The 72,089-nt window shown below is 36.9% G+C and overlaps 1 pseudogene; it reads right to left on the bottom strand.

Annotated features, from left to right (window-relative positions):
- Nucleotides 1-4,087: 4,087 nt before the first annotated feature.
- On the bottom strand, nucleotides 4,088-18,238 carry LOC125174453 (40S ribosomal protein S6-like; annotated as a pseudogene).
- Nucleotides 18,239-72,089: the final 53,851 nt, after the last annotated feature.

A 72,089-nucleotide genomic window follows, 5' to 3' on the forward strand; every position in this document is an offset into this window, starting at 1 on the left:
AAATGCAAAATCATTAATTGAACACACTTACTAATCTGCAGTCCTAAATGAGCATTGTTAGGCAACCGTATGAAACAGAACAGGTTATATTATGGAGATATGTTGATATGTGTCCTTAGCATGAGCTGGCAGTGTAAAACTCAGTATTATTTTGTTTTCCCTACAAAGATGCATTGCATGAGAGCCTTAAGCCCTCAACAGGGTTGTAGCAAGTCTGTATTAAGGTGACTGCATTCTGCTTCACATAACTTGACAGAATGATATGGCAGTATTGAAAGGGGTTGGGACAAGTGCAGTGAAGGGACGGGTAGACCATTTATGAGGAAAGTAAAGCAATAACTATCTGACATCTTCTTGTAAGCCCACTAATGAGGTATTCTATTCTTTGGAATCCATGCAGAAAATGTACTACTCTGACACTGTTTCAACATAGCAGCTTTAAAAGTACTTTTACTGGGGCGCCTGGATGGCTCAGTTGGTTAGGTGTCTGACTCTCGGTTTCGGCTCAGGTCATGATATCATGGTTTGTGAGATCGAACCCCGTATTGGGCTCTGTGCTGTCAGCATAGAGCCTGCTTGGGATTCTCTCTCTCTCTCTCTCTCTCTCTCTCTCTCTCTCTCTCTCTCTCTCTGTCTCTCTCTCTCTCTCCCCTTCTCTCCCTCTCTGCTCCCCCCCACTGTCTCTGTCTCTCTCAAAATAAATTAAAAAACTTAAAAAAATTAAAAGTGCTTTTACTAATACACCCTTGCAGGTATGCTTTGCATGGCTAGTGTTAGTAAACATAAGATGCAATTTAAAAAAGACTGCCTGAGAATTTCCTGATGTTGTGAATATGACAACCTTACAGGAGAATGACCTAGCGCAACTGAAGCTTGTATGATTCTATAGGGTGTAATTAATGATGTACTAGAAAATATTGTAGGTAGGTAACAATGATTGTAATAGCTAACTCATAAATCATGCTTTCTACATACTAGATGTTGTCCTAAATGCTTCATGCATGTTGCCTCATTTAATACAATAGTCCTATAAGGTAAGTGCCATTAATAGCCCCCTATTACAGATGGTGCACCTGCAGTAAAGAGAGGGTAGGGAGCTTAGCTGAGATCATACACGTAGCAAATGATGGTGCCAGGGTGTGGACTCAGGCGGTCCAGCTCTCCATTTTGTCCTTTCAACCACTGTGTGATGCTGTTTCTTTAAAGTGTATAACTTTCTTGTTTATGAAAAATGTAGTTGATACCACATTTCTAAAAGGGATTTATACTTTTTAGTGTTTAGACCTGATCAGTATGCTGAGAAAAAAGTCTTCCTACAAAAAGTATGAACTTAATGATTCTTTCCATTTAAAATTGTGTTCATTATACACATATGTATTGAATGACTGTGACCTGTGTAAGAAATATATGGCTGTACTTTCGCAAAGTCTGTATTCCCGTTATGGAGACAGGAAAACAAATCATTATAATGAATGATGTTGAATGTTTCGTCAGAAATACCTTAAAAGGGGCACAGGAATGAGGTCATGGTAGAGAGTTAGACTTGGAAAGTTGTGGCAAATAAGACTGTAGATTAATGCCATGCTACTCATTATTGCCAAGCTAAATAGTTTGGATTGAAGCTCCTCAGATGTGTAATGCCACTGAAGATTTTAAGATGGGCATTTTATATGTAAAGTGTGTTTTAAAGATACAGCTACATGGAAGCATCTCAATCCAGATTTCAAGATATACTGCAGATCCATAGTAATAAAAACGGTCTGAGACTGGCACAAAAATAGACACATGGATTAATGGAACAGGACAGAGAGCCCAGAGATAAACCCATATGGTTAGTTAATCTTTGACAAAGGAGACAAGAATATACAATGGGGGAAAAGAAATGGGAACACTGGACATTACGTGCAGAAGAATGAAACTGGACCACTTTCTTATACCACACACAAAAATGAAATGGATTAAAGATCTAAATCTGAGACCTGAAACCTTAAAACTCCTAAGAGTAATCTCTTGGATAGCACCCTTAGCAACATATTTATGGATATGTCTCCTGAGGCAAGGGGGGGAAAAAAAGCAAAAGTAGACTACTGTGACTACCTCAAAATGAAAAGCTTTTGTATAGTAAAGGAAACAATCAACAGAACTAAAGACAACCTACTGAATGGGAAAATATATTTGCAAATCATATATCCAAGAAAGGGTTAATATCCAAAATTTATAAAGAACTTACACAACTCAGCACCAAGCCAAACAATCTGATTAAAAGTGGTCAGAGGACCTGAATAGACACTTTTTCAAAGAAGACATACAAATGACCAACAGACACATGAAAAGGTGCTCAACATCACCCATTATCAGGGAAATGTGAATCAAAGCCATAATGAGATAACCACCTCACACTAGTCAGAATGGCTATTATGAAAACAAATAAACAACAACAACAAACCAAGAGGGGCACCTGGGTGGCTCAGTCGGTTGAGTGTCTGACTCTTGGTTTTGGCTTAAGTCATGATCTCACAGTTTGTGAGTTCAAGCCCATATCAGGCTCTGCGCTGATGGTGCAGACCCTGCTTAGGATTCTCTCTCCTCCTCTCTCTGCCCCTCCCCTGCTCATTGTATTCCTCTCTGTCTCTCTGTCTCTGTCTCTGTCTCTCTCTCAAAAAAAACAAAAAACAAAAAACAAACTGCCTCTTTTTGGTTTTTTTGACCACAAGTTTAAGTCCTATTTTCTCTTAAGGAACTTGATGAACATAGTTTGAAAAAAGAAATCCTGGATAAAAAAAAGTTAACATGCTCTACTGCAGAATATGGTTCACTTTTTTTTTTAAGAATAGTGTAGATGAGTTTTTGCTTGACATTTGAATTTGAAGATATGGTAGACCTTAGGGAATGTATCACTTGGTTTGGGTAGTGCAACTTCAGTTCTTAGTTTTTGTTTTGTTTATCCTTTTTTTCTCTTTCTTTCTTTCTTTTTTTTTTTTTTTTTTTTTTTTTTTTTTAAATTTTTTTTTTTCAACGTTTATTTATTTTTGGGACAGAGAGAGACAGAGCATGAACGGGGGAGGGGCAGAGAGAGAGAGGGAGACACAGAATCGGAAACAGGCTCCAGGCTCTGAGCCATCAGCCCAGAGCCCGACGCGGGGCTCGAACTCACGGACCGCGAGATCGTGACCTGGCTGAAGTCGGACGCCCAACCGACTGCGCCACCCAGGCGCCCCTCTTTTTTTTTTTTTTTTTAAATAAGCTCCATGCTCAGTGTGGAGCCCAGCACAGGGCTTGAACTCACAACTCTGAGACTGAGATCTGAGCTGAGATCAAGAGTTGGACGCTTAACTGACTGAGCCACCAGGCACCCCACTCTTAGTTATTTTTGAAACCATAAATTATTTAATCTATAATAAAAGTCTATTAGTAATGGCTATAGGTGGAATGGAGCATTTCACTCTTTTCTGCTAGAGTTTAGTCCGGTCAATGTTAGAAACTACTTGTATGATAATCAATTATTAAAATTCCTTTAAGTGATTAGGGTGTCTTATGTTGTGTAAAGAAAAATGAAGCTTCTCTCCAAGATTCTTGCTCTCAGGGCAGTTGAGTGAGTCTGGATTTGGCCAGTGTGGATAGGAGACGGGAGGAAGCATGTGGAGGGTGTGCTACCTCAGTGCTGTTCTCCAGACAAAACAGTCCTGGGTACTCAGTAAAATGATCACAGGCTTCTTTGACGGTGATTTAAGGGTACATTTCCTGAAAGAGGCAAAATATAAGACCAGAGAAAGACAATGCAAAATAAAAATCAAATTCTAGGTTACACAAATGGAGGAGAGTATTGATCGTCAAGAGAATTGAGAGTGTGTGATATTGAAGGTAGAGATTTAGCTACACAGATTCGGACCTTGTTCTCAACAGGAGCATCTGTGCAAGGCATCCTCTTCCTTACTGGTCAAGCATAGTGAAAAGTTGGATGTATAGAACATGATGCCTTAATATTATATTTTTTAAACATGAATAGTGTACTTTACTGTGTGTCTCAAACAAATGTTGTTTCGGTATTTGCTGTCTGATCTTGTTTATCTGTTACTCTTGGAAAATCTCATTTTTGACTGGACTTGGACTTAGAGGTAGAAGCTTTCAGAAGACAGCATCCATCTCTTGGCAATATGTTGCTGGTGTGTTTCTTTGGCTTCCTTCATGCTCTTGGCTAAAAGTTTAGCATATTCTGCAGCCTCTTCCTTATGTTTCTTAGTATGTTGTTTCTTCAGAGCAATACACTGATGTGTGTGTTGAAGGATGCATGGAGTAACAAGACACTGAATCTTGGGTGCTTTGGTTCTAGATTTCTTACCTTTGTTTAAGGGCTTTATCACAACATACTGGCAGATGTCATCTTCTGTGGAGAGATTGAAAAGTTCGCGGATTCTGCCAGTTCTTTTGGGCCCCAGGAGATGTGAGGCACAGTGGTATCAGTGAGTGCAGAAATGGGAACACTGAGATTGGCATCCACAATGCAACCCCAAACAGATTCGCACAGTCTTCCTTCGGTGCTCGTTGGTCTGTAGCAGGAATGCCCCTTACTTGGCAGCAGGTGGACACCCTGATTCATGGGGAAGCCTTGTTTGTCATCACTACCACTGATTCAGACCATGTAACCCTTCCATTCTGCACCCAGAACATCAGCAGCAACTTCTGTGGCCATAGGCTTCTCATAAAAGGTATCAAGTTTGCATTCAGCATGCACTTCAATGAGTTTCTGGCAGCCAGTAGCTGGGAAAGATGTTCAGCTCCATCTTAAAAGCAGACTGTTGCCTCCGAGGTACCATAAAAAAGAGCTATATTTCTCAAAATTTATTCTCTGGATCACTGTTTCTATTGGATTTTTGAAAGTTTATTTATTTATTTTGAGAGAGAGAGAGTGCATGAGCAGAGGCAGGGCAGAGAGAGAGGGAGAGAAAGAATCCCAAGCAGGCTCCATGCTTGTCAGCACAGAGCCTGACTCAGGGCTTGATCCCATGAACTTTGAGATCATGGCCTGAGCCAAAATCAAGTGTCGGCTGCTTAACCAACTGAGCCACACAGGCACTGCCCCCCCCCCGCCCCCCCCCCCCAAGTTGAATTTTAAGAAGTGTTAGAGGAAAGGACGTTTCTGTCTTTGGAACAGTTTGGGAAATTCTATGTCAAACAGCCTAATATTGGGTTCATTCTTGTAGGGGTGTCCAGAACCTTCAATGTGGTAATGTATATTGTGATTCTCTCAAAAGACTGTCTAGATGCCAGTGTATTCCAGAGCCATGTGATTATATCGACCTTTTTATGGAACTATCTTGAAGTATTTTTATTTGTTTTATTAATATTCTTGAAGCATTATTATTTTGTAGCACTCAATTGCTCCGGGGAATATATATATATATATATATATACATATATATATATGTATATATATATATATCAAAATTAGATATCAAAAAGCTAAAGCTATTTTTCCAATCTGCTCAACTAATAATAACATACTTATATAGTAGTTTAAAAAAACCACATTTAACAAGGTGCTTTTCCCATATGTTATCTCATTTAAGCCTCACACCCACTCTGTGAGGGAGTTCATATTATTCTCAAATTAGAATCGAGGTGACAGAGACTCAGGAAGCTTAATTGATGTGTCCAAATCACGGTTTGTTGGTAGCTGAGCCAAGATTTCAACCCAGATCGTTACTCTAGTGTTTTATGCTATTGTCGCCCAGCTACCTGGGGGATCAGCAGGGCTTGCCACAGGCCCATAGGGCCCCTTTTTAATTCTTTCTCATCTTTTTCCATTTAGGCCTCCATGCAGTTTTCATAATTCAAAATTTTCTCTTTTCTCCCTTTCATCCATCAGAATTTAGTTCCATTACTTCCCCCAGTAAACAGCCTCAAACTAAAGTATTCATGGAGACTTCTGGTTTAACATATTTGTATTTTAACAGTGAAAACACAGTGCTTCACCTAAATGGTGACATAGAGCTGGCAGTCAGCAGATGCGGCGATCTTGTAGAGGGAGTTTTGAGGAATCCCTCCAAATGTTCTGTGTAGACTACTTACTGTTCATGCTCTTTCCACTCAGAGGTGCAGAACCAGCTGTGTCTGCCACCTGCCAGGCAAGTGGTAGTAGTTGGTGACAGTTCACTCCTTCATTATTGCCAATGAGGGAAAGAACTCCTGCTATGTTTGTTCAAGCTCATAATGCCAAAGTCTGTGTTTCCAACTGGGCTTCATACTGCATTTTATGCCCCCTGCCCTCCCTTCTCTCACCTCCAGGCATAAAGCATAAAATTAGCTTTCTTAATCTCTAGTTTATTAAATAAATCTCCCCTGGCCTTCGGAATGCCTAAGGGCATAGTTACAACCATAATGAGTATGTTTACCATTGAGATAAATGCCCCAAATCAAAGGCTAATGAAAAGGTGAAGATCTGCAGGAAAGAATTTAACATTAGGCAAAAAGAGTTCTGCACTTTGACCTCAGTTTCTGGGAAGTAATCTCTCAGCCCTTGTAATGTCATATCTGACAGGGGCTTTGGGTCATTGGATAGTCTAACAAATGACTTAGGGTGAGGGCTGGACACATTTGGCTAGTCTTAGTTTGAGGTTCTTGCTACACCAGAGAGACCAACAACATCGGTAGGGGTTTTAGGTTGCTCCCAAAGGGGCTGGAAACTGGAACTTAAGATCAACTAAGTGAGCAATCAGTGAATCAATCATGTCTATGTAATGAAGTCTCAATAAAAACTCTTTACATGGGACTCAGCTGAGCTTCCCTGACTGGCAGCAGTCCAATAGTCCGTACATGTTGTCACATGCCGATGCCAGAGAAGTCACATGCTCTGATTTTACAGAGGACATTGGAAGCTCCACTGTGGTACTTCCCAACTCTGCCCTATTCACTTCTTTCCTTGGCCAATTTTATTTATTTATTTATTTATTTATTTATTTATTTATTTATTTATTTATCTATCTATCTATCTATCCATCCATCTATCTATTCATTCATTCATTTATTAATTCATTCATTAATTCATTTATTTTTGAGAGATAGAGCAGGGAGCCAAAGAGAGAGAGACAGACAGACAGACAGACAGAGAATCCCAAACAGGCTCTACACTGTCAGTGCAGAGCCTGACACTGGGGTCATTCTCATGAACCGTGAGTTCATGACCTGAGCCGAAATTAAGAATCAGACACTCAACTGACTGAGCCACTCAGATGCCCCTGGCCAATTTTAATATAATAGTTTTGAGTGACTATTGTGAGTCCTTCTAACAAGTCATTGCACATAAGGATGGTTTTGGGAACCCCCTGAACTTGCAGTTGGTGTCAGAAGTGAAGATAATCTCTTGTGGGGACTGTTCCCTTTAACTTCTCAGCTGGCTAAACTCTGTCAGAGTTAAAGTCTCTTCTCACTTTTTTTCTCCTTCAAAAATAAAGTGCTTTGAGTCTTTGTTCTGCTTCCTAGTGAGTGTGGGGCACGTGGAGAATTAAGTAACATTCTGTGGTTGTTCAGTTGTGCAGGATGGTACTGGATGAGGGCTTTCCTCATCATTGCTGAAAAACAATAGTGTCTGGATTGCCTAAGTGGGTTGAAAGTAATGGCTTAACTCACCCATTTATTGAATCAGATGGCAAACCACAGAAGGCAAGTGCAAAAATAACATTTTTATAATCTGTTAGTTCTAAACAATGCTGGAGACTGGGGGATGTGGGAAGTAGTAGACTAAAGTGCAAGAGACCTGAAGATTTAACAGACTGCCTGCATTTTGAATGGATATTAGTTGAAGTTGTTGTAATGGTTTTAAAGACTACATGCTAAAGAATATTTAACAACTGGAGGTTTAGTTGTGTAACTCAAATAAAGGCTATTTTTTTTTCCATTTTGACAGAAGAGATGATATGTTTTGTTCTGTTGTGAGTTCTAGTGACCCCTGCTTAGCTTTCATTTATCACAAATAATCTTCTCCAGGGTACTACAATTGCTGGCAATGTTGAGATGCTTATATTACATCTAACCTTGGAAAAGGGTCAAAATAAATCTGTGAATTAAGCAAGAATATATTACAGCTGGCTGAAGAACGTGTCAGGAATACCTGAAGAGAAAACTAAAACTGTTTTCCCCTACAGTCTACATATATGGTTGTTGTGGCTTCTTTGCCATTCACTTGGAGTTTCATAGAGAAATATTGTTCTCATTTTAGTCCTAATGTGAGTAAATGTCCACTGTGGACCGAGACTCCCTCATAGAATAGAGAAAGCATGTGGTTGCTGGCGTTGGGATGCTCTCATATACAAAGAAGGAAATACCGAAATAACACATCAACTGTGATAATCTCCACTTACCTAGAAACAAAAGAAGTACAATGAAAGGCTCAGTGAAAGGCTCAAATGAAATGAAAGGCTCAATGAAAGGCTCAAATGCCTTGACTATATAAATGTATGGTTAGCAGAGGGGCACCTGGGTGGCTCAGTCGGTTGAGCGTCTGACTTCAGCTCAGGCATGATCTCGCAGTCCGTGAGTTTGAGCCCCACGTTGGGCTCTGTGCTGACAGCTCAGAGCCTGGAGCCTGCTTCGGATTCTGTGTCTCCCTCTCTGCCCCTCCCCACTCATGCTCTGTCTCTCTCTGTCTCAAAAATAAATAAAAACATTAAAAAAATTTATAAAAAATGTATGGTTAGCAGTGGGGTAGAGAAGGTCTAAATATTGGATAATCTTAATGGTAAGTTCATTGCTAACTTAGAGAATTATGTATAAATGCTGATGGCACCTGTAGAGGAAGCCATAATGCAAAAGGATACAAGAAAAGGAGAGAGCATAATGGATATTAAAATTGAAAGGAAGCAAATTATACTTCTACTGGAGGAAATGGAAATTAAGACTAATGTGCTATTGTAAGAAACAGAGAAGTTAATATATTGACTGTGTCTTGAAAAATGCAATTCAAAGTCTTTTTTCCTTTATCAAGTGTTTTTCTTATTTAGATAGTCCCACTTTATGACTACGGCACAATTAAAGAAGGAAACATGGTATTTACAAGTGTCACTTGAAAAAAATGTTTATTACAAGCAGGATTAAAATTTTATAAATGCATTAGGGCAAATATTATACTTTACGGTGAAGAAGTCTCCTTCATAGTCAGCTAACAAATAAGAAAAGCTAGGTAACAAAGAAATTAAAGCTGAACACATCTAATAGTTTAATAAGTAGGAAATGAAAGGTGAGATTTTGCATGAACTGAAAAAAAATGAAGTTTAATGAAGTCACTGACATGATGATACTTAAAGTTGGAGATATTACATATTCATTCATTCACTCATTGATACATGCATGCATTCATTGATTCATTAACTCAACAAGTCATTGTACCAGGCATTTGGACAGCAGATCTTTTGGCCAGAAAAGTGAAATGCTCCAAATAGTAAATTTTCTTGGTGGTGAAGAGAAATGGTTAAGTGCCTTCTGAAGCTTTAAACAATATGTTGTTTGGCATGAGCTAGTAATAAATGTTTTATTGCCTTCTTAAATATTTTGAAATCCTTCTAAAATGTATGTGACCTTAAGGTAATTAAATTGTTTTGGAGAATGAGACTGCTTTTGACCATTCTGGATCAATTGTATTTTATTATAATGGAATAGTAAAGATTACATTCGAGAAAAATAGTGGCAATAGCAGCAAGCATACAGCATTTCAAAAATCAGGAAAGGTGGTCCCGATCCTACCTGAAGGTCCACTATACCAAAACATTCCTTCTTTGTTCAAAATGGTATTTTCTGACTTCCTTACCCTGTTGTATAGAGTACAGTATATACTATCCTGGCCCTGTTGAGTCCTGGAAGAAGTGAGGTCAGACAGAAAGTAGACTTCCAAGAGATTTCTTTGTGGCTTTAAAGTACATCAGGCTCCTTCTGGCTTCAACTTATCTCTGTTATAAAATGTTACCTGTGGGAACCATCTGGGAATCAGTAGGTGAGACTTAATATTGTGATTCTAAACAGGCCTTCACATAAAGACAGTCTTTTGATATCTGATCATTAACAAAGAGAATGTATGTGTGCCATTTGCCAAGTCACACAGTTTTGCTAAGCAAAAAGAAAATGCATGAAATCGAATCCAGAGGCTTTATTAAGATGATTATTTCTTCTGTTGTTTGTTTATTTAGGAACATGACATTGAGTCCAACTCTAACTTTTTTTAATATTGTTTTTTTTTTCTTAAACAAAAAAAGGAATAACTGTCTAAATAGGGAGGTGTCAAGTTTCCTCTTGCTGAAGATACAGAACTAGATTATGATTGAGCACATGGTATGATTGCCAAGTTAACACTGACTAGTAGGGGAAGAAAACAACCTTTAAGATCACTTCAAAGTCTGAGGTTCTGTGATCTATAGATGGCAGTTCTGAGGCCAGGTCCAACCTTAGCATCTTTGAATCTGGCTCCCACCAAGGGGCCTGAAACAAACTGAGCTTTAAATGTGTGTGCTGAATGAATGAATTAATGGAGTGATCAGAAATTTATTTACCTTGCTGTGTAGCTTTAAGTGTGAGTCTGCAAAATTAGGCTTAAAAGACGGTTTCTTTTTCTTTGAGCCATTACATCAGCAGTTTGGGTCCTTGTCCCAGGCTGAACAGCACAGCAAGGCTGTGGCTGTCTCAGCAGCCTCAGCTGAGCTTTTCCTGGGATGGGTAGCTTCATTCCACTTGATTCACATGACCCAATCGATAATGTTCTCTTTTGAGAAATATACTTTTTATTCAAATGAAACATTCATATCGACTAATCACCACCATTAGCATATGTTTTTTTAAAAAAAATTTTTTTTAACGTTTATTTATTTTTGAGACAGAGAGAGACAGAGCATGAACGGGGGAGGGGCAGAGAGAGAGGGAGACACAGAATCTGAAGCAGGCTCCAGGCTCTGAGCCATCAGCCCAGAGCCCGACAAGGGGCTCGAACTCACGGACCGCGAGATCGTGACCTGAGCTGAAGTCGGACGCTTAACCGACTGAGCCATCCAGGCGCCCCTAGCATATGTTTTTAAAGATGTAAAAACTCTAGAGCAAAATCTAAAGAAATATAAATACCTAGCTTCAAATTAAATGGCCTCACTAAATTTCAGAAGCAGCTAATCACTACCTAATACCACTCCTGTATCCTCGCAGGAATTAAGTACCAATTCATCCGGCACTTTTTTTTTTTTTTTTTTTTTTTTTGGAGTTAACAATCTTCCTGGCTGCACTCCCGGGCTTCACAGTGCTGTGGGGGCTACAGAGCAACTTGGGCATCAAAGCTTTTATTTCCGTCTTTGATCCTTCTCTTCAGGTTAGACCTTTTTCTGCCTGCTTGCAATTTCTCAAAGAGAAGGTATTAATAATTTGCCATCGGAAGACTTCCAATTTCATTCTCTTGTGTCTTTGTCTACTCTGCAACTTTTTTTCTTTTCTTTTCTTTTTTTTTTTTTTTTGTTTTTTTGTTTCTCAGGGAGAGACAGCCTTGTTTGACACGATGGGCTTGGCTTCAGTAATTTGGAGGATTGCAGAAGTATTCCTGTGGCTCTCTCTAGTACGACTCGCCGACTCCCCTGAGTTAGCAGTCTTACTCCCCTTGACCTGTTTCTCTTGCTTAATTCCTAACACCCAACAGTTGTAAAGTTACTATGCACTGAATTAAGATTCAATTTTCATGACTCTTGCAGGTTTACAGCAGTTGTAATGGACAGTTTCAAGTCAGAATCTTAAAAATAAAAAAAAAATAAATCCGATCTTCCTGTTGCCTGTAAACATTTAAGCAGAGCGTAACTAAGTTTTTAAATGTAGATCTAGTGGATTATGAAACGATAATTCTGGATGATTCCTTTCCCACTGTAGGAACTGAATGTATATTTATTTAGTGACTATATGAGAGTGAGAATCTTGGATGCTTGCCTTATTTTTCTTCACTGATTTCAGAGTGAAACTGTTGGGTTAAAAGAGAAAAATGTGCCTTTATGGCTTATGCTTCTTTGTATTTCTCTAGAGGTGATCTTGGTACTTAGCTGAAATTGTAATGGACATTTGAAAATGAAATCTTTTTCCACGTTGGCTTATTTCAGACTGAAACTAGTTGGATGCAAATCTGCCTATCTAATCTTCTTAGTATAAATTTGCCTTTGATGTTGTGGTTTCATAGTCTAGATCTGCCTCTTTCTCATTATGTCTTCTGGCACACTGGTATTTGGGGAGGCATTTTCATTTCCTGTGCTAGCTTCACTGGGGGTTGGGGGGGATTGATCTACCAGATGCCCCTGCTTGATAGTTGCTCATGAATGCCTGTATGTATCGAATGTGCATGTCCATATCCGTGGGCATAAACTTTTGGAAAGCGTCTCTTCCCGGGCTGCCCTCGTGGCACCTTTTATCTTCAGTTCTGCCCATTTAGGAGGCTTTTCCTCAAAGAAGTATAAGGAGAAAACACTTGCTCGTACCGCCAGCAATTTAAATTCATACCAAATTTCTGGAGAGTATTTTTTTTTCAATTCCTATGGCATAATGACATTATTATTGCATTTGCTGACATTTTCCAGGTGAAGATGTGAATGTTGAAGACTGAGATTATAATTATTCAGATTCTCTAAAGTACTAAGATACCAGTTTAAATGGCAGAAATCTTCTGGCTTTGTGTATATACTTTATCATAAAACATGACTGATCCAGTACTGCAAGTATGTTTTCTATTTGAGAACAAGAAGGAAACAGACATATTTTGAAGGTAAAACATTTGAAAAGGATGCACTGAAAGAGATTTATTTGAAAAAGTCAAAGATAAGAGGGGGAAAAAGTCTGCCAGTTTTTTGTAGTTCTTCAAAAGTATTTCTCCAGGCTGGTCGCAGTTGCAAGAGGATTGATTAATCATGCTGAGTGGCTTTTTATTTTCTGTATTGAAATGGACAGGTACTGGGCATAAGCACAAGATAGGATATAATAGAACCGGTCCACTGCTATAGTTCACCTTAGATAAACCTCTACGTGACCTCCAATTTCATATATAGAAATTAAAATGTGTTTGGCATTTACTATTTGCCATACAATAGTGTGAGTATTTTAGAAGAGAATATAGTAGATTGCATTTTTCTCCTAGTCAAAATGGAAGAGACCGAATAAGATATTAGCACATTTACTCCTCAAGCGGTTCTATGAAAGAAGCATTTTATTATCATCCCTATTTTAGAGATGAGAAGATGGAGGCAAGGAGCAGTTCAAGAAATTGTTCAAAATCAGCGTACACGTAGGTGATGGGACTCAAACAGAGAGCCCCCGATCTCATCCTAACATTCTTAGGTTGCTTAGCTGTGGTGCTTCTGTGAATTCGTGTTTGTGGTTGACATCATTGCGTTTTTCATCCCACAGAAAACTTGTCACCCATCTTGTTAGAGATCCCCGTCTCACTGGGCAATGCAAATTCACCTTTTCTCTTGCCCCTGGCTTTTAAAATGGCCCCTAGCCAACAGGAATATCTTCTACAGATCTGAAGAGCTGTTTCAGGTTTTTATCACATTACAAACATTGTTAGTGCCATTTATCAGAAATAGTTTTATTACTTGAAAGTATACTTGCCATGGATTCAAATGCTCATGAAGTCTGTTCAAAATTGAGAATCTTCTGTCACTTTTCAGTCTTTCTAAAAAGGAAACAGCAAAATGGTGATTGAAAAATCATTAGCTGGCCAAGTTCTAGTGGTAATAGTCCATCTTGAGGAAGCACTCACAAGTTTCTGAAATTCGGCAGCTGTTCATTCAAAGATGCAGGGAGATAGACTGCACAAAACAGCAAACAAAGGCACTGCAGCCTGCAGGAGAATTGGGATTTCATTGTGTGTGTCAAAAGTAAATGAATTCAAGAATAACCACTTGAAAAGGAATTCTCCCTTAATGTCTTTGGTGCAAAAATGTGCTCAGATTGTACTGGCTCTGAAGAGTGAGACTCAAAGAAGTAAATTACTTTCTAGCTACTAGCTTTCAATTGCTACTGGCTCAAAGTGCTAGCTAACCTTGTGAAAGGGGAGCAGAGAAGAGAGTAGTTTGCATTTTTCTCCTCATCAAAATGGAAGAGACAGACTGAGTGAGATACCATAGTGGCACCAAGATTTCTGATGGCAGAAGTTTATAAATAGGCATAAACATCCCATTGCAAGCCTCAACAAGAACCACTTAAATGTCCTGTATACATTTTTCAAGCAATTTCTATTTGGAATAAAGGGTCTAGGAAACGGTTTTGAGGTGTGAAAACTGATGTTTACAGAAAGTAAACTGTTTTCTTTGAAGGCTTTTCAAGTATGTATTCTGCAACCGTGTAATTATGTAAATTTGTCTGGGACAGTTAGAGCAGTTAGAAACCAGTACTAATGAAACGGTGGGTCACAGGTTCAACCATGGTTTGGGTCAGTGCGTTTTTCAGCTAAAGAAAAGCCCTTAGCATGGCCTGGAAGCATCTCTGAGACTGCCCTGCAATTTGTAGGGCTTCTGTGGTCACAAAAAGACTGAGGACATGAAAATCAAACCCCTTTTCTGGGAAATCTACCTGAAATGCATGGCAGTCGCATCCTTTGTATCTCAACAGGTAGGCCTGAATAAAATTTATATTTTGGAAGGGAGAGAGCTGCTATGTTTTAATCTGAGAATCTGAACATGGTAGAATGTGTATGAAATAAACAATGCAGGCCATACTTATAATGTGATTTCATTTGAATGAGTCTAAGAAATCCGTGACTTACGCACAAAAGCACTCCAAGGGATTTCGCACTTCTTGAATTGCTTCTACCTTGTTCCCGTCTGTAAAATGGAGGCAGTACTGTGTAGTTTCGGGGTTGTCGAGATGATTAAATAAGAAAATGGTTGGGGAGTACCCACTTTAGCATCGGGCAGATGGTGCGTACCTAATAAATGGTGCCTGCTACTTTTATTTTTAGGAATCTCCAACAAATCCTGGCATTATCTAGATGCAACAAACGCTACTTTGAAGCACTTGTATGAATTCATGAAAACACTACCCATCATTTATATACAGAACACCGATACCTCAATTTTTTGGACCTCAGAAATTCGGCATGCCCTAGTGCACTGTAGCAGATAGCATGAGCTTTAGTAAAGAATCCTTTGGTCATTAGTATAATCTGCTTCATACCAGGTGTTGAGGAGCCAAGAAGTAGACACATATAATGTACGATGCTTGGATAAAATTGTGTTAGGGATTTAAGACTCATTCAGAGAGGTACTCTGGTAAATATACAAATACATTTCAAGAACCTTCTAGAAGCTGTTGAGCAGAGTGAGTGAAAGAGCAGGAAAAAGAAATACAGACTCAATAGACCAGCAAAGTGGCATATCTTGTAGATAATTTTTGGGGGGTGGGTATGGAGTCAACAGGTGGATTAAAGCAATACATTCAAAAGGTTATGGGTTTAGATGTTCTCAGTTTTAGCTGTTTCCATTACAAAACTTTTCTGTTTTCCTTGGGACAGTGATTTGATTTCCTGGGTATCATCATCCTCCTTCATACAAGGAAGAAATTAAGCATGAATTCTAAGGTCTCTTCCTGCTCTCACATTCTATGGATTCTGTGGATCTGGGGGAAACAGACATTAGCACAGGTGGTTCTCTGTATCAGAATCTGCAACATTCATGCTCTTCTCATCGTGTCGAAAACCCATCCTAAGTACACCTAAGTAGTTGATGTGCTGGTGATCACAATGATACATGTTTGGGTTCTCAAATTGCAAAACCAGGGGCGAGGGATGGGTGGCTAAAGATATTGAGAGTATCTGAAGTCTCAAGACTGAATGGGACATGGTATTTAATTGTTTCAGTAAACAAACAAAAAATAACTTGTTGATTTTCTGGAGAAAATGAAAAGAATGAGAGAAGCTGAGAAAAGGGGAAGAGAAGGGGGAGATGGGTCTGTAGATAGTGGCTCCAAAAGAACAACAGGAGTAGGGAGCAGGAGTGGGAAGCAAACAGAGTTGGTCAAAAAGGGTAGAGGTACATGCTCCTCTCTTCCTGCTTTCTCTCCCTATGGCAGATGTTAATATCGATTATAGAATTCTTTCCCCTTGAGTCCACGTTTGGCTTCAGAATCCTTCAGAACACAGAATTCCTCAAAGTCACCATCAACAGGAGTCATCACATTGAAAGGAAATTGTTTTTATTAATTTTTTTACATTTATTTTTTGAGAGACATAGAGATACAGAGCACAAGTTGGGGAGGGGCAGAGAGAGGAGACACAGAATCTGAAGCAGGCTCCAGGCTCCAAGCTGTCAGCACAGAGCCTGACGCAGGGCCCGAACCCACAAACTGTGAGATCGTGACCTGAGCCAAAGTCGGATGCTTAACCGACTGAGCCACCCAGGCGCCTCCACATTGAAAGGAAATTTTATTTTAGGATTAGAGAATGCATCCATGTTTAGAGGTTGTGAGCTTTTCAGGCCTTGGTCCGATTTTTCTATAAAATCCACTTTGATTTCACCAGCTCACTTTTACTTTTCTCTCCAGTCCTACAGCATTTGAATGTCTGTCAGTTGTTTGGCCCTTTCGCCTTCTGTGGTCAGTAGTCTATTTGTGGTCTGAGTCTTGTCTTTTCAACTGGAAACAAACTCTTTAAGCCTGATATGTCTTGCATGTCTTTGCTTTCCTCACAGTATTGACCTGATACTGAACATTTCATGGTTAATTTGTGACTATACTTCCTGTATTTTGTATAACATCTCAACAATTATATAAGAAATTTTGGTAAAGTTTTTTAAATAGTTGAAGTCCAAGTTTTAGCACCAAAATAAAATGATCTAAAATATGTATTTCATTAACTATTGTGAACAATGGGCATGTTAATACAAAATGCTGAAAATGGACTAATGAACAGAGGCACATGCTAATTTGCTGAACATTGTAAGTCATTTACTAGTTTCTACAAAGGCACATGTGCCCCAAGATGGCAGGACAAACTCACAGAAGATCTCAGCATCTTCTGGCACATCTGAGTGACAGCTATGATTCTGGTTAGTGACAGAACTGAGATTTGATCTCAGGTTGCTTAACTCCAAGTGTAATCTTCCTTGAATCCTTGTAATGACGTGCTCTGATTTTCTTCTATTGTGATGGATTTTCCAATTGCTGAATTTGATGGAGAAACTATCCCCACAGTAGTATTGTGTGGATTTTTTTAAATGAGAGTGTTTTCCCCACCATTAGTGTAGATAAGAAACTAATAACTTGTTTCTTGAGCTCTTAATATTCGCCACACACTATATTAAAGCACTTTGCATATAAACAACCTATTTAATCCTTGCAATGTCTCTATGAAGTAAATACCCAGTATCACTTCTTAAAGCTGAAGCACAGAGTAGTTATGTAACTTGCCCAAGGTCACATAGCTAGTAGGTAGAAAGGCCCGGATTCAAAGGCAGCCTGGCTCCAGAGTCCAAACTTTGCACCACTACACTGTAGGTCTCTCCAGGTGAGTACAAGCCCCAGAGGGATTTTCTTTGATTGGGTTCATTAGCTAATCAACATTAGCTAATGTCCTTTGCTGGTCTGAATGATGGTAAACAGAAGGCAACTGTGAATAAGATAATTACTTTCTGGGAGGTGAGCATCCCCATATAAAGACTGCTTTATTCTTTAATTTGAGGCACTAGAGTGTAGTGGTTAAAACAGTATCCTGAAATTAGACTGTATGAGGTTTTTTAAATGTTTTCATTTATTTTTGAGAGAGAGAGAGAGAGAGAGAGTGAGGGGAGGAAGAGAGAGAGAAGGAGACACAGAATCTGAAGCAGGCTCTAGGCTCTGAGCTGTCGGCACAGAGCCTGACGTGGGACTCGAACTCACTAACCGTGAGATCATGACCTGAGCTGAAGTCAGACACTTCACCGACTGAGCCACCCAGGCGCCCTGTATGAGTTTTTAGTTCTTCAGATTTTCAGTTGGTGAGTTGAGAAGTTATTTACTCTCTCTGTGTCTTAGTTTCTTCACCTGTAAAATGGAAAAAGAGAAACAATTCTTACCTGATAAAATTATTAAGTGATTAAATGAGAAAATTTATATAAATTACTTGATACTCTTTTTGACGTGTATCAAGCACCCAGTAAATGCTACCATCATCGTTATTGTCATCATCACCATTTTCATTGCCATCACCACTGACTTGCAGAAAGGCAGCAGTGCTACAATGAATTTCTGGCAGCCAGGTACATTTCATTTGCCATTATGTGAAAGGGACAAGTCAATCATAGAGTCTCCTGATTGAGTGGACTTTTTTAGGCCCGGTTATCTTCATAGGACAGACTATATGTGAATCTGTATGTACAAGCACATATTGGACACAATGAGTAATTAATGACCCAATGATGGTCCTGAGTCATAAAGATATTGCCCAGTGTTCACTCAGTGTCCTAAATATAAGAGATCAGATTCATGGTATATTTTAGAAGTGTTTTTTATTAAACCATTATATTTAGGGTATGAAAGTTTAGAGCTTAGCTATTTAAAAATCTTTTTTTTTAAACTTAGATTGCTTCATCCTCAAAGGATTCTAAATAACAGGCACTTTAGTTTTAATCTTAATGTAGTGACATTTTAACATCCAAATGTGGTGTAGATTATCAGATTACCAAAAAATACCCAGGAAGGCAAGAGGGAATGATATGTCCCACAGCTACCGTGTGACTGAATTAGAAGGAGTACTGTGATAATCCTTTGCTGGGGGGAGGGGTTGTAGATGAAGCCACCAGCCCCAGATATACCTTATTGGGGAGAGGGAACCAGAGTTTGACAGAGCTCCTGCCTTTATGTTATTAGCTGTGTAAACTTAGGAAGATGATTTAACCTTTCTCAGCCTGTTTTATTGCATATAAACTAAGGACCGTAAGTCTCACCTCGAATGGTTGAAATGATTACGCTGTACGCTCTATGATACAGGAGAAGTTACATAGTCAGATATTTATAGAGCACCACCTATATATCATGTGTTGCCATTCAGAAATGGTGGCTGTTCTTGTGATTTAGAGTGAACGTGCCTTGCACCATACTTTTAAAACACAATTCTCCCATATTGCCAAAAAGAGGCATTTAAGAGTATGGGTATTTTGAAGTGTATGCAATGGGGGAGAGTGTGCCTCTTTAAAATGCCTTCACTTGTATGTATCTATGTTCTGGTAAATAGATATAGAAATAGCCAATGTTATGGAGACACAGTGGACTTTAAAGCCTAAGCTTTGAGAAACTATTAGTACTGTTAGTATGGAGGGAGAAGTCTCAGCAATTGATGATACAAATCACCCTGACATAAATGAGCCAAGATGAATACAGGACTTGTTCCAATATGGGATTCAGAAGACCACCAGCAGATGACATCTGATTAAAATGTCAATAGAGGAATAGGGATCAGAGCGGATCTCGGGCAAAAGCATTTCCCCCAATGGGCTAGTCCTGCTTAGTGAGGGAAGGTTGTCAGTCCATACTGAACATTGTTACTTCCTCTGTGAGGCTTGCCCTGGCCTTCCTATCTAAAATGTCACCTCTCCTGCCACTGCTCACATTTCCTGCCTCCACTCAACCTCATTTTTCTTCTTAACGTTTAACACTGTCTACTGTATATCTCGTTTATTGACTGTTTATCTCAGCAGAATGGAAACCTCTTTAAGGATAGAATTTTTGCCTCTTTTGTTTGCTCGGGTATCTAGGCTGATAGCCTAGTGCCTAGAACAGTACTTCTCATGTAGGAAGCACTCAGTGAGCATTAGTTGAATGGATGAGTCCCATCACAGTTTATATTTGCATAATTCTTAATTATTGCAGGTGTATAGTCTGTTTAAGTAAACTGCTGATATCCATTGCCTAGTGCTGATTTTGCCATTTTCAGTTAGTCTGCTCTTGACTTTATAGAGCTCTTGGGAATTGCTAAAAAGAAATATGTTAACTGGTGGATCAAAACCTGATACTTGTGGTTAAGGGTTCTGTGTTCAGAGTAGGCAGACCAGACGAAGGCCCCTCCCACCGAATGGTGTCTAAAGAAATCATCATTCCAGTTGACCTTGATGATGTGTACATAGTAACAAACTATATACATTTAATGGGACAAAGAAGTATGAAAATTAGCTTATAAACTCATAGGGTACTCTCAAGTAGGTAAGAGAATGTTTGTTGGATGTAAAGTTCATCATCAAGCATTCTGAATTTGGCGATATTTTGTTCACGCACTCAAGCCACTCAAGCCCCTGTTCATGCCACTCACGGCACCTATGATGGCAGAAGAATGTGATGCAGACAGTCCTGTGAGACTCCAGATCAAACTGAGGTCTATTGCAGTTTCTGAGATTTTCTTCTATGACATTAAATTACCTTCAGTTATGCTGCTAGTACCTTACATATCATTGTCAGTGTTTCCAAAGAAAGATACTTTTTTCTTTCTTTCCTAATAAAGGAAAAACGATATTTAATTATTAAAAGTAAATATTCTCTTTAAAAAGATTTTTAACATGTTTTTTATTTATTTTGAGAGAGAGAGAGTGTGTGTGTATGCACGTGAGTGGTAGAGGGGCAAAGAGAGGGAGAGTGAGAATCCCAAGCAGGCTCCAAGCTGTCAGCGAAGAGCCCAAGGTGGGGCTTGAACTCATGAACTGTGAGATCATGACCTGAGCCAAAATCAAGTTTGACACTTAACCAACTGAGCCACCGAGGCAGCCCTAAAAGTGAATATTCTTATATCCCGGGTCATGTTTCTTTGATTTCGATAATTTGTTTGATGTGAAAATTCAGTAAACAGTCACTGTGGTAGACAAGATAATGGCTCCAGAGAAATGTATACGTCCTAGTCCCCAGGACCTGTAGATATGTTATCTTACATGGCAGAAGGGCCTATGTGGCTGTGATGATAAAGACTTTGAGATGGGGAGATAATCTTGGATTATCAAGGTGGGTGTGATCTAACCACAGCAATCTTTAAAAGTAGAGAGCTTCTCTCAGCTGTGGTCAGGGAGAATATGAAGAGTTTATGCTGCTGTCTTTGAAGATGGGGGAAGAGGGCTACTGGCCAAGGAATGCAGGCAGCCTCTAGAAGCTGGAAAAAGCAAGTGAAAACATTCTCCTCTAGAACCTCCAGAAGGAACTCTGCCCTGCTGACAACTTGAGTTTAGCCCACTGAGACTGTATGGCATTTTTTACCTACAGAATTAGAAGACAGGAAATCTGTTTTTTCAAGCCACGAAGTTTGTTGTGCTATTGTTATAATATTGTGATATTGTTATAATAGCAATAGCAAATTAATGCATTTACTGATTGTTGAGTGAACCATACTAATAACGAGGTTGTAGCAATTTTTATTTGTCTTTTCATTTATTTTTAAAACTTTTAGTCTATAAACATAAAAATTGTTGTTGCACTTGTGCAAATAAACATGTTACTTAGTACAGAAAAATTTTCTTTCTTGCTAATAATGTCAGATACTAATTAAATGACTTACATTAAAGTGCATTTTGGGCTAAGTACTCATCAGATGCCATCATAATTTAGAAATTGATGGTTTTGAACTATTTAAACTGTGACATATTTTATATTAATTTTGTTCTGTATTCTTTTCTCATAGCTTGTATTAATATAAATTAAGAGACAGTTTAGTGCCAACAGGGTGATAAATATCTGATTTGTGCCCTATAATTAACTGCTATATATATGTATTTTTTTTTAGTTGAAGTATAGTTGACACACAGTGTTACATTAATTTCAGGTTATGACATAGTGTTTCAACAAGTCTTTACATTATGCTGTGCTCACAAGTATAGCTACCATCTGTCACCACAGAACACTATTACAATACTGTTGCCTGTATTCTCTGTGCTGTGATTTTATTCCCAAGACTTATTCATTCCATAACTGGAAGTCTTTATTGCCCACTTCCCTCCACCCATTTTGCCCATCCTTCCACCCCTCTCCCCTCTGGCAACCTTTGGTTTGTTCTCTGTATTTATGAATTTGTTTCTGCTTTTTGTTTATTCCTTTGTTGTTTTTCTTTTTTTAAATTCCACATGTAAATGAAATCGTATAGTATTTGTCTCTCTTTCTCTGACTTATTTCACATAGCATAATGCCCTCTTGGTCCATTCATGCTGTCACAAATGGCAAGGTCTCACCCTTTTTTGTGGCTGAGTAATATTCTGGTGTGTGTGTGTGTGTGTGTGTGTGTGTGTGTGTGTGTGTATCACATCTTCTTTATTCATTAATCTATCAATGGACACATATGTTGCTTCCATAGCATGGCTATGCTGCAATAAACATATAGGTGTATATATCTTTTTGAATTGTGTTTTTTTTTTCTTTAAGTACATACCCTGTACTGGAATTACTGGATCATATGGTTTTTTTATTTTTATTTTTTTGAGGAAACTTCATACTGTTTTCCATAGTGGCTCTACCAATTTACATTCCCACCAAGTGTGAAACAAGAGTTCCTTTTTCTCCACATCGTCACCAATACTTGTTATTTCTTGTCTTTTTTGATTCGAGTCATTCTGGCAGGTATAATGTGATATCTCATTGTGGTTTTGATTTGCATTTCCTTGATGATTAGTGATGTTGAGCACCTTCTTATGTGTCTGTTGGCCATCTGTATGCCTTCTTTGGAAAAATGTCAATTCAGATCCTCTGCCCATTTTTTAATTGGATTGTTTGTTTTTTTGGCACTGAATTATTTAAGTTCTTTCTATATTTTGGATATATTAACCCCTTCTTAGATACATTATTTGTGGATATCTTCTACCATTCAGTAGGTTGCCTTTTTTTTGTTGATGATTTCCTTTGCTGGGCAAAAGCTTTTTATTTTGATGTAGTTTCAATAGTTTAATCTTGCTTTTGTTTCCTTTGCTTGAAGAACTATATCTAGAAAAGATCTATATGTTTTTTTTTTTTTTTGTGAGAGCACCAGACTGTTTGGAATACCAAAGCTTTGCATTGTGTTTTGAAATCTGGGATTGTGTTACCTCCAGCTTTATTCTTCTTTCTCAACCTTGCTTTGTGAGATTGGGGTCTTCTGTGGTTCCATACAGATTTTAGCATTATTTATTCTAGTTCTATGAAAAATGCTATAAGTATTTTATTAGGGATTGCATTGAATCTTTAGGTTGCTTTGGGTAGTATGGACATTTTAACAATATTAATTCTTTCAATCCATGAGCATGGCATATCTTCATTTGTGTCATCTTCAATTTTTTCGTCAGTGTTTTATAGTTTTCAGAGTATAGGTATTTCACCTCCTTGGTTAAGTTTATTTCTAGGTATTTTAATTCTTCTTGATGTAGTTATAAATGGGATTGTTTTCTTAATTATTCTTTCTGATACTTTGTTATTAGGGTATAGAAACAGGACTGATTTCTGTGTATTAGTTTTATATCCTGCGACTTTACTGAATTCATTTATTACTTCTAATAGTTTTTTGGTGGAGTCCTAATGGTTTTCTACGTATAGTCTAATGATGTGTGCTAATAGTGACAGTTCAACTTCTTTACCAATTTGCATAACTTTTTCTTTTTCTTGTCTGATTGCTGTGGTAAGTACTTCCAGTACTACATTGAATAAAAGTGACGAGTGGTCATCCGTGTCTTGTTCCTTATCTTAAAGGAAAAGGTCTCAATATTTCATCATTGAGTATGATGTTAGTTGTTTTTTGTATATGGTCTGTATTATGATAAGGTGGGTTTTCTCTAAACCCACTTTAGTGAGAGCTTTTATCATGCATAGATGTTGAATTTTGTCAGATGTCTTTTCTGCATCTATTGAGATGATCGTATGCTTTTTATCCTTCATTTTGTTGATGTGGTGTATCATGTTGACTGATTTGCAAATACTGAAACATTCTTGCATCCCTGCAGTAAATCCCACTTGCTCATGGTGAACGATCCCTTTAATGTATTGTTGAATGTGGTTTGTTAATATTTTGTCGAGGGTTTCTGCATTTTTGTTCATTAGGGATATTGGCCATTTATTTTCTTTTTTTGTGTGTGTGGCATCTTTGTCTGGTTTTTGGTATTAGGATAATTTTGGCCTCGTAGAATATATTTGGAAGCTTTTCCTCCTCTCCTTTTTTCTGGAATAATTTGAGGAGAATAGGTATTATCTCTTCTTTAGATGTTCAGTAGAATTCACCTGTGACTCCACCTGGTCCTGGACTTTTGTTTGTTGGGAGTTTTTGGATTACTGATTCAGTTTTGTTACAAGTGATTGACCTATTCAGATTTTCTTTTTCTTCCTGATTCAGATTTGGAAGATTATGTTTCGACTAATTTGTCCATTTTTTCCAGGTTGTCCAATTTCTTGGCATATAATTTTTCATAGTATTCCCTTCTTTGTGACAGATTATTTTAAAGTTAATTAAAACACACTTCTTTTGCATTATTAGTTCAAATAATATGAAAGCACTTCAATAGTATTTTAGTGGGTGCATTTCAATGTTTTACAAGTTGGGTTTTTTGCATTGTGATCTATGTCTTGTTTACAAATGCTGGGGTTAATATTTCATGAGTAGTAAATTGTCATTTAACATGAGCTTTTGTAATTGAAATCTGAAACTACACCTATAGGTTAAACATAATATTAATGTGTATTAGGTCAAATGGCTAGACACAAATTAGCAACGCATTGGCACCATTTCAGTATCCTGATGATCTAGCTGTGTTCCTTTGCATGAATAGTATTTATAGTGGTTTAATTCATAGTATTCTTTAGCTCTGAGTTTTGTTTAATGTAAGAAGGCTAGTGAAGTTAATTATGTTGTCTAGAAATTGGAAAAGAAACCCACCAACAACCACTAAGATTGCTGCTAATGTTGATATGATTGAATTCATAGTAGAGGCAGCTGGATTTAATTATCAGTTTGCAACGTTGTGGTTTCAGCGGCAATTGCTGAGGAATGGATAATGCGAGTAGCCTTCAAAGCCACTCACATTAGAGATAAAAACCTTGTCATTCAGGCAGACAGCTGACTGAACAAGTATTAAAATGAACAAAGATTTCCCAAGGGAGGTTGCAGACTAAGGTTTGGTTTTGTCTCCTTGGCTTCGATTCAAATATGTCAGAGACATAGGATCTTATTCTTTTTAACTTAATAAAACGTTAGCCATTCTTAGCATTAAGGCGTGTGTTGGTAGAGAGGTTGATGGTGGGGGGCATTAAGTGACAATTACAGAAATTCTTAGTTAGCTAATTATTCCATTCCTTATTCAGTTCATTTATGGGGAGAATGTAGAAAAGAATCTGTGGTTTCTAATTATCTTAGTAGCATTACCTAAATACCAACTTAAATTCTGTCACAGCTAGGACTGAGCTGGCTAAGAGCAACAATGACTACTGGTAGCAGAAATCCAATATTTTTTCTATAAATCAATGTTTCTCAACAGTGGCACAATTGACATCCTTTGGCCACATAATTCTTTGCTGTGGGGGACTGTCCTCTGAATTGTAAGATAGCCTGGCTTCTGGGCACAGAATGCCAGTAACCCCCTCTCACAGTTGTGAAGACTTACCGTGTCTCCAAATATTTGCCAAAAGTGCCCTGGCAATCAAAATTGCCCCGCTTTGAGAACTACTGCTGTAAGTGTATGAGAGGAACACAGGCAGGTTAATTTTAGAAGGTCTAACAAATTTCTCCTTCCTAATAAGCCCTTGGTGTTGTCAGCTTACTACTCTTCCATAAGGACAGGTCTTGTGCTTAGTAGTCCCAAGAGAATGGAATACTTGTAGGAAATATTAACATCTTAGACTTTTAAAATTTTTAATGTTTTTCATCATAAACTCCTAGAGTTTAAATGCTTGTGTATACACACACAGACACAGACAAACACACGTACACACAAACACTAGACTGCTATACCTTGGTTGTGTTCACTTTTATAAGTAGCGTCCTCATGATACTCTAGGTGGAACATTCAGAAGTGCAATGTCACAACATAAATTCTGTAGTTGCTGTTGCTTCCCTGCACAGCAGTACCTCATACTCTAGGAAGCAGCCCTTTAGCGACATAAGATACGAAACAGCAGGATGCAATAAAGAATGAATGAATCTTTAATGAATAGTTTTTAATAGAAGTCGCATTGTTTTAATATGCAGAAGATAACATGGTATTAGTGCTGGCAATTAATTAAGGAATCCTTGCCAAGATAATTGGTAATCATTTTCTTAATTTCTTTGTGTGATTCAATAAATACATTTTTTTTTAAGTGTGATAACATTAGCTGACTGAATCACAGCTCCCCTTGCATGTAGCTTAGAGTTACCAGATTGAAGTTCACAAATGTTAGGTAGTTTGCCCTGCATTGCATTAACCAATGAATCAAAAGAATAATTACAATAAAAAGATTTGCCTGTTGTTAAAAGTATGATTCAAAAAAAAAAAGCCCTCTTAGGCTTAGATGATTTCACTTTGTTTTGTTATATTTTTAATCTCTGCTTATCTCAAAGCCTCCACCTAAAGAAGAACATAGGAGCTCACAGATGTGGTGGTGTTTGGGTGCAGGAAATAGAACCCAGAAATTGGAGTTCTGTTCTTGGCTTTCTCACCTGTATGACCTTGAGCAGGCTGGGATTTACTTCCTATTTTCTTCTATATAATAGGAGCTAACTCTTCTCGCCCCAGCCAACTCTTCCTAAAATTTTCTAGGAATTAATTAGAGAAGTCATTTCAAGTGTTTTGCAAGCCTAGAAGAAAAGCACTCTCTGTACCATAAGATATTACTCAGGTTTTTTCTTCCTGCTCTTCTCTATGCCAGGCAGCTCCGCTTCTCCTGTCTACTCTCATCTATCCATTTAGCTGTTGGGGGTTGATTAAACTGTTACTCACACTCTCCTTCCCAGCTTGCATTAAAGGAACAGTATTAGATTTCATTCTGTTGAGAGATTTAAACCCTACCTTGTCTGACAGACTTTGAATTCACCTCTTAAATGCATTCCTACAGGCCCCAGTCACAGTATCAACAAAGTTGAAAACACCAACTTTATTTCTTAGTCACCTTGAATAAAAATGATGCCGTTTATTTTTAACAAGTTTGGAATATTCTGATACAAGCACTATCAGCCCTGATGTACTTTCAGTAATGGGAATGGTGTCTGTGCTGGTTTTGTTTTGTTTTGTTGTTTTTGTTTTTTTCTCTTTATGGAAAACTTATTTCTAACAGTTTCCTTTTTTGTAAATCTAATTGCTTTTGGTTCACCAAGAATTCATGGGCAATTGCTTTTCTCACTATTACAAATATATTGCAAGTGGAGCTTTTATATTCAGGGTTGCTGACCTGAATCTGTTTTCCTTCACAGTAATCTTGTGCTGTTTCCAAGCTTAGGAAAACTGACAGAGTTTGAAAAGACAATATTCATCAGTCAGACGATGGGTGCTGGTTTTGCATCTTTTACACATAATTGTCAAAAAATCTTATTAATACCCAACTACGGGCCAATGCATGAAAATATAATCAGAACATTGCAGAACGGATTCAGAGACAAACAGGAACTTTCATTTTCGACCCCAATTTACTGCTATCCCACACAAATTTGGTGGTTTCAATTTCCAAAGAAATTATCTATATCAGACATGTAGACTCATGGTCCAGAGGTTATAGGAAATGTCACTTTATATTAAAAAAGAACCCACCTGATACCTGGCTTTATGCGTTACTCCTTGCATTAATAATGATGTGTTTCCAGTCTTAATTCTACTTTTCAATCCTGGGGGACACATATTTTAATTTTTTATTGGTTGTGGTAGAGTTTCAGCAGATTTATAGGAAGCCCTCACATATACAGAGAAGTGTATATGCTTCGTGTGTGATTGCGTTTGTGTTTGCGTGTGTGTGTGTATGTGTGTGTGTGTTTGAGTGTGTTGGTCGATGAGAGAGAAGGAAATGGCAACAGCTGATTTCAATTGAAGCAGCACTATTTTAAGTGGACACAAAATAGAATATTTCTATGCACTTAGCCATTTTCTTATTCTCACTCGGTCTCAGACTCTGAAATTTGATGGTAAGATGGGTTAGGAAGATGAAAATAATAACGAAGAAGTCAGTTTACCAATGATTTAATCTGTAGGGTAAAATCCATTGAAATTCAAAGCATTGGAAGGTCAAATTTTAGTAAAAAGCAGTGGATACTGATACAGTGCACAATTTCCCACCCTTTATATGATTGGACTGGGACTGACAGCATTTAAAAGGTAGGGTACTGTGCCTACATTGGCATGTAGTTTCAATTTATGCTTTGTAAAATTTTTATGTGGACCTATTTTTTCATTTAAATGTCTAATCATGAAATATTCTTAGAGACTTGAAAAACCTCCAAAAACTTAGATGTATGAAAAAAGCAGAAAATATTATATTTATGATAAGTTGCCATTTTGAGAAATGACAGGGGGCTTTTCAAATAACTAATTGTAAGGTCTCACTCTTTAGGTGAGGACAGCTTTGTTGCTTGTTGGTCAAGTAGACTGAGGTCGTCCAAGGAGTCCGTTTTGAATCCAGATGTAAATCATCTAGTGGGGAAGAAAACAAATATAAAATGTGTAGTACAGGTATTTATATGTGAAATCTAATATTTATATTCTGTGTAATCTGGAGAAGGATCTCTGGCTCCCTTCTTTGCCCTATGGGTGTCATATTACTCAATGATATTGTGTTTGATTTGTGCATAAAGGTTTTTCTGAGCAGATTCAGGTCATATTTTCTATTAGAATCTTAATGATTTTTAAAAATTTCAAACTCTACTTTTCATGTATAAATGAAAGATTTAGCTAAAATGGTTTAATTTTTTAATGTTTATTTACTTTTGAGAGAGAGAGATGGAATGAGAGGCGGGGCAGGGAGCAGGGGGAGAGTTGGGGGGGGGGAGCAGAGAGAGATGGAGACACAGAATCCCAAGTAAGCTTCAGGCTCTGAGCAGTCAGCACAGAACCTGATATGAGGCTCGAACCCATGACCTGTGAGATCATCACCTGAGCTGAAGGTGGACACTTAACTGACTGAGCCACCCAGGAGTCCCCAAAATGGTTTATAATAGTCTTTGCTTCCCAGACATTTCTAGAACTTGTTTGTGCCATGTTTTGGTATCCAACTTAGTGCTTTTTAAAATTTAGCACTAGTCCTTAATTTTATTCTCGAATCATTTTAAATGTATAAAGTTTGCCTCCTCCTAATAGAGTGGGATGACAGAGTTTGCACGTGATAAGCTCTTTGATGAGAGGGAATGCATGGTGTTTAGCATTTTCTTAGACTGGAATATTTTTAAAACTGAAGTAGTCTTCAGTAGCCATTTCCCCTATTTCTGTGTTGTTTTTTTTTTAAGAGGACTGGACATGTCCAAACTAAGTTCCTCATCTTCCTCTGAAATCACTACCCCAGGGGCTTCGTTTTCTCCTTGATGGTAACAACTTCCAGTTGCTCAGGCCAAACATCTGGATGTCATCCTTGATTGTCCCTCTCTTTTATATCCCAGGCCTAATCTTTCAAAAAATCTTTTTGAACCTATGTTCAAATTATGTCCAGAACCTATCACTTTTCACCACCTCCACTACTATTACCCTCATCCAAACTACCATCATCTTTTGCTTTGATGATTGTAGTGTCCTCCTTAACTGGCTCCCTGCTTCTGTCTTTGCTCTCTTATCTTTCCTTACAAAGTAGCCAGAGCAATCCTGGTGAAAGCAGAGTCAGAGTGTGTTTCCCTTTTGATCAGATGCTGCAGTGGCTGCCTACAGCCCTTGCTGCATAGAAGAATCTATGAGATGTGCTCCTGCCATCCTGTCATCTGTCTGAGTTCATCTCCACTGACTTCTCTTCCCACCCCACTTTCCAACCACACCGGCCTCATTGCTACTCCTCACATACGCTGGATATTTTCCTGCCTTGGGTGTTTGCTGTGGCTCTTGCTTCACCTCTGTCACTCCTGGATACCTTCTAGATGTTCTTCTTCTACATATGTTCCTGATGGGTTCCCCATCTAATGTCTTCTTCCCGTGAGAGTGTCTTCACTATCTTTAACATTACAACTGTTTCCCTGACACTCTCTGTCCTTCTGACCATGCTTTTTTCCCTCTCTGGCTCTGACCACTGACTAACAGACTATACAACTTAGTTATTTTGTATTTTCTGTCATTGCTTACTAGAATGCCAACTTTATGAAGACAGGGATTTTTGTTGGTTTTGTTCAATATTATATTTCCAGCCTGGAACAGCTCTTGGCACATAGCATATACTAAATAATACTCACTCTCATTCATTTACTGATGATTGTGGGTAGATTTTCACTTTTATCGTGTAACTTGATTCTCCGCTGTGCTCCCAGGACCATTTGATACAGAGTTAGGTCTTGACTCATGAGTAGACCTTGAGCAGATAAAGAGAAACAAGAGGCATTCAGGGAGCAGAAAGAGAGTTTGCAAAGACACTGAGAAGTGAGAGAACAGTGTGTGAAGATTTGTGAAGGAATGTAAGAAAGGAAATGGTAGCAGAACAACATTAGAAGGTTTACAGCAAGCATATTAGCAAGGGACTTGTGTTTTCCACCAGGGTGCCCACATTTATCCCATGGGCAGTGGTGAACCATTAAAAGATTACGCAGGGTTGACTTACTCAGATTAGTATTCTGGGGAAAAAATATCACTGCAGTGTAAATTCTTTCAAAAAATTGTGAACTTCTCAAATTGTACAGATGGGTGTAGAAAATGATTTTTCTTACAACATAATTATCATGAGACAGTACCCTGGAAAGGCTTATAACTTAAATAAATTTGGATCAAAGTTGCAGACACAGCGACATTTGCACATCTGAGCTTGAACAAGGGCTTATGTGATAGGTGTAAGATAAATGGCTTTGGACCCTAATCCAGTTTTAGGAATTTTGTACCACTGATGTGATGTTCCTGTTTTACTATCACAACAGGCTGGTTATTACTGTACTTCATTATCACTGAATGTGCTTTGATATTATTTGCAGCTAAAGGGCAAATGGTAACTTTTAATTAACAGTATTTTCAATTACTTTTCATTCTACGTTTGTAAAGAAAAGAAATGACTAAATGAAATCCACTTGCTTTGTGAAAACAAAGACTTTTCTTAGTGGCAGAAAAACAGCCCCTAGGGGAAGAAATTTTATTTTTCGAGAAGTGTTGGAGGGTGGTATTTTAGAGATAGTATGTGGGTTGCCAACAGTAGTCACACTTTTCCAGGTAAAGAGAGACTCTACCAGGTGGACAGTCTCTGGAAGCAGCCACATGTTCAATTAAAATGTTTTAGCGAATGTAGTGAGAGTTGGGTAGTTTTTCATCTTTATCTCAATTTCCAGCACATCAAAAGAATTTAACTTTAATTGCCTCTTATAGGAATTAATCTGTATGGAAGCCTATCTCTAAATAGCCAGAGAGGCCATGCCCAAATGTGAAGCCAATCTTCTCTCCACACTTGCAAGTGCCCCAGAGAGATTTGCTCACATGTAAACAGACCCCTATTGGGTCCCTATTAGTAGAACTAACAGTAACTTATTTTAAATTGAGATTTTAGGAACTCCAATAATTTTTTTTTGTCAGGATTCTTGGTTCCAAGCAACAGAAACTTGTTGGGTATTTTAAGCCTAAAAGGATTTCACTGGTTGACTGGTAGGGGAGGAGAGGGACACACTTATTGATGGGGAGGTAGAAAGTCTTGGAGGGAAAGTTTGCAGGAACCAGGAAGCTCTAGGGGAAGCAGGAACCATAGCCACTAGCAGAAGTCTGGTTTGTCAGTGGCCACTGATGCTACAAGGAATTTGGCTTTCAGAAATTCTTGTCTCATGATTCAAGCTGCCAGAAGCAAGTACCTGATAGTCTATCAGGAAGTGGGCAGTGGAAAACTCTGTCCTCTTCTGATTCTTAGCAGGAGGCCACAGTACAATGTAGGCCCTACTGCCTAGATTATACCAAATGGACAATTTGGCCCAAAGAGAGACCACAATGTTCATAGCAAATGGGGGAAGGTTGCATGCTATTAAAATGACTGGTATATGCTGTTGTTGGTATTTTGTTGTTTGTTGCTTTGCTTTTTTTCAAGTGACTAGTATGGTGAGGGGCACGAGTTCTTTTCTTTGTAAATTGGTTTAAAATATCCATGTATCTATATCTGTCCGTATAGCATATAGATTTTTTTTTCTTGTGGAAGAGGAGTTATGTATAGGTTTGGATGGAAAAGGAAGAAGGTTTGATAAAGGCCAAATGTACTGTCTATCTGTAGTAACTCAGGTTTATCTGTAGTACCATAAACCCAAAATTGTTGTTCCAAATTATACTTGAACTGCATTACTTTTTACTTGCGCTCTGCTCCCGAATTACTAACAAAAGTGAGGCAGCATACACCAAAAAGGTCTTTATATGTTTTTCTTACTAAAAATCAGGCTGGGATCAAAGGTAACCATTGATTAAAACAGGCAGATGTATGTACACACACACACATATGTATTTATGTATCTATTTAATATTCTTAGTTTTTTAGAGTCTGTTACAGGACTGATGTTCCCTAAACACTTTGGTGCTTTTTTTTTTTAAAGAACCAATAAATTATTTTGTATAACCATGGAATAATTATCAAAATCAGGAGGTTAACATAGACAGAATACTAAGGACCTCATTTCAGAGTTCACCAATTGTCCAAATGGCCTTTACAGCAAAAATAAAACTCAGATCCTGTGTTGTTTTGTGCTGTCATGTCTATTTGGTCTTTGTCATATGGTATACTCCCTTTTTAATCTCAAAAGATATATATTTTTTAATTTTTAACACTTTTATTCATATTTTGAGAGGGGGGGAGGGGTAGAGAGAGAGGGAGACACAGAATCCAAAGCAGGCTCCAGGCTCCAAACTGTCAGTACAGAGCCCTTCATGGCGCCTGAACACATGAACTGTGAGATTATAATCTGAGCCGAAATCAGAAGTGACTCAGAACCGACTGAGCCACCCAGGTGCCCTGAAAAAGTTTTTTCTGTACTTTAAGATATTGATATTTTTTTAATATTTTTCAGAATGTCCCTCATTTTGAGTTTGGTCGATAGATTTCCTTATGAATGGATTTAGGTTTTATGCTTTTGGCAACACGATACCAAAAATGATGTATTCTCAATGCATCATTTTAGGAGACCCATGAGGTCAGTTTCCATTCCTGAACTGTTAACTTTTATCATTTTCTCAAGGTGGTGCTTGATAAGTTACTGTCCATCTTTAGAAGGCTCACAGGATAGTTAGATCCCAAAGCAAGACAATAAAGGCTGTGTGTAAGGTGTTCTGAGAGGAATAGAGAGGTGCTTACTTCACCCAGAGGGTCCTGGTTTGGGAGATGCTTTTGAAAATACATGCAAATCAATGTGTCTAAGAAAGGAGAGATTTTTTCCATTTATTTTAGAATGGTTGGAGTCAAATGATGACTTTTTCTAAAAGAGACTATAATTTATTTGAGTAAAAGTTCTAGTTATATTAAATCATAACAAAGAATGTTATAGAACTACTGTTATGAGTTTATGAACTTGTTTTATCTTAAAAATTTGCTTTTCTATAATGAGGTGACATGATGGCCACATAAATAGGTAAAAATAGTAAATGAAACCTATCTAGAATGTTATACAGACTTTTGATTATTTTTATGTGATATAATTGGAGTATTATGGATTCTTCATATGGAAGATTCAAAAAATATTAAACCTGGTGTCCATGGCTCCCTGAGCATATGCAAGGATAAGCTTCATGAGTGTATGAAATCTTTTAAAAATTTCTTTTAATGTTTATTTATTTTTTAGAGAGAGAGAGAGAGAGAGACAGAGCACAAGCAGGGGAGGGGAAGCGGGGGCCGGTGGGGAGACACAGAATCTGAAGCAGGCTCCAGGCTCTGAGCTGTCAACACAGAACCTGATGTGGGGCTCGAACCCATGAACCGTGAGATCATGACCTGAGGCGAAGTCAGACAGTTAACCGACTGAGACACCCAGGTGCCCCCACTTTTTTGTATTATTTTTTTTGTATGAAATCCTTTAAATTGTAAGCCAACTTTTTGTGAGCTTGTATTTTATGTATATTTTTCTCTCACGGAGTCTGTAGCTTTTATCAGATTCTTAGTGTGTCTTTTGAATCCCTCTAAATTAAGAAAGCATTTGTGGAGTGGTACCTTGAAAGTAGATTTATAGCCCTAGACTAGCTATACTCAGTGCAATCTTAGGTCAGTAATTTAATCTTTCTAAGCTTCAGTTTCTTCTTTTCTAAAATAAGAGTTTTAATTAAGGTCAAGTTTCCCTAATAAGTGTATCTCTGTCAACAAGTAGGTTTTAGAGACTTTTGCAATCTAGGTGAACACAGGTAAGGTTTTTTAGCCATTAGAGTGATGACCCTCACAGTGTATTAAGACATTTGAATCTTGACTTGAAGTTTACCTTGAAAAATCTGCAAACCTATCTTCTCTGGGTCCAAATTACAGCACAGCAGTCATTTGGAGCAGATCAGTGCTCATGTGTTTGTACGGACATATGCGCTCAGGTTCTCCACAGTCTTTGCCATGCTCTATAGTCTCACACCAGACTGCTCCACTCACTTATATGGTTTTCCTTCCCCCGAATCCATCTGATATCCTGTCCTCAGATACACACAATATACTCTTTAGCTGGGGAAAGAGAATGGGTGATAGTGAGGTGACACAATGTCAGGTAGGCATGCCTCTTTGTGCCTTTATTGAGAGAATTCTGAAGCTCTCTGTATTCCTATGTGTGCCCTGATTGTGGAGGAAGGTTTAATTAACACTTTTTACTGAGAAGGATACCTGTATTCAGTGGATGCTGGAAAATTATTGCCAACTTGTATCACACATCTCGTGTTACACTCTCAAGTATTTGCTATCCATCAGTATTTTAGGATGTTATGTTACAGCAGGCTTAATAGATCCCAAATCAGAGCAAGAGAGAGTTCTGAAAAAATGGGAAAGGGTATGATAAAACTTCTCAGGCCCTGTTTGCTCACAAGCAAGATGAAACCTGAAATAATTGTGCATTTTAGAGGACTTCACTGACCCTTTTTCTGTAAAGGGCCACAGAGTAAGTATTTTTGGCTTTGTAGGCCATGCAGTCTGTGTTGCAAGCACACAAGCCACTTTTGACAATGTATTAATACATAAATAATGGCTGTGTTACAATAAAATTTTATTGACAAAAAAAAAAAAAGGAAAATTTGGCTGTGGGTTGTAGTTTACCAACCTCTGGGCTAGAAACTCATTAGAATAAGGAGTGTGGTTTTAAGAGGGGCTTAAAAATCTTGATGAGAAGTCACAAAGATTAAAATAAGATGCTAATACAGGAAGTATTAAAAAAGATGACCCACAAGAAAAGCAGTCTGGGATTGTTTAACTCCACCAAGAGGAGGCTGTTGGGTGACATAATTTATGTCTGACATGAAAGATAATTTCCTGACAATGAGAGTGTTACAGTGTCGAATGAATTATTAAGGCAGTTTGTGGACTCTCCCAGAAAGGTTTTAAAAATAGTATAAATTTTCATCCTTCTGAGATGGCTTTCTTTGGAACTGTAAACAGGATAATCTGTAGGCACTGGAAGATGAACAGTGTGGGATGTAGAACTCTATTTGAAAATGGAATTGGAATAGGATTGGACAGAAACAGAGCAACAATTCAGAATTCTGATCTATCAGTACTTAGTACTTTCATGTTATTAGGCAAGGATTTTTAAAAACCATTTTGCTAGTCTCTGAAATGCCCAGTGTTGCAGGGAATATGGTTGATTAACATCTAATACAATTATTAATAGTGTATTTAATGATTACTAAATGCTACACAAAACTTAAATAGCAGATATAATATTTCATTTAAAAGAATTATCCTTAAATTCTTTTGGAAGCCCCACAATACATTCTATTAAGTTATCCATGCACAAAACGATGATTTTTGTGAATGGGGAATAAAGATTATGCATCTACATTTCACTTACTTATTTGGTCACATTGTGTGTCACGAACTTATGACAGCAATTGAAGCAACTTTAATCAATTTTTGGTTACTATCTCACTTATATCAAATAGATTTTTAGAAAAATATTATGACAGCATTGGCAGAAACTTTGGAGGTTATCTAGTTCAAAGGCTTAATAGTTAAGATAGAGAAACTATAACCCTGTCGTGGGTTTTATTGCACCTGATAAAAACTTAGAACTTCAACTACATTGTTTATTCCGCAAAACTAACTTTTTCAATTTGGGTTTTTTTTTTTTTTTGGTCAAAACAGTTGCTCATAAAATAGAATAATTTCAGGTTTCATAGATCTACTTAGCCAAAGAATTTACTATTTGTATAACTTGGTTAAGTTTAAATACCCAGTCCTTTTCCAGGACTGTGCGATGGTCATTCTGTCAGTTTCTTCTTTTATTGTCTTAACATGTGTTATGTATTATGAGAATCTGTGCTATTCATTCCGATAATGGAATAGAATGAGGCATGATAGTAGAGACTGCTATCTCATGTGGTGAATTAAAAATTTATTCTGTCTTGTTATAGTCTTATGGGGGAGGTGTAATTGGGGAGCAAATGTGATCACTGTGTTATGCATATTAGAGGGTAAATACAATTTAATAGAGAAGACCTCTTCCTTGTTAGTCGGGCTTAAACTGAGTATAATTGCAAATTAAAATTTAATCTGAGAATGTCTGTATCTTTCAGACGTTATATAATGAAGAAAAAATATGAAGTATTTCTTTTTCAAAGAAATAGGTATAATTTCAAAATTATACCTATTTCAAAATAGAAATAGGTATAATTTGAAATTATACCTATTTCGAAATAGGTATAATTAACTTAGCAGAGCAATTTTGCTACACCATCCCTTCCTCATGTGATTAAAAATGTTTCCTTTAAAGCAGTGAATTAGGGAGGCTTTGACACTCATTTCAGGGATTCCACACTTAAACAAAAAAGTTTTTGGAACGTTTAAATTGAATCTACTATACCAGTAGGTTGTGAGTGAGTGTTTATGCTTATATTTGTGTTTGTGTGAGAAAAACCAGGTTGTGAGAAAAATCAGGCTCGTTAAATTAGTTACTACTCCAGCAGGAGAAGCAAAAATGTTGTTTTCTGGCTTAATCACTTGTAGTAAACAGACTTGACCCTTAATGATGCTGGATATTTCTGAAAGGTAATTTCACCCTCAGAAGATTTGCTGCTGTTGAGATATATATATATATATATATTATTATATATATATATATATATAATTCTGATTATATATATATATATATATATATATATATATATATATAGTCTTTTAGCCTCTGAATGCAGTTACAAAAGAGGAGTTCCAAAATCTCTGAGCTACAGCAACATCACAGTTGGAGTACTAATCTCCTTAAGATCAATTATGGCTGGTGCATATGCTTATTTGCTTCTTAAAACCTGAACTATAATCTGCGCACAGTAAAATGCACAGATAATAAGTATACAGTTCAATGAATTTTAAAAATTGCATACACCTGTGTAACCCATACTCCCATCAAAATATAGAAAAGTTTCATTACCATAGGATTTTTCCTGTTCCTTCCCATCATTCCCTGAATTGAACACCTACTTCAACCCAGGCAACCACTCTTCCTATATTTCACCATAGCTTAATTATGCTGTTGCAGAACTTCTTATAAATGGCATTGCAAAGTGTGCCCTCTATCGTTCCTGGCTTCTTTCCCTCAGCAAAATGTTTTCTGAAGTTCACCTATGACGTTGCATGTATGTTGCATGATGTTGGCAGTTCATTTCTTTTTATTGCTGAGTAAGAATGCTTTTGTTGTGACTTATTGTTTTATAATTTAAGTTAAAACTATGTGGGGATAATGGACTATCCCCTTATAAATTAGAGAATAGGACCACATTTGAGTACTCCATATAGACCAGTTCTTATTATAGCATATCCTATTATAGAAAATATTTCTATATACACAAAATTATTCAGTCTCGATGACAACCAATAGTCCACATATTTTGCCATAAACAGTTGAGGATAAAATTGTGTCAGAGTCTTAGAAGTTTTTAATCGATACCTATCTAATATTTACCAATTTTATTAAATAAATACTTATTAGGAGCCTAATATATGACAGATACAGTACCATATGATTTTTAATGTATTTTGAAATTATGTATAAAAAAACTCTAGAAGAAATGAAATGTCAGCCACTGATCTTAACCTCTTTATTTATTTGTTATTGATGCTTACCAGTTTTAGTATAAATCTGTCACTCTCTAGGCTGAAGATGCATGATCTGGGGTAGGTACTGAGAAAAGTGAGTTCTTATACACCATGTTTCAAAAAACAGTTTGTCCTGAAGGCTTTCTTTGCTGCTTGCTGTTGAAAAATGGACTCCATGGGGTTGAAGCATCATGGAGATTTTAATTAAGTTTTAATTAAATGTTTTCCATGGTTTTGCATAATAAGGAGATAATATCAAATCTAATTCCTGCAAAATCTAACATGCATCTGGGTAATCAACACATGAGGAATCTGTAAGCATCCGCATAGTTGAGTACCATTTCTATTAAGTGTATTTTAAAAGGATGATCCTTACAATGTCTCTATATGTGTTAGAATACGTGAAACCAGAACTCTCCAGGGGAGAAAAATTTTGTTTTAACTTTACCTCACATTTCATTATAGTGACAATTGAATGATTTCATGTCTCTGAAATTAGTGTGTTTTCGTGTTTGCTAGTTAAAGAAACTCTTGCATAAGCACTCTTTTGGACTTTTAAAAGTCTAAGGGGATAGACTATAAAATGTTGCATAACCTTCAAATGTGTGAATATGGTGGGAGTTGCCTAAACTCTTTGTTGTCTGTAATTGGGGAATAATGATATACCAAGACAATAAGCTTGTTGTAAGGCTTACATGAGACATTATAGTATTTCATTGCCACACATTGGCTAAAACCCATACTTTAGTCCTTATATCTGAATGGAATTATAGGATAACTACAAAGATCAGCTAACAGGAATGAACATTCAAAATATATCACAGTTCTGTCATTTCTTCATTTTTAATATACTGTAAGCCTTAAACAAATGAAAGTATCCCATATCTCTCTTGACCTTTGGGAAGCTCTAGTTTAAAAGATCTATAACATGTAATATAATCCAGTTGACCAAACATATATTGAATTTTCCCTAGTTGCCAAGGACTTTATTAAGTACTAGAAATACAAAAAATGAATAATTCAAGATTGCTCACTTCCTTTTCCCTGTTCAGCTTTTGTCCTTACTTCTTTTGGCTTTTCATTCAATATGTATTTTTACCCCTAATTTCAAGACCTATATTTTAACTGTAAATGAATAGGTCAGACTGGATGGTTTCTAAAATCTCTTCTATTTCTGCAATTCTATGCCTTCTAAATCTATGCTTTGAATACTAATATAGATATGTGCAAATACTGAAGCAGGCTTTGCTGAGAAATGCAGGAAGTTTGAAATAATTTTATATCCAAATTAAAGAAACTAAACTTCAGACTCAGACAGGCCTAGGTGCAAATATTTACCATTTGGATAAGCTACCAAATCTCCTTAAATTTATCTCCATGGAGTAATCAATCCCTAAAATAGGGATACAAATACTACTTACTTTATAGAGTGTTAAAAAGATTAAATGAGATAATGCATGTAAGACACTTAAACAGATGTGTTCAGAATATAATAAGCTTAAGGTGAGTATTACTCATTGTTATTCAGGCAGTATAAATAGAAGTAATTTATTTATCTGGAAAAGCGTCCCTCCCTAAATGTTCGGAAGTTAGATAAAACGTGTTTGTCTTCATTTTACAAGAAAAGTTAGTGAACTTGGTGATGATGGAAAAATAAATGTGTTTTCTGTTCATTGGAGTCATGCTCTTGTCAAGAGTAGCACTTTGAGGTTCTTTGGTGGCAGAGGAATATGGCACAGTAGAACCATCTTCTATCTGGTATCCTCATTGCTTAGCACAATACTGAACACAACAGCTCTACCACACGTTTGCTGAATGGATGAACAAGTGATCGATTGGGTGAATGAATGGAAAGGATTCCACAAGATCATTTGTCCTTTATACTCTAGGGAAAAAGTCTTACTCAAGGCAACATTAGTGTATAGTTGAATTGGGACCAGAATCCAGATTTGCCTACTTGTTGGTATTTTTCCATAATTCTGTAATCTTCTGTTTCTTACAATGACTCAAATTCACGGCCATGCTGCATTATGATGACTTCACAAAACATGTGATACATTCATTTTTTTGGCTTAATTCATAGCAAGAATTTCAAGTACTAAGTGAGGTAGTTAGCATTACTTCTCCTATTTTATTTTCAGAAATGTGGGGCTGGGGGAAAAAAGGAGATGACCTAGGATTACAGACCAATTTTTAGTATCCAGTGAAAGTTTGTTCCAGAGGAGTGCTATTCTCTCAACGTTATAATGTTATCCCATCTTTTCCAAGTCCGTAATGGCCATATGACTCTGAACTGGCCCTTCCAACGGCACTCTGTGGCTCTTTTGCATTCCACTGGATCTGTTATGATTATGGAATCCTATTAAGAAGATTCCCTTTGAGAGTTTGAGATAAAAGACCCTGAATGTGTATCATTAAGAGTTATAACATTGGGCAAAAGTCATGCTTCCTTTTATATATCTTTGATCTTAATGATCTGAGTTTGGGCCAAAATGGAGTTATGCTCTTGGAACAGCTGCAGGGGTAAAAAAGAGCATTTTTGAGAGGGATAGAAATTGAGAAATATGAATTGAAATCAGGACTAGTGAAATCACTTCAGCAGCTGGGTATAAAGGAGCATTTTGAAATCTAGGATGGCAATGTACCAATACTTAGGGCCAGGTGTTTTTAATTAAACATATCTTAAAGTATTAAAAATTAGAACTGCGCACATCCTTCAGGATTTTGACCTCCATATTTTGTGTGTGGGGTTAGATAGAGAGTAAAAACATAACAAGGAACTAAAGAAACTGCCAGTAGGAAAATCAGTTGAAATAATCCAGATGCTTCTACCATTTTAAAGGTCAAATCTGGTTTGCTCATAAAGCGCAGAGTACTATGAGAGGAGATGTTTAATAAATCTTGGAATTTGGTAGTAGAAGAAAAGTAGTGAATTTACAGTCCTTAAGCTTGGTTGCGTGGATTTTCACATTATGCCATCTAAGAGTAGAAAAGATTTCTTCCAGCTGTAAAATTGTGGGTTAAAAGAAATGTCACACTTTAACTTTTTTTTTTCCTATTTAAATGAATATCCATATGTTCTGAATGTTACCAGATTTTCAGGCTTTAGAAACTGAAGGCTTTTTATTCATAGGACAGGATTTGCAGGAGCTACTATAGTGCAAATTCATCCTCCTAACTCTCTTAACATACATATATTTCTCTTTGGAAATATCAGCTCTTGGGTAGCAAGAATAATTTCATTGTGGCCTTCATACCTTTTGGCTTTTGTCTGAAAAATCCAGGAAGTGCAGAGGTTACGATGTATTGCTTCGGTGGCACGAACGCTTGTCCCTTAGGATTGACATTTCAGGAACTTCTTCATGTGTTACAAAGCCACCTGCAGAGATTATTTGAAAGTCACTGGATAGCTGACTTCACCCACAGGGAAAGTGACAGGGACCTGGAGTAGAGTCTTTTCAGTGGAAACCTTTAGGCATAATTAGATTATTCTAGCAGGTAGTGGATTCATGTCAATCCAGCCATCTCCAGAGGATGCTGGGAGCTACCAGCATCACACGACAGCTTTCACTGGCTGGTTGCCACTGTACTCTGAGTTAACTTCAGGGACCTTTTGAACTGCCTTTAGGGTGTGGGGTAGGATTTCAGCAGGCTCTAGAGACATTTTAAAGATTCATTCTCTGTGAATTGGTCCTAGGGATTCAGAGGGAACCTGGATGGTGGAGGTAATTCAAGGGTCCTCTGAAACGTGAACTATGTATAAAATACTGGTTTGACATATACTGACTTATTCATATAATACTGGCATGCATTATTCATAAAATATTCACAAAATGCTGGGCTGACATGCAGTAAAATATACATAAAATATTGGTGTTGAGACATGGTTGATACTAAGCATGATGGCTAATTGTATGTGTCAGTTTTGGCTAATGGCTGCCCTGATAATTGGTAGTAAAACATAACGTCTAGGTGTGTCCTTGAAATTGTTTCTGAAGAGATTAGCATTTGAAATGGCAAACTGAATAAAGGAGATATCCCTCACCTGTGTATGTGGGCATCATTCTATGCATTGAGGGCCTGAATGGGAAAACAACAACAACAACAACAACAACAACAACAAAAAACCAGAAGGATAAATTTGCTCTCTCTGTTGAGCTGGGACATCCATGTTCTCCTGACTTTGGAGAACATCGGTACTCCTGGGTACTAGGCCTTCAGACTCGGATCAGAGCTTACACCATTGGTTCCCCTCATTCCCATTCCTGGGCCTTTGGACTCAGAATGGAACTTACACCACTGGCTCCTCTGGTTTTCTGGCCTTCGAACTTGGACTGAATTATACCAATTTACAGATGGCAGATAGTGGGACTTCTGGGACTCCATAATTACATGAGCCAATTCCTATAATAAGTCTTTTTAAAAAATCTGTCCATCTATCTATCTATCTATCTATCTATCTATCTATCTATCTATCATCTATCAGCTTATCTGTCAGTGTATGTATCTCTAGTAGTTCTGTTTCTCTGGACAAACTTGATGAATATAGATTTAGGTGCCAAGACTTGTTCTAGAGGAGTAGAATTTTAAGAATGAGTTTTCTGAATTGGTTTTGTTGTTTCTGGAATTGGCTCTCTAATCTGATTAAAGACACGAATGACTCTATTTCCAGTAGTAAAGACAGCATGGATAGTTCATTGCGTGAGCTGTATATACAGATATGTAAACTATCTGCACTGGATGCTCCTAATCAACCACTTGTGAGAAGCAAGGAGTGAAATGACTTCGTAGATGATAGTTTTGAATGTTTTTGGAAGACTAAGGAATATAATGACATTGGTTGGCTACTCCTAATGTCTCTGGTCAAAGTGGTGAAAGAAAAGGATGAGCTCAGGGATTCAAATTCCCAGCTCAAGCACCGGCTGTATAAATGACCTAAGAACTTCTGTGTGTGCCTTGAAGGAAAACCTTATCTCTTGTAGCTAGCTGCAGGGCTGAAATTGCTGAAACTCAGAATCTCAGGCTGTGGTTGGCCGAATTATAATGCAAGTTGAACTCTCAGCCTCAAGGGGTATCTACTATTAATGTGAAGACACTGATTGGAAAGAATGGGGCCCTGTAAGTTAGGATGAAGATGTGCGGGAAGACTCTGATTAAGCTGGGGACATCGAGTGCCTAAATTCTGATGAGTCTTCTTTCTTAGTAGAAGTGGCCTTCTCACCCCCCAGTGACAGCTGCTTCTCTACTCCCAGTGGTAGAGATCTCACCACCCCTGATTGAAGGGATTAACCCTGCCTTGTCCCAAGGCACTGCATCCCTGAACCACTCACCATGAAAGACAATGCTGATTCTCCTCAGGACACACCCCTACCTCTCTGCTTCTACACCTATAACTAGACTCAAGTCCCAGAAGGCATTTAAAAATGAGGTATAAAATATGACCTATGGCAAGGTGAACTACACTAAATTAGAGTTTTCTAATTTTTACAAGCAGAAATCCAGGAAACATAGGTGGGAATACATATGAAGAGTGTGGGAGAATGGTGGAAGGAACAAAAAATTGGATCAGGCCAAATTTATTGATATGGGCACACTAAGCAAAGGCTTTGCATTTAATGTTGTAGCTTGGGGAGTTAGAAGGGGCTCTTACAGTTTGTCTGGTTGAACCAAAAGATGGCCCACTGTGAATGAATTGGAAATGCCTGACCTCTCTTGGTTTAATGTAGAGGAGGGATCCAGAAGCTTAGGGAGATGTTAGAGTGGATTTTTCATTTGCCCTTACTGTGGGAAATAAATTTTTAGTGGACTCTCCAGCATCCTTGAAGAGCTCATAATCACTCTCCTCTGTAGGCCAGACCTTACAGTGGTTATCACAGCCACTCAATTGGAAAACCTGTGTAATGGGAATAATTGGATCCTGGGGTGACAGGGGCCAAGTGATGACACTCAACTGGCAAAAGCAAGGAGGGGCACGGTTACCATGATGGACAGCAGATACACTGATAAAGAAATAACAGAGAACATGCTTTAGATACTCAACTTTGTCTATACTTTATAGTTCTTTAAGCCTGATTTTAATAAGATATTTGGACCAACACTTGGCACAAAGACTAGTGAATTTGAAATATGTCAGTAGATTGTATAATTGGTTTAGAAATGGTAAATTCTACATCTAGTAAGCCACTGTCCTAAGTTTTAAAATAATTCTGGTGTGTCAAAATGCTTTTGCATATTCAGATAAACACTGGTGACTATTTCATTATTGCAGCAGAGTCTGGTGCAGGTGAGGTGTAACAAATACCAACCGTGAGGAAATCTGGTTCTTTCAAGTCTGTGTTTTTGGCTGAGGCTACAGAATTTCCCAGTGGTGTCTGTTATAAAGCAACATGCAGGCCTTGGCAGCAAGTTAGAGATAACAAGACTACTCTCCCAAAGATCATCCAAGCTGCATGCTAAATTTTGCCCATCTGTCACCTGTCTCCTCTGTCCCATGTCAGAGTCAGATTTGGAACTGGTGACATTGGAGGTACTTGATATGGCTGGCAGAACGAAACCCAAAGGTCTTATTGTTTGTGACAGTTCGGATGTACTTGAATAGTAATTACTGTTCATATGGATTTCCTTGTGGTGTTCTCCTGTTTTATGAGCTTCCATCTTTTAGATGGGTCACAGTGTACATGGTACTGAATATTAGAATCAGCAAGAGATGGTACCACGGAGTGGTTTTTTTCAACATTATTTAAAGTGAAAGCCAAAGAATGCTAGTATGGACCTAACATTTGATTGGACTGTATTTGTTGTATATGAACCAAGTAGATGAGGGTAAGTAGTGTAGAGCTATCACTGTATTTCCAGAGAACTATGGTTTGAAATGTTTAAGTTTTATGAGTATATGATTGAAAATGTCACATTAAAACATATCTGTTTACACACATTATCGATGAATCTCAGAAACAATGTTGAATAAAAACCATACCCAAGAAAGTAGGTACACTATGATTCCATTTATATAACATTCAAATACGGGCAAACCTATTATATGGTCCAAAAAATTAGGGTAATGGTTACCCTTGCAGTAGTACCTGGAAGTGAGGCAAAGCGGGAACATCTGAGATGCCAATAATGTTCTCCTTTCTTCATCTGGGTAATGGTTACATGATGGACTAAAATTTATGAAACTGTATATTGATATTTATTTTGTGTGCTTTCCTGTTTAAATATTATTCTTCAATTAAAAATGTAAAAAAAATGAGAATTACCTTCTAAAGTAAAATAACGGTTATTTAAAAACATCACAAAACGATAAAGGTATAGGAAGCAAGGAATTGGTTTTCAACATTGTTCAGAATTGCGATCAATGCTGACAATAATCATTTATTGAGCACATCTCCTGTGTTAGACACAGATGTAAGTGTTAGAATTACAACACTTATTTAATGATTACATCAGGTTTTGAGGTTCTTATTATCCCAATTTTTTGGTTTGTTAAGGAGGAATTGGGACTTGGAGAAATTAAGCAGCTTGCTCAAGGTCACATAGCAAGTTGGTGGTCATGCATGAATTTGAATGCTTGTCTGTTTGACTACAAAGGAGGAGGAGCTCTTGTACCGTGCCCCTCGCTTCCTCTTACCATCCCAGTTGCACACTGAGACAAGTTGTTAATTTCAGAATCTGGACCGAATTTTCATTTTGGGGACAGGCAGTTTTCTTTCTGGATTTAACTTTCTGTTCCCACGATAATGAATGATTATTATTACTAACATTTTGTTCTCAATCTGTACTCAAAATTTATAGAGCTGAGACAAAATCAAATACAAAGCAGCAATATTAGTTTAACCCTAAAGTTCAGAAAAGCCAAAGAGTAAGTACTATTTCACAAACAAGTCAAACAGGTAGATGTGGGAACATTTTTCACTGGCAGTCTCATATTTATTTTTTATTATTTTATGAAGCTGCTTCCTAGTTTTGCCCTTTGTGCTTCTAAAGGTCATGGTTGAGAGAATAAGTGAGAGATATTAAGATAAAACCTTTGGGGGCGCCTGGGTGGCGCAGTCGGTTAAGCGTCCGACTTCAGCCAGGTCACGATCTCGCGGTCCGTGAGTTCGAGCCCCGCGTCAGGCTCTGGGCTGATGGCTCAGAGCCTGGAGCCTGTTTCCGATTCTGTGTCTCTCTCTCTCTCTGCTCCTCCCCCGTTCATGCTCTGTCTCTCTCTGTCCCAAAAAAATAAATAAACGTTGAAAAAAAAAATTAAAAAAAAAAAGATAAAACCTTTGAATTTAAGTATAGTTTTTAATGTATTAGGGCAATATCGGGTGATTAGATTTTGAGAAGTGTAAAGAATCATAATATATTTCTCATTGGAAAACTTATTTCCTCCCCTGGGCCACACATGGGGCAAGATCTAGGGAAAAAGGGATATAGGGTGGTAGGACCATGGGAGAGAGAGGCAATAACTTACCCGCAAGTGACAATTAGGGGAATGTCTTAATTCTTTTGGACTGCTAAAACAAAAATATCATTTACTGGATGACTTAAACAGCACACATTCATTTCCAACAGTTCTGGAGCCTGGGAAGTCTAAGATCAAGGTGCCGGCAGAGAGGCAGAAGTGGAACATGAATGTTGTATAGTTTTAAAAGCACTGTCGCCTCTCATTACACTCTCCTGATTCTGTGAGATTGGTATCACTGTTATGTCAATTTTATAGATTACATATCTGAGGCTCAGAGAGGCTAATTAGCACAAACACATTTAGCTAGTAAGCAACAGACTGTGGGAATGAAGGAGGAGGGGCAGTTCATTATGACTAGATAAATTGGGAAATGTGTGAATTAGGTCTTGAGGATTTAAGCACAAGAAAGTAAAAGGACAGGTACTGCTGGTTGGAATAAACCATGGGAGCCGAAAGCATGAGAAAGCATGGCTCTTTTGGTCTGTAGCCAACTATCCACTGTGGGTGGAGGATAGGTCCCAGGGCCAGTGTAGTTTGGCTGCATATACAATTCTTCTGTGATCACATTATGAGGTCCCGGTTCCGTAGGTTGTGGGAAGGAGTGCTTCTCTTCTGACTTGGAGGCAGGTTAATGCCTGTCACTCCCAAAGTCATAGCCTACCTCCTCTGTATCCCTTTTCCCCTATCCCTTGCCCCTACACTAGTACTATGTGTGGCCCCAGGGAGGAAATGAACACGGGTGTCGTGGATGGGTAGGACAGTGAAATGATGAAAGAAGAGAACAGGTAGTATGTTACTGCAATAGTGCAATGTGGGCTTGAACAAGGAGAGGTTAGTGGAACTAGGAAGGGGGCCATTGGAGAACATTCCAAGGGTTTCCCAGTGAGGCCCAGGTGTTCCTGACTTCATGTAACTTCCCATTTAATTACCATTATAGAGCAATCCTGAGAGATCTCATTAAAGAATTTTCATTGTAACTCTGTTTACTCACTGTTTGGAGAAAGTGTGGTTCTTTATCAATTTATTAAGATCACAGAAAGAGTAAGTGCGGCACTTTTATTTATTTTGCTTTTTTTTGTTGTACATACATAAATTATGAAATAGAATTTTGAATTACAAAGCCTTGGCTTTGAAAAGATTTGAGGTAAATATAACTGGCTACACTACATACCACACGATTTCCTGACTACATGGCTGGCATGTCTTAGGTTAACACCCAGTGCAGATTGGTATTCCTTTTAATACCCTCTCTTCTGTAAAACAGGATTATTTTGGGCAATAATCCTGAGAGATCAGTAATTGCTTTCTTGATTTGCTCTTTAGCTCTAAACAATTAAATTTGAATATATTTAACTTTAAGCTTTAATACAGTCCACAGATGAAATAAATTTTACATGTAGCAAATGAAAATATTAAACTTTATACTCTTTCATTGGTTTAAATTTTAAATTTTAAGCACAAATAAAAATTCCATGTGGTTGCGTAGAATGCCAGAATTAAAGTAACTCAAGTTCTGTTTCTTCTTTACAAAGACTGTGCTGCTATTGCTTATTTTGAATATACTGATTAAATATAGAAACGTAGTATTGCACATGTTAGAAACATGAATTGCACCTGAAGGAGCCTCAGATGATTTTGAACTATTATAAAGTTATACTTGAATGCGTGTAGTTTAGTCTTTAGCTATTAGGAACTAGTTGCATAAGTGGAATTTGGTTGAATGCTCTAAGTTCTCTGAAATTCTATGTGGAATCCAATATTTATGAAATGATAAAGAATAAAAGCATGTGACGCTGAAACTTCCATGTGTTATTAAAACTCAACAGTAACTGTGTACTTGTTTAGAAATTTGACCAACAAAATGTTTTTTCAGTGTATTTTGTCACGGATGGTTTTTAATGTGCAAATGTGTAGTGATAAAAACCTGACCTTACTAGTTTATGTTTTCAGAGTGTCTCTGGGCAATGTACTGTCTAACTGCCTGTGCTCATGGAGGCATCTCCAGCCTCATCCTTGTATGCCATTGCCTTGACTGGTGCCTTTACTCCCTCTGAAGTGACTCCTTTTCTCCTGGCCCAACCTCCTGCCATATATCTTCATTGCCCTTCCAGTCTCTGTCAGACACCACCTATGTTACTCAATGCCCATGACTGAATGCTATGTCTCCTCCCTTTGAACTCACTATGTACTATTATCATTACTCTGGGGATCACTCTGTGGTTTTAACTTTGTAAATACTGTCTTTGAGAGTAGAGTCTTCGGGGTGCCTGGGTGGCTCAGTTGGTTGAGCGTCTGACTTCGGCTCAGGTCATGATCTCACAGTCCGTGAGTTCGAGCCCTACGTCAGGCTCTGTGCTGACAGCTGAGAGACTGGAGCCTCCTTTGGATTCTGTATCTCCCTCTCTCTCTGCCCCTCCCCTGCTCATGCTCTGTCTCTGTCTCAAAAATAAATAAAAAACATTTAAAAAAATTAAAAAAAGAGAGTAGAGTCTTTACTTTTTATTTTTGAGCACATAGCCTGGATACTTTTTAAATTTAGCCAAACCAGTCCTTAGACACATTATATTGCTTAAGCAGAAAGGGAACTATTACAGTGACCACATTTTGTTTCTGTTTCTGTTTTGGTGTTGTTATAGAAACTCACAAATAAGATTTTGGGGAATATGAATACATAAAAACCTTTTCAATATAAATATTGAACTTTATATATTTTCTACCAAAATTTAAATTTACTTAGTATTTTTCCTCCAGAACAAGACAAGCAACTCTGTTCCCTTATCTAGCCCCACTGTCATTTCCTACTTTCTAATGTATGAAATTTTAGTTCTATTTATATATTTTTTACCATTCCAATTTTTTTGCACTCAGTATTTAATTAGAATTACCAATACATTTTTATAATTACTTTTGTCATGCTTTTATATATTCTATTCCTTCTTTCTGTGCCTTTCTTCTTCCTGAAATGTGTTCTTTAGTAATTCTTGCAGTGAGTATCTATTGGTGGTAAACTTTCCTACCCTTTACATTTCTGAAGAGTCTGTTTTACTCTTACTGTTAAAGGCTAGTTTAGCTGAATATGTAATTTTAGATTGGTAGTTACTTGCTCTCAGTATTTTGACAGATTCTAGCTGCTATTATAGCCGTTGAGATATATGTTGTCAGTCTAATAGTCATTTATCTAAAGATTATTTATCTTTTGTCTTAGGAGGCTTTTAAAATATTCTCTTTATCTTTAATGTGTTCTAATTTCATTATAATGGATTTATACGTGAATTAATTAAAAAGTTTTTTAATGTTTATTTATTTATTTATTTATTTTTTTTTTTTTTTCAACGTTTATTTATTTTTGGGACAGAGAGAGACAGAGCATGAACGGTGGAGGGGCAGAGAGAGAGGGAGACACAGAATCGGAAACAGGCTCCAGGCTCCGAGCCATCAGCCCAGAGCCTGACGCGGGGCTCGAACTCACGGACCGCGAGATCGTGACCTGGCTGAAGTCGGACGCTTAACCGACTGCGCCACCCAGGCGCCCCATATTTATTTTTGAGAGAAAGAGAGAGAGAGTGTGTGAGCAGGGGAAGCAGAGAGGGAGACACAGCATCCAAAGCAGGCTCAAGGCTCCGAACTGTCAGCACAGAGCCTGGCATGGGGCTTGAGCTCATGGACTGTGAGATCATGACCTGAGCCAAAGTCAGAGGCTTAACCGACTGCACCACCCAGGCACCCCTATGTGAATTTATTTTTAATTTATTTTGTTTTCTCCCAGTTTTCACTTTCTGAGAATACATTCTGTTTAATTCTTGAAGTTTCTCAGGCATCATTATGATTATTTTCTTTTGAATATTGCTTTTTCATTATTCTCTCAACATGCTACTTCAGGAACTCCTACTTGCGATATATGGGAGCACAAAGTGAGCACTCGTGCCCCAATATATGAATATTTACTCTGTCCAGGGCATGTGAATGACTATATCTTTTTGCTCTTTGCAGTTAAGCAGAACTGTGTAACTAATTATGGGCAATAAAATGTAAGCCTAAGTGATGTGTCTTGTTTCCAAGCTGAGGTAAGGAAAAGCCCTTGTGCAACTTTCTGGGTTCTCTTCTGCCTCAGCAATTATGGAAGAGGGCCCTGAATAAAGATAAATACATTTTTATTAAAAAAATACATTTTTATTAAGCCACAAAGATTTTGGAGATGTTTGTTACTGAAATGTTTGTTACTTTGAATAGAATAGGGAGCCTCTCTATTCTGCATGTCACATCAAATTATCTTTTATAGTTTTCACTCATTTATTTCTCCAATACAATATTTCAGCTGAATAATTACTTCTTTAACTGTGTTGAACTCAGGATTCACGCCTTTTTGGATTCATTTTAGTAACTATCTTTTTACAACGTTATGATTCTTTATTCATCATAGCCATCTGTTCTCACTTTTAAATGATTATAATTTCTGGTAGTTGAGTTAATTCCCATAAGGGTATGTTGGGTTTCTAGCCCTGCAATGGTATTGGTGTGTTATATATCTTGTTTCTGAATCAGAGAATGACTGGACCCAGGGTCAGAGTGAGGAGTGTTGGCTCCCACTCACTGCCTTGACTGCAGCTTGATGGAGTCTCACCTGGGCAGTGGTCATCATTTTGTTGAGGCTCCTTTCATAAATAAGGGAAGCTAAACTCAGCCTCCGGTTTTATAGCCTGAGTCTAGTTCCAGTCCCCTGAAGCAATGGAACACTTTGGGCTCCTGCTATTCCTTCTTCTCACTTTGAAATTTCTTATATCTATCCAGGAACCTAGTAGGCTACTGTTACTGTTTGTGTTTCTGTTCCAAGGTGTTTATCTTGTTCTTGAGTTCAGTTTTGTTGTTTTACATATTATGTATATCATAGAGCATAAAATTATAAATATACTAATGTGTGTGTTTCTCTCATTACTATGGGCTTGACACATAGGGAATGAGTATACTTGAACTCACAATTTCATCTTAATAAGAAGTCAAAGTCTTTAATTTAAATGAGATTAAACCTCTGACTCATCATATGGTGATCTTTCTCTTATTACAAACTGCAGATATTTCATTTTGATTTATTTCTCTCGCAGTGGTTTTTATTTGGTTGTTAAAAAAGATTTCTGAGAAGTAAGAGGTCTTTTTGGTGTGGGTGGGGTAATTTATTGAAACCAAAAGATCTTCAGAGCAGACTAATCCGTATCATTAAATGCACCAACTCTCTCCTTTGCTAAGCAGATGAGTGTGGGTTAGCTAAGCTTTTCAGTCTTCCTATATTTGTTTTTCTTATTATCCTTCATTCAGTAATAGAATTAATAGTAGCTTAAGGGGAAAAAATGCAGAGATATGTGACCATCCAGAGTAAAATTACTGAATATAATATCAGTGGTAGCTAAGCGAAGAGGTTATGCCACTTTCATTTTTTTGTGTTACTCTGAGTGAGATGAAAATCAGACTCTGTTTCACTCTGTGTTGGTGAGCCTTTAGGTGCCAGATCTCTGAGATTGCCTAGAATATAAAATGTAATTTTTTTCCAGAGGAGCACCCATAGAGATAGAACAATGTTTACTTTCAAGATTAGGTTTTCTTTTATTCTTCCTTTGCTAAGTGTTTGCTATCACACATGTGTCTCCTTTGAGAATATTTTTATGGGGAATCGAAACATTCAAAACAATTTCATGGATAATTTTCCACATTATTATGGACGCTTTTCCTTTATTAAAATGCTTAAAAATAAGCTTCCCCAGTGCATTTACTTGCTTTTAAATCATTCCTTCTTTAACCAAAAAATATTTTACTTTGCAAAAGATAATCATTTCAGTGGAAATAGTTCTAAAATGCATGCCGTATATGTTACCTGCTGTACTGGGTTACGTGTAGTGTTTCTCCAAAATTCATGTCTACCCAGAACCTGTGACTATGACTTTATTTGGACATAGGATCTTTGCAGACATAATTAAGTTCAGATGAGGTCATACTGTATTATGGTGGTCCACTATAACAGGTGTCATAGAAAAAGGAAATTTGGGCACAGATACACAGAAGGAATGATACCGTGTGAAAGCAGAGATAGAAATTGGAGTGATGCATCTATAAGCCAAGGGATGCCAAGAATCGCGAGCCATTATTAGAAGCTAGGTTTGGAGGTATGGAGTAGATTCTCCTGTAGAGCTTCCAGAAGGAACCAACCTGGCTGATATCTTGATTTTGGACTTCTAGCCTTCAGAACTGTAGGAGAATAAATTTCTGTTGTTTTAGGCCCCCAGGTTGCAGCACATTTGTCATACAAGCCATATGAAAACAATACATCTTTTTACATGGCATATTCTGAACATAATGCAACCTTTATTTGTGCTGTAAACAATTTGGGCTTAGCCTAAAGTCATGATGTTTCAAGGGGTCATTGAAGTGTTCTTGACTTACCTTGTCCCTCAAAGAAAGTAAATAATGAAACTTTGATGTTTTTGCTGGCCATTTTGTCTTATGGTCATCTGCTATTCTATTTCTCTCTCTATATATGTATTTCCTTTTTTCTTCCTCTCTGTGTCTAAATACATGTTATATTCTAAGAAGGATCAATAGTTTCCTGGAGAAAAAAAAAAACAACCAACCTAAGTTTTGCTAAATTAGTTTTTGATTTTTATACACAGCTCTAAGTCCATGGACTCAGGTGTAAGGATCCCCAATTTCTCAAAGTGTATCCGGCCATGGATGCTCTAGAAAAAAAAATGGTGGGTGATGATGGTGGTGATGGTTGTGCTGTTTATGGTCAAAAGTATTTTGGGAAATGCTGCCTACTTTGTCCCTCCTTTGGCAAATTTATACTCTCTTGCTATGTGTACTAAAGACTCCAAGACGTTCAAAAGTAAAGAATCTTGTTTAAACTAGTACTTGACATCAGAACACTTTCTATGATATCATCTATAAATATCTCAAGAGTCTACAGAAATCACTTTGAAGAACACTGTCTTAAAGGGAAAAATGCCTGTTTCTTGGTAAGCAGTTTTCTCTAAGCTCAGAGCTGAGGAGTTCTTTGTGGACCTTGTTTGAATATTTAACGTTACCAAAAGTGGGAGTGTCAGAGACATGAGGAGTTGTTCTAATTTGTTCTTAACAATAATCAATCTTCCTAAAGTATCCTTCATTTAGGTAGGATTTTGCCTGTTGTTTGTTTGAGGTTTTTTGCATTTGTTTTTCTGTCATAATTTCGGTGCTGAGAAAGATGAAGTAAATCTCTATTTGGGAAATGCTGTATAAAACTGTTATTTCAATAATAAACAACAAATTGGCAAGATTTTAGTGTCCGTTTGTAGTAAGTGTTAGGGAGGAAAATAAAATAGGCCAGAGGAATAGGAAGGTGATGGGTGAAAGTCGGTGCAAGTTTGCAGTTTTGATGATTGTGATCAGAAAAGTTATCACTGAGAAGATGGAATTTGATAAAAAAAATAAATAAAACCAAAAATACCCAAAGAAGGTAAGAGAACTAGCCATGTGGCTATGTTGTGGGAGAGCAATCTGGAAAGAAGGAACAGCCAATGCAAGACTCAGAGGCAGGGGTGTGTTTGATGTCAGCAATAGCACTAGATTGTATATATAGAGCAAAGGGAATAAGGCGTAGATACAAGGGTATAAGATCAGTGAGATGGTGGTGGGTATGGTATGGAAACGTTGTAGGTCATTATAAGAATTTTGGCTCCCATTTTGAGTGAAGAGATGGGAGCAGAGAAATGACACGATCTACCTTATATTTTGACAAGAGCATGATGACTGTTGAGTTTTGCCGCCAAACTCATATACCAGCTTTCATAAAGGCATTTTGAAAATAGACTGAGGTAGTTTCTCATGGAGAGGAACTCCTACTGTGGAGGCAGATGTCATAGGAACTATAAGAGTGGATTAGACTCTTTCATTTTCTCTTTAGAGAAAAATGACCTAGGGATAACAAAGGAGTCACTGTGGTGGGAGAATGTTTTTAGAAAAATCTGAGCTGAGAGCCTGTCTGTTTTCTTTTCTTTAGCTCTCTGGCAAGAAGGACCTGCTCAAGTTGATGTGTGTCACTATCAGTTTTGAATTAATCATTTGTGCTCTGGCATTTAATTGCCACCAGAATAGAAGGAAAATCTTGTCATGAAAAGTTCTATGTTACAAGGATTCTAGGTGGTGTTAGAAGCCCAAGATACAAGCCTCTGTACTTTCATCTTGTTTGAATATCTGATCATTAAATAGAATTTTGAAAACTGGCAAGTGAAAAATAGAATGAAGAACTTGTCCTGTTTTTCTTAAACCATCTATACCTTCGGATAAACAAAAAGTTGATGAGAAAAATGTTCTTTTTATTTTTTATTTTTATTTTTTTTAAATTTTTTTTAACATTTATTTATTTTTGAGACAGAGAGAGACAGAGCATGAACGGGGGGAGGGCCAGAGAGAGAGGGAGACACAGAATCTGAAGCAGGCTCCAGGCTCTGAGCTGTCAGCACAGAGCCTGATGCGGGGCTCAAACTCAGGGACCGTGAGATCGTGACCTGAGTGAGGTCGGACGCTCAACCGACTGAGCCACCCAGGTGCCCCAAGAATGTTCTTTTTAAAGAACTGTACTAGTAATGGAAAAGAACAGGGGTCATATTATGAACCGTCCATTAATGAACCAACCACTTATCAAATATATCCCTTCTCAGACATCCCTTCCTGCAGATGTATGTTCTCATCCCATCCCATTCTGTCAACTTTTTTCTGATCAGTATATCCCATATTGTTATATGTGGTTGTGTTAAGCAGTAAAATGCAAATTATTTCATCATTTCTAAATGAGAATAGTAATTGTTCAAAAAATATGGGCTTTCACAAAGTCCACCAAAGCAGTGCTAGAGCACTATTTGAATCACTGTTAAAATTATCAACAAACAAGGGTCTGGGAGAACTGTACCAGTTGTTATTTGAAGGAAAGAAAAAAAAATTTGCAGATAATCATAGATAGTGCTTCTAAAGTGACATTTTAAAAATGTCAAAGATTAATAATAATAACAGCTGTCAATTATTAATGTATACCATATGCCAAGTGCTATTCCAAGTGCTTTGCATGTAATCTTGATTGGGCTATTGATTTGGCTGTACCTGTGTCAAAGGGTCATAATAATGGAAGTGTAGATAAGCTAAAAGTTTATTATTCTTTAACTTAAAAGCCTGAACTGATAAAACTTCTCTGCTCAACAAAATTCTTGAGGCCCAGCTCCTTCCATGCTGCTTCATGTTGTTCTCTTTCCCTACTATGTTTGCCTCCTTCTCACATTCCGACAGATCTCATTCTCTCTGTGCATTTCTCCCAGTCATCCTTTTCTTTCTTGTAGGGGTCCAACCTGGAAGTTACACATGCTACCTTTGCTCATATACCACTGTTGAGTACTTATTCCTTGGCCACATCTAGCTGCACTGATGGCAAATGGCAAGGAAGTGTATTATTATTATTATTTTTTTCTGGCTATGTGTGTGTTCAGATGACCAATAGTAGGCTCTGCCCCTTAGGGATTATTTTATTTTATCCCCATAATAATCCTATGAAATAGGTGCTATCATGATTCCTGTATTATAAATGAGACATCTTAGGCACAGAAAGGTTTGATCGTTTTCCCAAAGTCAGGAGATTCCTTAAATGTGTTTATAAATACGACCTTTGTTACGATTTTGCTATGAACATCAAAAAGAATGTCAGTATTTCTCAAACTTTCTGTGGTAAAGGAACATTTTTTTGTCTTTTCTCAAACATTCTAGATGGATAATTTTATACAATGCAATAAAAATGTGGCCATCCTGTAAAATTGCCAAGCACATTCTTTTAATTATGTTCATATGGTGTAGACCGGGAAGAATAGTCTGTGAGCTGGTACCAGTCCTCAGATCACAATTTGTGTAGACCTAAGTTAGGTCGTATAGTTTTAACAATCAACTTTATTGGGAAAATCAACATGACTCTCTCAGCCTTGGCAAACTTGATTTAGTCACTGTTTGCTCAAAAAACCAACACCCAATTGCAATTACAGATACATATGTTTTTAAAATGTAAACTTTTATTTAAAAAATGCAAACTTGTTTTAGTAATTTTTAGTGTAAAGAAGTATAAAATTTGTGAATCTCATTTTATTACTATTTGCTGCCAGTTGTGTGTGTGTGTGTGTGTGTGTGTGTGTGTGTGTGTGTAAGTACTAATTATCCTCAGGGACCTCTTCTTGTACATTCACAAATGTACTCAAAATCTTTGGCAGTCACCAGAGCTATGAGGTCCTTTAATTTCAGAAAATGATTTGATTATAGTTATGATAAAAGACATATGTCAATAAATCTATCAAACAGACATATGACAAAAATAAGAGATTATATGCAGGCGGGGTAGTGAATATATTATCATCTAGGCTAGTTGAAGCCGTTTCATATCATGGGTGAATTCTGCTCCATTGGTCGTGGATACCTAGGATATAATATTGAGAAAGACTCTTAGTCCAAGCGGGCTCAGCTGGGAAAGCCTGTCATGCTTGATTAATGATGGCTGGAAGAGGAGCAGGTGAGGTGGCATGCATGCCATGCATTCTCTTCCATTAACTATTATACTGGTTCGGAGCTTCCAGCAACAAAGGGACAGCATTCAACATGGCGGGTTACGTTTATTACTTAATGAAGAAGCAATGTTTACATTTGTAAGAAAGATTGACTTTTTCTTTTTCTAAATTCCAAGATAATTTTGTTTTTCTAAATGGATGGGATATTGGAAAATGTAACGAATGGTATCCTAAACAATGTTTTTTTTCAGGAAAGGTACAAACATTTATATACCTTTTAAAAAATATGTCAAATCTTGATAATCCAAGAATATATCAGGAAAAAGAAACAAGGTTGGTGAGAATTTCCCCAAATATTGTATTGTACTTATACAGGATAACCAAGGAGGATAGGATGAATGTATGGAAAGTTACATAATCAATCAGTTACACCCTCTTTTCGCTTTATATATCCTTCTTTTTTGAAGAAATCTTCTTATTTTTCCTCTGTGACCAAACACATGACTTGACATTGTACTGAAGAAGAGGTTCAGTAATGAGGTGTGGATTGGACATGTCAGGGAGATTAGACAGTCCTGGAAGGTGGTATTTGCAAACTTCCAACTATCACCGATGTCCTAACATTGGTTTTGACAACCTGTAACTCTGACAAAAGCAGCAAGGAGATGAATTTTAATAATGCTCAAACGCAGTAGGTAAAATAGTGTATCCTGAGTATACTGCCATTTTCTTCTCTAGACACTTTTCCCATTTCTCACCTTTTCTTCCCTTCTTCCGTATACTTTTATCTATTATGTTTGTTCCATGTCCAACAGTTTGTACCCCTCTCTCCCAATCCCAATCTTCCCAGAAGTGTAATGTTTTTGAATTGTATAGGAGACAGATTAAAGATTATCTCTGACCTTGTCGGCTAACAAGACTGGGTTTAAGTTGTTAAATGCTTCAGGAATTACTTCTTAATAGTAAGACCTAGTACTGATTCTGTCTCAGTGTACTGCTTTCTCTAACACTGCAATACCTCAAGCTTATAGTAATACCTTCTTACTAGATTTTCTCTATTTAAAATTAAAAGCACACCATTGTTGTCCATACAATAAATAATACTAAATTATAAATACTCTTTTAAGGGATGAGTGAATTTTAAATTTTTTAAAATGTTAATTGGGGAGGTTGCCACTTTTAGAGTAGCAAACACTGGATTTAGTATCCTACCGGAAACAACACCCCAAAAATAGATAAAACGTATGAAACAATGGTTTTCAAGACACAGGGCATTAGGCCCTGGAAGTCTTTAATCTGACAGATAGAACACAAATGAAGTGCTGCCTATGACTACCCAGTCTATAGCCCTGAGAGTTTCTAGGCTGTTGCACTGGGAGGGGGAACCCTGTCAGACTCCTTACATTGAGAAGACAGAGCTGGGCATCCAAGGAGACTCAGCAGTCTACTACACAGTAAGAAAATGCTGGAGTTCTTCAGAGGACACTCCCTCAAGTCAGAGTACTGATCATCAAGGTCACGGGGAAAAGAATCACCTGAAAGGATTAGAAGGTACAGTGTCTGATGCCCATAGGGTAAAATGTCTGTTTCTACCAGCCAAACTGAAAAAGTCATAATTAACAGATCATTGACTAAATTACTCAGTAATGGGGAATAATTAACCCTAGACTAAGCGTTGCTCCGAACTATGTAATAAATCATAAAAGCAAGACCTGAAAGAGTAAACTGTCACCAAATAACAACTTTTCAAGTGGGCCAGAATAATGAACAAGATAGTCCATATTTGGGCCATAAAGCAAGTCTTAATACATTTAAGAGGATCCAGATCCTATAAACATGTTACCTGACCACAATGGAACTTAATGTAAAATCAGTAACAGAAAGATATTTGGGAAATCTTCCAAACATTCGAAAACTAATTATAATATACCTTTAAGTAATCCAGAACTCAAAGGAGAAATCAAAGGAGGAAATCAAAAGTAGTTTGAATTGAATGCAAATGGAGATACAGCTTCTTCAGAATTTGCCGGATGCTGCTAAAGCAGTTCTTAGGGAGAAAATTTTAGCACTAAGTGCCTGTATTGGAAATAAGAAAGGTCTTCAATTAGTGACTTTAGCTTCCAAGTTTAGAAACTAAAAAAGCAGTACAAATTAAATCCAAAGTAAGCCTGGAAAAAAAAAATACTAAAGAACAGAGAGAGAACCAATGAAAGAGAGAACAGAAAAACAATACAGAAAATCAATGAAGCAAAATCCGATTCATGAGAAAATCAATACTATTGATAAACTCCTAGCCAGACTGATAGGGAAAAAGAGTAAAGACATAATTAACAAGTATCAGAAATGAAAGAGGTGACATCACTATAGATTCTATACACATTACAAGGATAGTAAGGGAATATTATGAATAACGTTATGCCAATATATTCAATAACTTAGATGCAATGGACATATTCATTGAAAGACATAAATTACCAAAGCTCATTCAAGAAGAAATCAATAAGCTGAAGAGCCCTTTATATGTCAAGAAATTGCATTTATAGTTCAAAACCTCTGACAAAGAAAACTCTAGGCCCACAAAGCTTCGCTGGTGAATACTGCCAAACATTTAAGGAGGAAAATAATGCTGACTCTGCACAAACTTTTCCATAAAAATTTGAAAGATTATTGCCCAACTCATTCTTTGTGACCAGCATTGTCCTGATAACAAAATCAGACAAACACATTGCAAGAAAAAAAGCAAAGAAACATGAAGGAGTATTGATATAAACTTTTTAAATTCTAAATGAAAGTTTTAGAAAATCGAATCCAACAATATGTAAAAAAAGAAAAAATGACCAAAAAAAGCAACAATCATCCCAGCCAGTCTGTTTACCCATTGAATAGTGGATTATGCCACTGGTAGTACACTGGAAACAAGTTAGCTTTACATCAAATTTTTTAGTAACTATAGTCGTCAGGGGTATTTGTCCCATGTATAGATGAGGAACTGAAGCTCAGAGAATTGAAAAAATAAAGGGAGTTTAGCAAGCTTTCAGGGCATAAAATAATGAAAAATTAAATACATTTCTGTATATTTGCAACAAACCATACAATTAAACTAACAAAGTAAAACGTGTACAGTGGGATGAAAAAACATGAAATTGTTTAGATTATCTGCCAAAATATGTGAAGAATTATACACTGTAATTGCAAAACATTATTAACAAATTAAAGAAGAACTAAGAAAAAAGGCAGAAATATGTCATGTTCATGGGTCAGAAGATGCAATAGTGCTAAGAAGTCAATTCTCCCTAAGCTAATCTATAGATTTAATGCAATCCCAATAAAAAATCCTAGCAGAGAGAGAGAGACAGAGAGACAGAGAGAGCGAGAATTATTCTAAAGTCACAAGGAATGTAAAGGACCTAGAGTAGCCAAAACAGCTTTGCAGTGGAAGACAAGTTGGAGAACGGACATTACCCAATATTAAGATTTACTATAAGCAAGACAGTATGGTATTGGCACAAAGATAGACTAATGTATCAAAAGACAGCTCAAAAATAGGCATACACATAGGTAGACAGCAGATATTCTACAAAGCTGAAAAGCCAATTCACTGGATAAGGGACAGTTTCGTTTGTTTTATTTTTTTCTTCTTCAACAAACAGTGCTGGAACTTGGATATTTAGGCAACACAAAAGGACAGAAGAGAAAAAAAAACATCAAAATGGAGTATAGACCTATTTGTAAAACAAAAACTGTAAAATTTCTTAAGGGAAGCACAGGTGAAAATCTTTGTAATGTTGGGTTAGATAAAGGTTTTTTTTTTTTTTTTTAAGATATGACACCAAAAGTACAATACTCAGAAAAAAAATTGATAAATTAGACTTCAGCAAAGATCTCACAGTTTATGAGCTCTAGCCACGCTTCATGTGAGCTTGTGCCCTGCTTCAGGTGAGCTCATGCCTGCTTTGGGTGAGCATGAGCCCCCCATCAGGTAAGCATGAATCCTGTTTCGGGTGAGCCCCGCTTCTCTCTCTCTCTCATCTTTCCCTCTCTCTCTGCCCCTTGCTCACTTGCACCCTCTCTCTCTCTCTCTCAAAAAGAAGAGAAAAGAAAACAGAAAAGAAAAAGAAGAAAAGAAAAGAAAAAAGACAAGACAGGACACTGTTAGGAGAATGAAAAGATAAGTCACAAAATGGGAGGCTATTTTTACAAAGCATACATCTGATAAAGGATATATACCCTAAATATATAAAGGACTCTCAAAAATCAACAATAAGAAACCAACCTAACTTTCAAAAGTGACAAAAGACTTAAACATACATCATGAAAGAAGACATACAGATGGCAAATAAGCACATAAAAAGATGTTCAACGTTATGTTATTCAAGAAATGCAAATTAGAACCACAAGAAAAGATCGCTACACACCTAGTAGAATCTCTACAAATAAGAAGACTGACAATGTTGGCAGGAGTTTCAGGGAACTGGAACTCCCATATGCTGCTGATGGAAATGTAAAATTGTACCACTTTGTAAACAGTTTGGCAGTTTTTAAAAAATTTAAACATACACCTGTCATGTCACCCCACCATTTCTCTGGTCATTGACTAGAGAAATGAAAGCATAAGTTCATACAAAGATTTGTATGTTAATGTTCACAGCCATGACCATAAAAAGCCCTGAATTTCATTAACAGATGAGTGGAAAAGCAAACCGCAGTGTGTTCATCCACTGTAATGCTACTCAGCAAAACGAAGGGATGAACTATTGCTACACATAATATGGATGGATTGCGAAATAATTATGCTGACTGAAAGAAACCGGACAAAAAAGAGATGCTGTGTACATGCTGCATGATTTCATTGTATAGAATTATAGGAAATGCAAATAAATATTCAGTCACAGAAAGTAGATCGATTTTTGCTTGATGGGGCTTGGGGGGTGGTAATGGTGGAACAAGACTTGGAGAAATTACACAGGGGCACTGGGAAACTTTTGGGGGTGAAAAATATATTCATTTTGTTGATTTTGATGGTGGTTCTATGAACATTTATATATGTCAAAATTTATCAAATGCATGCTTTAAATATGTGTGGCTTATTAGGTTTATCAATTATAGCTCAATAATGCTGTTAAAAATGCTAATTGTGAGGGCTTTCTGCTGTTGTTTGCCAGCTCTTAGAGAGTGTCTTTCCAAACAACTTCAGCTCTAAGTAAAATGCCTAGTCAATATTGCTTCATGCCAAGCAGCCATACTCTCTATTGAATCCTTTTTCATCTTTGCAAGTGGCTCTGTAACACCGAAAAATTCTGCAAGTTCAGTCTTTAATCCCTGGTGTAGATGAGACCTTAATGTCTTCAACAACGGCCTTGCCAGCTGCTCTCTCATCCCAGCTCTGCTTGAATAGGAAACTCACTCCCTAACAGGAGTGTACTGTAACTTTGGAAAGTTCTCACTCTTAGAAAGTTCTTGGGCCTGTTGATAAGTTTCTATGTATATTGTTACTGATTTTTAAGAAACTATAGATTGTTACAGAAAGTCTTTAACATTTGAAAGCCCAAATCTGGGAATGAGATAAGCCTCATTAAGAGCAGCAGCAGTATCCTACAGTGATGTCCCTACTGGATCCCTCCTTAACTGCCACCAAGGAGAGGGTCAGCATGGGGAATGTCAAGGGAGTGGGCTTACAGGTGGGGTGTGATAGGTTCCTGACCTTCCCCCACGCTTTGCTCAAAATCAAATTATTTTGATCTGTTTTAATATTCTGTTTTTGTGCAAGTTATCTCTTGACAGCTTTTTTTTTTTTTTCCTACTGGAGTGAAAATCACTGGAGTGGTGGAAAGAACTTCTTTGAGGAGAGGAAGATGGAGTTACATCTTTCTCGCCCATTTCCTAGATGTTTTCCACATTAGTAATGTTGGTAAGCCAGGTTAAGTGAAATACTGAGCTGTAAGAATTGAGCTACTGCATCAACATCATTGTTTCTGTATTCGTTTGCTAGGGCTGCCATAACAAAACACCACAGACCGGGTGGTGTTTTATGATCTCACAGTTCTGGAGGCTAAAAGTCCAAGATCAAGGCATCAGTAGGTTTGGTTTCTTCTGAGGCTTCTTTCCTTGGCTTGTAGATGGCCAGCCTCTCACTGTGACATCATGTACTCGCCCTTAGGTCTGCATCTTCTCTGTGTGCTAATTTCCTCCTTTTGTAAGCACACTGGTTGCATTGGATTGGGATCCACCCATGTAGCCTCATTTTACCTTAATTACCCCTTCAAAGGTCCTATCTTCAAATACAGTCACATTCAAAGGTCTTGGGGGTTAAGATTTCAACATAAGAACTTGAGTAGGGGGACATAATTCAGCCCATAACAGTTTACTTTTTTTTTTTTTTAAATAAACGGAGGACCTAAGTTTCAAGATTCTTAACAGCAATAATGGGATAATCTATATAAAGCAATAATAAAGCATCTGGAACATGTTAGGTACTCAGTGGATGATAACTACTGTAATTTTGAAAAAAATATGTAAATCTGTGCTTATATAGAGAAAAAAATTTTAGACCATTGCTGTTCTGCCTTTAAGCGTAAGACTTTTTTCCCTGTAATTTATTTAAAATTTTTTTTAACATTTATTTATTTTTGAGAGAGAGAGAGAGAGAGAGAGAGAGAGAGCGCGAGCGAGCATAAGTGGGGGAGGGGCAGAGGGAGACACAGAATCCTAAGCAAGCTCTAGGCTCTAGGCTGTCAGCACTGAGCCTGATCCCACAAACTGTGAGATCATGACCTGAGCTGAAGTTGGATGCTTAACCAACTGAGCCACCCAGGCGCCCCCCTTTCCCCCTGTAATTTAAAACGTATTAAGATGTAACAGGAATCTATAAAGACATCATAGAAAATGCTATTCAGGTTACAATTCATGTCTATTTTTAACAATTAAATTTGATAGAAATGGCAAGACTACTTTTATTTACACAGCTCTTCACTCAAATGAAGAGGAACAATAGCTTTCAGTGCTCTAGAGCTCTTAATTGAAGAAGCCCAATGAGGAGCGCAGGGTACGCAGAATGTACAGAATGGCAGTGGTAGCAATTTGTACAGCTTCCGATTTCCCGCATGTTTACAATTTCAGAGGAGAAATGAGAATTTGCTCCGTTGCTTTTTAAGCTGTGGTCATAGGAACAGTTGTTTCATATTTTTTCCTCTAGTGAGAAATTTCAGAAGTCTGAAATTCAAATATATCTGTGAAATGCAAATAGTTTTATTTATTAATGGCCACTAATGGTCTGTGATCATCACAGCTGATTAAGTAAATAAGCAAATCACTTATTTGAAGTTTGCAGAATTGAATTCACAGATTTTCTAATTGTTTTCCCTTCATTTGGATTTAGCAATATCTGATCTTCAATTGAGTCAAGGAACCAAAGCTTCAAAAGAATACACTTTGAAGGAGCAGAGGAGTATCTTATAATTATAAAACGTCATGATACTCTTTAAAATTCTATATGTTATTCATAATTTCTAAGCTCAATGATCTGTACTGTTATATTAATTAACTCTCAAAATTCTAATAGCTGAGCAGATCACTTGATTTCGCTTGCCTACACTACTTTATGTTAATTAATGAAAACCATAAATTCGGAGCCCTTGCAAATTGTGCTGCTTCATTGCATTTAGTGCTCTTGTAATTCCTACTCTTAATTAAATAATGAGCCTCCAGAGCACTTTCCTAGCTGTGAGTTATACTATGTTGTAGATACAGCTGGCATTCCCACTACCCCGTCCGTTCAACCAATGTGTGTATTTTCTAATAGGTAGAAGAGTTTATTATTCAGCCTTGGTGCCTGATGTGGTGAGACACATGATATAGGAAAACCTACCTTTGTTTTGACCAGGTTGCCAGATTGGATTTTCACTTGCTTTTTCTTGTTAACCGGGCTTGTATTTCCTTATGGTTTGTGCAGGCCACATCTATAGAAATGGAACAATCAGAGATAGTGTACTGTTTCCTTCCCTGAAGGAACCTCTCTTTGTCATTCATTCAGAAATCAACAAATATAGATTGAGTATCTAGTGAGTACCCAGGTGGATACAGCAGTGAACAGGTGTTCCTATGAGAAAGCATTTAAATCTCCATTTACGTAAGTTTCTGAATCTTGCAACATTTCAATAGAGAGAAAGTATAGTATTTTGAGAGTCTCCTACAAAGGAATTTTAAAAACAAATTATTTGTAAGAGGTTGTCCTAGTAAAAATGCATGATAAAGAAATCATCATTTAAGCAGAAAGATCTTAATAAGCTGGGCTTGTTGCTTACCTATGCTTATGGCATTCATCCACTTCCCTTCTCATTTCCCAAATACAGTTCCTGACTGATTTATCAATTTTTACTTCTTGCTTGCAGGATCCTTAATTTTTTATGGGGTTGTTTAGCACAGAGTGAGATAGGGCTTGTTTTGGTTTTCATGCCATAAGTTACTTAGTTTTACCATAAAAAAGTAAGTTACAGTTTATTTTTAATAAGTGATGAAATCATTTTCACATGTAGGATTTACTATAGAAGAAAAGCAGGCGTTCCACGAGTGGCAAAATAATTCAAGGACAAAAGTGACCCAGAATAGCTGATAGGAGATACTAAATGACTACTTGGAAGCAAGAAATATTTAATTTGATTGACATAGCTAATTCTTGATTTTTTATGAATCATGTTTCAAATAGGTGGATTATCCAATGTTTCTCTTTCTTCTTGATCCCTGCCTTCAGCTATTTAATTTATTTCTGGCAAAGAAAATGAAATAGTTTTACAACTCATTCCAATTTAAGAAAATATATTGATTATTCATATTCAAAGTTATATGTAATAAAATATTGATTAAAAGAGATTCAAAATGATATGTAATGAACTTCGGTTATTATACTATTTAATTGACTCTAATACAGTGCACTGAAAATGTGGTTCACAAACTGTTACAGCATGCATTAAAAGAATTTTAGAGAAACATGTACAAGTGCTAATAGCAATTTGCCTTTCTCATACATCCACATGCATGATTAGTGGACTCTTCACTGAACAAAGTAGAGCTAAAAAAAGAATTAAGGGTAAACAAAGAAACAATCAAACACTAGTCCTTCACTACAGATAGCTTAAGTATTACTGTTTATGAGATGTCCTTGATTGCTAAATGCTTTATCAATTTTAAGATGAATCTCAACTGTAGGGATGTTAAAATGTGAAGAAAGTGTTATCTTAAGAGTTGTTGATATGGTAGTTTTCCATTATTAATTTACTCCTTTATTTTCCCATGGGGCATTTTTTATGGGCTATCTTGAAGGTGATTATTTCATAATTTTTGTAGTAATTTCAACAGTTGTGTGCTATATTAGGAAATGATTTGGGTTTGAAGGCAGACAGACTGCTGTTTACTGGGTTTACGACATTGGACAAGGCTCACGTTTCTTAATGGTGAAGAGAAATAAAAAAAAAAATATGTATCTCAGAGTTGTTCATACTGCTTTATTATCTCCACTTGACTCATGGAAGAGGGCACTGGAAATGTGTTTCTTTTTATTTATAACAAATAAATCAAATATGTGCACATGCTCATACAAATAATTTTTTGTGCCTTGAGAGAATATAAATTGATAGTTTCAAAATCAAGCTATGACATTTTAAATATTCTAGAAAAATTAGACTGTAATTATATGAATACCAGGGTCAAATTTTTTAAATGAGGTCAAGAATTACCTCTCATAATTTTGACTCTTTTGACTTCCATTACAAGTAAGAGCTCATTGAATAAATATTGAAAATAAATTAAGTTGGAGTATTCTCTTAATTTTAATTAGTTTTTAAATTATTCATCTGTTGAACCAGAATATTTGATACATATCTTCTACAGAAATAAAATTTTGTAACTCAGTACTTTAAACTATTTGGAGTAATTACATAATCTTGATTTCTTGCTAATTTTTAATAAGTTTGAGTCTTAAAAATTTTAATACTAATTATTCACTAATGAAAATTTCTTTGGAGCATATAATATTTTCTTTAAGATAGTAAAACTCTAACAAATAGTGTTAACTAAGTAATCTTGACCACCACACTTAAATAAAGACATTTATGCTTAGATAGTTTTTATTTTGAACTCTGATTTTATCAGCAGAATTGTATGCTAACATCTGAGTTAATTAAATGAATTAGACCCGTATTATACTTACCTTATGCTTGATATGTATTAAAACTGATATCTCAAATTATAGTATTAGAATAATAGCACTTTGATTTAGTCTAAATGTTAGGAAACTAGAACTTACATTTGGAAATGAAACAAACTACAGAAAATAGACTTTCCTTATTTACCTTTATCTTTATTCAAGTAATTATATTAGCTATAATTTTTTTTGCATATATATATATATATATATATATATACACACACACACACACACACACTTTTGGTGTACAAAGTATTTTGTACATGTTTTAAATATTTTTAAAATTATAGAAATATATTCCTTTTAGAAAAGTAAAAAAAATAAAGTTGTTATTTTTTGTGTTGCATGTGATATTTATTTATTTATTTATTTATTTATTTATTTATTTATATATGTTTTTAGTCTTTTTTTTTTTTTTTTTTTTTTATTTTTTTTTTTTTTTAAATTTTTTTTTTTTCAACGTTTATTTATTTTTGGGACAGAGAGAGACAGAGCATGAACGGGGCAGGGGCAGAGAGAGAGGGAGACACAGAATCGGAAACAGGCTCCAGGCTCTGAGCCATCAGCCCAGAGCCTGACGCGGGGCTCGAACTCACGAACCGCGAGATCGTGACCTGGCTGAAGTCGGACGCTTAACCGACTACGCCACCCAGGCGCCCCATGTTTTTAGTCTTATACAGAAATGTATTATTTTTTAACTTAGATATTATCTAACTATGTTGATAGCTACTGTGTTTTAGGATTAAAAAATTTTTTTACTTAATTAGATAATATTCTGTCCTTTAAACATAATATTGTGTAACATTTATTCAATTTAATTAAAGTCTCTTAATATACATAATCCATCATATGAATGTATTAGCATTTAGTAAACCATTCACCTTTTATTGAATATTTAGGCTGGTTTTCAACCTAAATACTGTAAGTAATGTTCTGGGTGTATCTTCACATATGCTTTATGTGGTCTCTTAATCACAGTGAATGGGGTAGGCAAGAACTGGTTTATAATTTTTTTTTTTCATTGCTAGCAAAGAATTGACAGGCCAAGACACTGACTCAGTGTCACAAAATCAGGAAATTTAAGTGTCAGTAGATAAGACCAGATGTTTGATGTTTAATTAATTGCTTATTCCTTTAAAGTGCTGTCATCATCAAAGGGTTTAAGATAGGGGTGGTGCTCATAAAGTATGTACAACAGCTGTATAGCTGAACAGAGTTGATGGCAATGTCGTGAATTATGTGGTCTTGTTTACATGAGATTTCAGTGTTGGTGGAGATTGTGACCTATTGAGGGATGAAACTAAATATAACATGAACTTAAGAAATGTAGGGAACAGAATCTTTGACAGAACAATGTTATCCCTGTGCAATTGGTGAAAATGGAAGGGGATTCTAATTAATCCAACCAAGTCAACCGAAATCAAATTTGGTAATCAAAAAGTGAACAGATGTGTGGGTAATGCTGACCACATATATGATTTACCAGAAACAGAAAATACAGGACTCAAAAACTGATGTGTGTACAGATTATAGAATTGGCATTCCAGATATGCATTTCAAATTAGACTACAAAACTATAACTTAGAATATACATGTTTTAGAGAAACTGAACATAGGCTCCCCCTTAGTTAGGTTAGCATTGTCATTTTCCCTAATACCTGGTAAAGGTGTAGCAGCTTCTCACTATACCATTTCCTCATAATGGTATGGATTTAATCCTATCTTCTATTTTAGGGGCTTCTCTTTAATTGAATCATGGGAGTCATTCGTGTTTCCTGTGAGTAAAGTTGGCACACATCACAAGCAATGGACAAGCACATGGGGCCATAAAGAGCATACACTTAGCCCTGAGCAAAACAGTAACTGGCTCATTGGGACCTTCCACTTCCCAAAATGCTGAGGGCAGCTGAGAACGGGGCCACACAGAGAGAAGTGATTTACAGTACTTATAAGTGGGAAGTGCTGATGTGCTACCGGGTCCTAACCTGACTGCCAAACGAGAGAGCCACACCAGAATGATCCACATACTCCTCTCCCTGCCCATCCTGGGTTGGTCGCTGTGACCAGGCGAGGTCTCTGTTTTTCTGCCTTCTGAAATAAGAATTCTGACTTGGTTTTTTATACCAATTGTCTGAGAACCATAGTGCTGTTCTTTAGATGTATTTCAAGACCGATTTCATGCTCACTGTCTGGACAAGTCACCAGTGTAGTGATTTGGAGTGATACACATTTTCTTTCTTTCATGAGTTGCTAATACAATGTAATACATATAAAATTTTCTAAGCCTCAGTTTCCTCTCTGCAAAATGAGATAAATAAACTTACCTAGAAGGGTCATGAAAAGTGAATATGATTATGCAGATAAAGTATAGAGAATACTCAACACTTGGTAGCTATTGTTATTTATGTAAGTAGTCAAAATCATAACAGAAGAAACATAGGCTTGCGCATCAGGTACATTCATTTGAAAGTTTTATCTTTGCCACTTAATAGCTATATGATTCACTAAGCTCAAATGTTACATTATTTGAAATTTCTCTTGAGTTCTTTAGATAACAGGGAAACTGGGCACAAGTATTTTGGGGGATGCTTACAGTGTCAGAACTCTTCTGGAATTATTTAAGAGCAACTCAAGAATGATTTTTTTAGAGTAGTTGTTAATTTTTGGAAAGTACATGGTTGAATTTGGTTGTCAATATTTTGTGATGAAGGTATGTATCATGAATGGTTGACATTCACTGTTGCAATAATAATTTAAGCTCATATAATGAATCAGTTCAAATCACTGAGCATATTTACCAAGCTGTACACATAATTAACATTTTAATTCCCCTGAATATCTTATCTCATTATCCACACTGCTTAGGAAAATATATTAAATAGACTTTGGCAACCAGCAAGCTTAGGCTCTATCAGACCACAATACAAGGACATTGAGTTTCCATTAGTGACCATGTGAGTTTGAGTTAACTTTTGAAATGAAGTTAGGGAAAGTTGTTCATGTTCTTATGATTACACTCACTACAGAGAGCTTTGAAGGAATGGGGGTTGGAATTTGGACAGAATGGGTGAGATTTGAAAATGGACTCTGGAAATTAGACATTTTCCAAGCCAACAAACTGGTAATTTTACCAATGTCCTTCCCACGTGTGCTCACTGCTTTTACAGCCTCTGCTCATGCTGCTCTTAGTTTTAAATAGTTGAACTTCTGGGCCAGATTCTAAGCTTTTATTTCTTTTGCTTGGTAATTCTTATTTTCTTTCTATTTTACTTCTTCTTTTTCCTGAGACATATTTTCAAAAGAAAGAAGTAGATGTTCAGCAATAGGACCAATTGTCAAGTAAGCAAATATTCAAGTTTTGATGTAAAATGATAGTCTCTGAATTCCCGTTAAAATCCCCATTAGGACACAGAGGGGAAAAAAGGCCAACTCATTTCAATTCACGAAATTGGTGAGAAGATATGTACATCTAGCTGTTCACTAGTAAAACATTTGAATTGAAAAAATAAATAAAAATAACTTTTGAAAAATTTAATCTCTTTAGGGAGTGCTTCTGCCAATTGAGATGCACTAAAATTATGACATTAAAAGTGAGGAAATCTTTGTTAAAAAACAAATAAGTTTGAGGCAAAGTTTAATTGGTTAAAGACTTAAATCTAAATAGTAGTTGTTTGAAATTTGAAAATAAAATTCAACAGAAAACTTAAAAAAGTACTTCTTAAAGTACTTCTTAAAGTACTATGTACATGTAAACATAAAAATTTAATTGAAAAGAGATTAAACTCACAGAATTGTATTAACTAAGACCTGCAAGTATAAAGCAGGAAATATAGAGAGGTCAAAGTGTTCTTAATTTCTTGTTTTGTGTGGTTGGATGTCAACAGCTATGGTATCTTTTGGTTATTGCTAATTTGGATCTATAGTTTAAATATTTAAAGATAACCACTACTGGAGTTAAACTATTCTGTACCTACCTACTGGAAAATATAAGTTACTGGAGAATATAAAAATTATTAAAAGTTATAAGTCAAAGTAAGCATTTTAAAACAGCATAAAATTATATAATGGAAGACCAAATACAATAGCTCTCCAATAAATATGTTAAACTCCTTAGTTAATGTATAATATTTTTTGCATTTGGTTAAAAACTAAAGTATGATTATTTTGTATTTATCCAAAGACAGAATTTTAAAAAGAATCAATAGGGTAATATTCAGACAAATATAAAGAGAAAGAGAACAGAGATAGCTAAATTAATTTCAGACAAATTTATTTTACAGGAAAAAATTATTTTTCTTTGATTTAAAGAAAAATTACAGGGGCACCTGGGTGGCTCAGTTGGTTAAGCGTCCAGCTTCAGCTCAGGTTGTGATCTCAGTTTGTGAGTTGGAGCCCCATGTCGGTCTCTGTGCTGACAGCTGAGAGCCTGGAGCCTGTTTCAGGTCCTGTGTCTTCCTCTCTCTCTGCCCCTCCCCTCGGCTCACACTCTGTCTCTCTCATAAATAAATAAACATAAAAAAATTTTATAAAAAAAAAAAAGAAAAATTGCAATCTTGATAAAGCTATAACAGGAAAATAAATGAGATAATCATTGAGAGATATGCAAGCAAAATTGACAAAAATAAATGTTTTAGAA

Source organism: Prionailurus viverrinus, chromosome C2 (genome assembly GCF_022837055.1).
Source record: "Prionailurus viverrinus isolate Anna chromosome C2, UM_Priviv_1.0, whole genome shotgun sequence".
Taxonomy (NCBI): domain Eukaryota; kingdom Metazoa; phylum Chordata; class Mammalia; order Carnivora; family Felidae; genus Prionailurus; species Prionailurus viverrinus.